Below are 63,742 nucleotides of genomic sequence, written 5' to 3'. Positions count from 1 at the left end.
TCCAACTTCTGTCCCTCATGGCCAGTTTTTCTCCTTCTCATCGGTCACTCCCACCTACTCCCCCACTGAAACTTCCACCTATGAATCTCTTCCCACACAAGGCAAATGGTTCTTAGACCAAGGAAAATATGTCCATGTCCTTCCAGCCTCACAGGCCTATTCTATTCCATCAACATTTCATAACCTCTTCCATGTAGGTTACAAGCCACTAGCCCACCTCTTAGAACCTCTCATTTCCTTTCCATTGTGGAAATCTGTCCTCAAGGAAATCACCTCTCAGTGTTCCATCTGCTATTCTAGTACTCCTCAGGGATTTTTCAGGTCCCCTCCCTTCCATACACATCAGGCTCAGGGATTTACCCCTGCCCAGGACTGGCAAATTGACTTTACTTACGTGTCTCGAGTCAGGAAACTAAAATACCTCTTGGTCTGGGTAGACACTTTCACTGGTTAGGTAGAGGCCTTTCCCACAGGGTCTGAAAAGGCCACCATGGTCATTTCTTCCCTTCTGTAAGACATAATTCCTTGGTTTGGCCTTCCCACCTCTATACAGTCCAATAACGGACTGGCCTTTATTAGTCAAATCACCCAAGCAGTTTTTCAGGCTCTTGGTATTCAGTGGAAACTTCATACCCCTTACCGTCCTCAATCATCAGGAAAGGTAGAACAGACTAATGGTTTTTTAAAAACACACCTCAGCAAACTCAACCTCCAACTTAAAAAGGAGGACTCTGTCAAGGATAGAGCTCAAAAACTTGCCAGCAAAGCAAGTAATTATGCTGAACCCCCTTGGACACTCTCTAATTGGATGTCCTGGGTCCTCCCAATTCTTAGTCCTTTAATACCTATTTTTCTCCTTCTCTTATTCAGACCTTGTGTCTTCTGTTTAGTTTTTCAATTCATACAAAACTGCATCCAGGCCATCACCAATCATTCGATATGACAAATGCTCCTTCTAACAACCCCACAATGTCACCCCTTACCACAAAATCTTCCTTCAGCTTAATCTCTCCCACTCTAGGTTCCCACGCTGCCCCTAATCCCGCTCAAAGCAGCCCTGAGAAACATCGCCCATTATCTCTCCATACCACTCCCAAAAATTTTCACTGCCCCAACACTTCAACACTATTTTATTTTTCTTATTAATATAAGAAAATATTAATAAATGTCAGGTCTCTGAGCCCATGCCTGCACGTATTCATCCAGATGACCTGAAGCAAGTGAAGAATCACAAAAGAAGTGAAAATGGCCAGTTCCTGCCTTAACTGATGACATTACTTTGTGAAATTCCTTCTCCTGGCTCATCCTGGCTCAAAAGCTCCCCCACTGAGCACCTTGTGACCCCCAACCCCTGCCAACCAGAGAACAACCCCCTTTGACTGTAATTTTCCATTACCTACCCGAATCCTATAAAATGGCCCTACCCCTATCTCCCTTCACTGACTTTCTTTTCAGACTCAGCCCACCTGCATCCAGGTGATTAAAAAGCTTTATTGCTCACACAAAGCCTGTTTGGTGGTCTCTTCACATGGACGTGTGTGAAAAAAATGTACCCCACTAGTTACCCAAAGCAGGCTAATTGGTGCTGTAGTTATTTCCTTTGGGTCAGGTTTCTCATCAGTATAGTCCCTTTATAGTTTGCCAAAAAGCTGTTCTGGAAAGGGCTTTTGATTCACACCCCAAGAAAGGGTTCTTGGATCTCATGCAAGAAAGAAAGAAGCCAAGGTGAGTCCATGCAGTAAAGTGAAACCAAGTTTATTAGAGAAGTAAAGAAACAAAAAGATGGCTGCTCCATAGGCAGAGCAGCTAATATGATTTATGTCTCTTAAATTGGCTTTGACCATAGGAGAGATTGAGACAATTCTGTAAGCCCAGCACCTAGGTGATGTGACTTTTCATCTTTTGCTTAGACCCTGTGCACAAAAGGAAGAGTGGCTTATCACTGGGCCTCACACACAGGTGACCTAACTGTCAGGCCTCTGAGCCCAAGCTAAGCCATGATATCCCCTGTGACCTGCAGGAATACATGCGGATGGCCTGAAGCAAGTGAAGAATCACAAAAGAAGTGAAAATTGCTGGTTCCTGCCTTAACTGATGACATTCCACCATTGTGATTTGTTCCTGCCCCACCTTAACTGAGCCATTAATGTTGTGAAATTCCTTCTCCTGGCTCAGAACCTCCCTCACTGAGCACCTTGTGACCCCCACCCCTGCCTGCAAGAGAAAAACCCCCTTTGACTGTAATTTTCCACTACCCGCCCAAATCCTTTAAAACGGCCCCACCCCTATCTCCCTTCGCTGACTCTTTTTTCGGACTCAGCCCGCTTGCACCCAGGTGATTAAAAAGCTTTATTGCTTACACAAAGCCTGTTTGGTGGTCTCTTCACGCGGTTGCGCATGACAGTAACACATATGCTTAGGGTAATTATGATATGTTCCTGTGCCCGTCACCCAGATAATGTGACTCTTCTCTTTTCCTGGGACCTTCCTACAGTGGAGATTGTGACATATTGCTTGGCCCAGTATCTATGTGATGTGATTCTCCTTTCATACCAGAGACTTGCCACCTGGGGTAGTTGTGACATATAGCTGGGCCCAGCCCCTAGGTTATGTGACTCTTTTGCTTATCCTCAGCTCTACCTACAAGAAGCACTGGGAAATATCTTTGGACCCCACGATTAGGTGATGTGACTCCCCTTCCTGGGCTCTTTCCTCAGGAGGTATTGTGACATATTCCTGGACCAAGTACCTAGGTAATGTAACTCTTTTCTAGTGCTTGGACTTTACCCAAGGAGAGATTGTAATGTATCACTGGACCCAGCACCTAGGTTACATGACTTTCCTCTTTTGACTGAGTCTTGCATAAATTGTGTATTGTGACAAATAACTGAGTCTAAAAGCTAGGTGATGAGACTCTTCTGAATGGACCCTGTCTACAGGGGTATTATGACATATCTTTTTTTATACTGCCTAGGTGATGTGACTTTGTGTGTGTGTGTGTCCCGGCCCTGCCAAAAGTGGGGATCGTAACATATCACTAAACTTAGCACCAAGGTGTTATGACTCTCCTTGTTTGCCTGGGCCCTGCATATATTTGGTAATATGACGTATGGCTGAGACAAACACCTAGGGCATGAGAACCTCCCGCCTGGGTCCTGGCCACAAGGAGTCTTTTGGCTTATCTCTGCATCCATCAACCAGGAGATGTGACTCTTCTTTTCTGTCTGGGTTCTACAAAAACAAGTGATTGTGACATATTATCAAACCCAGCAACTAGATGATGTGATTTTTCTTCCCTGCTTGAACTCTGGATATGCTGTGTATTGTGATATATGGCTGGGTCCAACATTAAGGTAATGTGACTCTCCTGAATGGTCTCTGCCCACAGGAATATTATGACATATCTTTACATTTAACACCTTGGTTACGTGAATCTTTTTATCTCCCCTCTTGAATTAGGGATTGTGATATATCGCTGAACCTAGCACCTAGGTGATGTGACTTTGTTTTATTGCCTGTGTCCTGCATTTTTTAAGTATTGTGACATGTCCCTGGCCACAACATCTAAAGAATTGGGAGGTACCTGCTTGTACTCTGCCTACGGGCGGGGGGGGGGGGGGCATTGTGACATATCTCTGGGCCCATCAACTGCTTCATTTGACTCTCCTCTCCTACCCATGCTTTGTCAATAGGAGAGATTGTGACATATCTCTGGAACCAGAACCTTAGTGATGTGACGCTTCTCTCCTGCTGAAGCCATGCCCACACAAGGGAAAGTGACTTATCACTGGGCCCAGCACACAGGTGATGTAATTCTTCTGCCTGGTTTTTGTACCCAGGAGCCATTGTAATCTATCTCTGGGCCCATCATTTAAATGATGTGACTGTCATTTTCTTCCTGAGCCCTATTCACAGGGAAAATAATGACACATCTGTGGGGTTCTCACCGAAATGATGTGACTCTCCTGCCTGGGCTCACCTCTCAAGGGAATTGTGACATATTACTGGGCCAGCCACCTAGGTGATGTGGCTCTGACAAAGGAGAAATTGTGATGTACCACTGTTCCACACCTAAGAGATTTGACTCTCATCTTTTCATGAGCCCTGCATTTATTGTGTATTGTGACATATGGCTTGATCCAACACCTTGGTGATGTGACTCTCTACTTCTTCCTGAGCTATGCCAAAAAAGAAGATTGTGACATATCACTGGATCCAGTACCTAGATGATGTAAATCTTTTCTTTTGCTGAGCCATGCATATTTTTGGTATTGTGACATGTCGCTGGACCCAACACCTACAGGATTGGATCAGAGGCTACTGAATAAGCCCTGCCCATAGGCGGCCTTGTGACATATGTCTGCATCTATCGCCTAAGTGATGTGACTCTTTTTCTGCCTGCAGCCTGCACATAGAGAAGATTGTGACATATAGCTCTGCCCAGTAACCAGGTGATGTGTCTTTTCTGGCAGGTCTTTTCCCACAGGGAGCATTGTGAAACATCACTGGGCTCAGCCACCAGGTTATGTGACTCTTCTGCCTGTGCCCTGCTTCCAGAAAATATTGTGACATTCCTCATACAGCATCCAGGTGATGTGACTCTTCTGCTCATTTTCTACTTACAGGTGAGATTGTGACAAATATCCTGGCCCAACTCATAGGTGCTATGATGATACCTGGAATCAGCCAATAGGGGAGATAGTGTCTCTTGTAGTGTAGATTAGGAAACAAGACCCTGGGCCTTCTCTTTGTATGAATGTCATAATGAATTACCAATCTTTAGTGTGTTCTATAAACTTTTGGGTGCCACAAAGAGTGTCTTCACAGGGCTTAGCACACAGGTGAGATTGTTTCTACAATGCACAAACTGCCAACTGTTATGATTGTCACCCTCACACATGGCAACAGCCAACTGTTGAGGTCCTGAATCTTACAGGTGGATATGGTTCAAAGTTGGAATTGTTACTGTCATATATTAACATCCGGCAACAATTAAGGTGGTGACTCATTAATAAATCCAGTGCGCAGGTGGGTGACGACTCTCCAGTCTAGACCCTGCTGACTAGAGAGTGAGGACTCTCTAATTTGAACCCTGCCAACTATGCTCACACCTGAACTTAGGGTCACAGGTATGACCATGGGTCTATAAAAGCAGAAAGGTCTCAGAGCAGACTGTGACTTTTAGGCACACTGCATAAAGCCCTCAGGCGGTGCAGAATGTGTTCCAACAGAGCCCAGCACACAGGTGAGACTGTGCCACTCATATGCACACCCAGTCAACAGTAAAGATTGTCATTCTGTCTCATGAAACAGCCAGTGATTGAGCTTCTGAATCTCAGACTCGAAGGCAGTCAAAAGTTAGAAAATTGACTATCATACCTGGATCCCATTCACAGGTGGGATGGTGAGTCTCAGATTCAACACAAGTCTGAGGCTGTGACTTCACTAAGGAGAAGCAGGTCACAGGAGGGATTAAGGGTCTCATGGACAGATTATTCTACCACTTAGATTGTGACTCCTTTACTTAGGTCCAACATACATGAGCTGCTGAATTTTTTTTTTTTTTTTTTTTTTTTCTTTAGATGGAGCCTGACTCTTTTTCCCCAGGCTGGAGTGCAGTGGCAGATCTTGGCTCACTGCAACCTCCACCTCCTGGATTCAAGCAATTCTCCTGCCTCAGCCTCCTGAGTAGAGTAGCTGGGATTACAGACACCTGGCACCACACCTGGCTAATTTTTGTATTTTTAGTAGAGACGGAGTTTCACCTCGTTGGCCATCTGAGGTCAAAATCTTGACCTCAGGTGATCTGTCTGCCTTGGCCTCCCAAAGTGCTGGGATTACAGGCGTGAGCCACCATGCCTGGCCGGCTATTGAATCTTACACCTAGAACCTAGACATATATGGGATTGTTAATCACATACCTGGATATTCCTGCAGATATGATTGTGACATAGATTCTGCCCATCACCTGAGTGATTTAACTCTACTCCCTGGGCCCAGCCCACAGCTGAAATTATAAAATTTCATCAAAACCAACAATTAGGTGATGCAGCTGCATACTCCTGCCTTAGCGTTGCCAAAAGGGAACATTGTGACATATTGCTTGGCCTTGCATCCAGGTGATGTGAGTCTCTTCTGCCTTCATGCTGCCCACAGGGGGCACTGTCACATATCACTTGGCACCACATTCAGGTTATGTGAGTCCCCTGCCTGTGCCCTGCCCATATGGGCAATTTTGACATGTTGCTGGGTCCAATACCCAGGTGATGTAACTCTCCTGCCTGGCCCTGCCTACAAGGATTTTTGTGACATATCTATGCACCAATCAACTTTGTGTTTTGATAATCCTCTTCTACCAATTTCTTTTCAAAAGAAGGATTTTGACAAATAATTGGGGCCAGCACCTAGCTGACATTACTCTAATCTTCTTTCAAGGTTCAGTTTGCAGGGGATATTGTGACAAGTCGCTGGGCTAACAGACAGGTGATATTCTTCTGCCTTGGCTCTTCCAAAATAAAGCATTTTTACATAGTGCTGTGCCCAGGACCACAGTGACTGAGTCTCCTGCCTAGACCCTGCCCACAGAAAGATTGTAACATATCTCTAGACCCATCAACTATTTGATGTCTCTTCTTTTACCTTGTCTTTTCCCACAAAAGATATTGTGATATATCTCTGGGCCCAGCACCTAGGTGATGTGACTTCTTCTGCCTGGATCATGCCCATACAAGGGAGAGTAACTTAATACCGGGCCTACTACAGACATGCTGAGATACCTCTGCCTGTTGCTTGCCCACAGGATGCGTATGCCATATTTCTGGACCCATCACCTAGATGATGGGACTCTCCTCTTCTTTCTGGGACCAGTACGCAGTGGGAATTGTGATGCATCGTTTAGCTCAGCAGCTACATGTTGTGACTCTCTTCTCATGAGAACCCTCCCACTTGGATAATTGCAACATATAATGTAGCCTAGTTTCTAGGATACCTGACTCTTCTCTTTTTCCTGAGACTTACACAGAATCGGCAACATCTCTGGGCTTCTGACCTAGGTGAGGTTACACTCCTCCCTGATCTCTCCCTTCAGAGAATATTTTGACATATAGCTAGACCCAACACCTGGGTAATAAGACTCTTCTATCTCTTGGGCTCTGTCCAAGAAGAAATTGGGATGTATTGCTAGGCTCAGTACCTAAGTTATGTGACTCTTCTCTCCTGCATGGGCCCTGCATACATTGTGTGTTTTGACATATCACAGGCTCCAACACCTAGGAAATTGGTGATTTCTACCTGTGGCCTGCCCACGGGAGGCCTTGTGATGTATCTCTGCATCATGACCTAAGAGATATGACCCTTGTTTTTAGCCTCCACTTTGCCCTCAGTGAAAATTGTGACATATCACTGGGCCCAGTAACAAGGTGATGAGTTTGTTTTGCCTGCACCTTGCCCACAGAAAACAGTGGAACATAACCCTTGGCCTAGCACTAAGGTGATATTTCTTTTATCCCTGGTCCCTGGCCTCAAAAATGACTGTGACATAACCCTTTCCCAGCACTCATGTGATGTGACCATCCTGCTCACTCTCTACTGACAAATGGGATTGTAACATACATCTTGGCCTGGCTGACAGGTGCAATAATAACTCTCATAACAGTCACCAGAAGAGATACTGTCTCTTGTAGCTAAGCTTAGAGAAATGGGTAAGATCCTGAGTCTCCTTTTTGTAGAAAGGTCATAGAGAATTTCCACTCCCTCACATACTGTATAAAGCCCTCAGGTGATACAGAGAGTGTCTTCACAGTGCCCAACACACAGGTGAGATTGTTTATATTGTGTGTACACCCCACCAATTATTAGGATTATTGCATTCATGCAAGGACACAGTTTACTGGTGAGGTCTTGAACTTCATACACGGATGCAGTTTACAGTTGGAATTGTGACTGTCATATGTAAACATCCAACCACAATTGAGATGGCGACTCATTTCTAAAGCCATCTCATAGGCAGTTGAGGAATCTCCTATCTGGACCAAGTCAATTAAAGAGATGTTGAGTCTCATACATGAGCTTAGGGCCACGGGTGACAATCATGGGTTCATACTAGCATGGAGGTCTCAGAGCAAATTCTAACTCTCATGCATAGCATATACAGCCCTTGAATGGTAGAGAAAGTGTCCTTACAGCACCCAGCACACAGGTAATATTGTGACACTCTTATGCACAGGTAGCCAATAGCAAATATTGTCATCCTTTCACATGAGCACAGCCCACTGTTGAGGCTCTGAATCTCCCAACCAGAGGCAATGGGAAGTTGAATAATTAACTCTTATATGTGGATCTGATCCATAGGTGGGTTGGTTACTCTCAGACCAAGATTCCTCATGGCTGTGAGGCTGTGGCTTCAATAAGGGGACACAGTCTTCAGAAGGGATTGGGTCTTTTGTGTACAAATTCAGTCCATTGTTGAAACTGTGACTCAGGTACTTAAACCAAACCTACAGAAGGTGTTGACTCTCATACCTGAAACTGGGACATGTGTGGGATTGTTAATTTCATTTCAGGACCTTCCTGCTGGTGTAATTCTGATGTATGCTTCTGCCCAGAATCTGAGCGATTTGACTTCCCAGCCTCGGTCCAGCCCCCAGTAGGGATTATGACGTATCACTTGGCCAAGCACTTAGCTGATGTGACCTATTCTCCTGCCTTGGCTCCGCCCATAGAGGACACTGTGATGCACTGTCAGGCCCTGCACCCAGGTTATGTGATTTCTGCCTGTGCCCTGACCACATTGGCTATTTTGACATATTGCACTGTCCAACACTCAAGTGATGTTACACTTCTTCCTGTGCCCTTCCTGCAGTGGACATTATGAAATATCTCTGTGCCCATCATCCATGTATGTTGACTCTCTTCTGCATGCATTCTGCTCACAGGGGGATTGGGACATATCTGGGCTCAGCACTCTGCTGATGTGATGCTTCTCTCTCTTTTTTTTTTTTTTTTTTTTTTTTTTTTTTTTTTTTTTGAGATGGAGTCTTGCTCCATCACCCAGGCTGGAGTGCAGTGGCACGATCTCGGCTCACTGCAATATCTGCCTCCTGGGTTCAAGAAATTCTTCTGTCTCAGCCTCCTGAGCAGCTGGGACTACAGGCACCTGCCATCACACTTGGTGTATTTTGTATTTTTAGTAGAGACGGGGCTTCACCTTGTTGGTCAGGCTGGTCTCAAACTCCTGATCTCAGGTGATCCACCCTCCTCAGCCCCGCAAAGTGCTGAGATTACAGGCATGAGCCACCGCGCCCGGCCAATGCTTCTCTTTTTCCTATGTTCTGCTCACACAAAAGATAGTGGCCCAGCACAAAAGTGATGTGAGTCTCTTGCCTGGCTCTTGCTCACAGCGGGCATTGTGAAATATCTCTGGGTCCATCAATTATTTGATGTGAGTCTCCTCTGTTACCTGGGCTTTGCCTATGGAAGACATTGTGACATATCACTGGGCCCAGAACCCAGGTGGTTTGATTTGCCTCTTCTGACTGGGCCATGCCAACAGATAAATAAAAAAAAAACTTATCACAGGGTCCAGCACACAGGTGCTGTGGCTCTTCTGCCTGACCCCTGCCCACAGGTGTAATTGCTACATATCTTTGGTCCCAACATGTAGATGGTGTGACTCTTTACTTTATTCTGGGACCTGTACACAGTGGGGACTATGACATATCGCTAGGCCTAGCATTTATGTGATGTGACTCTCCTCTCATGCCTAGGCCCTGCCCACTGGGATGATTATGACATTTATCTGAGTGCAGCCTCCAGGTTATATGACTCTCCTCTTTTCCATGATCCCTACTCATAACATGCATTGTGACCTATGTCAGGTTTTCTCACCTAGGTTATGTGACTTTCTTGTCTTTGCCCTTCCATCAGGGGGCATTGTGATATATTGCTAGGCCCATTATCTGGGTGATGTGACTCTCCTCACCTGCCTGTGCACCACCAAAAGGGGACATTGTGACAAATCCCTGTACCAATTTTCTACATAATGTGCCTCTTCTCTGTTGCAGGAGACATGCCCAAAAAAGGGATTGTGGCATATCTCTGAGCCCAGCACCCAAATGTTGTGACTCTCCTGCCTGAGCTGTGCCTAGAGAAAATATTATAATATGTCACCGGACCCTGCATGCAAGTGATCCAATTCTCCAGTCTGGGCCTTGCCCATAGAGGAGATTGAGACATATTCCAGGTGAAGAATTCAGGTGATGTTACTCTCATTTTTTAACCTTTCCCACAGATAAGATTGTGAAATATGATGTGGTCCAGGACACAGATGAGATTTTTATTCTTGTATGCAATCCCATACAACAGTTACTATTGTCACTATAACACATGGACAAAGACTGCTGTTGAGGTCCTGAGTCTCATGAGTGAATGCAGTCAACAGCTGGAATTGTGACTGTCATATGTATATCTTGCCATAAGTGGGATGGTGATTCATTTCTGGATTCAGCTCACAGAAATGGTGATGACTGTCAAACATGGGCCCAGCCAATAAGAGAGATGTTGACTCTGGTAGCTAGGCTTAGGGGTCTAGGTCTTTTACTTGTAGGAAGGTAACAGAAGATTATGACACTCACACATATTGTATAAAGCTTTTGGGCAATACAGAGTGTCATTACAAGACTGAGCACACAGGTGAGATTGTGACTCTCCTATACACACCTAACCAACAGTTTGAATTGCCACCCTCACATGTAGACTGAGCTTACTGGTGAGGTCCTGAACCTCACACATGAACCTATTCCGCCGGTTGGATGGTGGCAAATTTCTGAACCCAATTCACTTGCACAATAAACCCAGCCAATAGAAGATATGTTGATGCTTGTACTTAGGCTTAGGGCAACAGGTAAGGTTTTGGGTTTTCTACTTGTATAAATGTCACAGAGGATTACTACACTCACTAATATTGTATAATGCCCTCAGGTTGTACAAAAAGTGTCATTACATAACTCAGCAAAATTTGAGATTGTGACTCTCAAATGCACACCCAGCAAACAGTAAGAATTGTCCCCCACATATATGGACAGAACCCACTTGTGAAGTCCTGAAACTCACTTACAGATGCAGTCCACAGTTGGAATTTTTAATGTCATGTGTGGATCCAACCACAGGTGGGAGGGTGACTCATAAAACCCAACTAAGAGGCACAGCAATGACTTTCATACCTGGACCCAGACAATAGGAGAGATGTTGACTTTCATACCTAAGCTTAGGGCAATAGGCAAGATCATGAATTTATACCAGCACTAATGTCTCACAGCAGATGATGACTCTCACCCAAACAATGTAAAGCCCTCGGGGTGGTACAGAGAGTGTCATAAGAGGACCCAGAACAAGCTGAGATTTTAATTCTCATATGCACTTCTAGCGCCTAGTAAAAATTGTCACCCTCCTGCATGGATACAGAAAACTGTTGAGCTTCTGAATCTCACACTCGGATGCAGTCGAAAGTTGGGATTGTAATTGTTTTACTGGATTTTGTCTACAGGTGGATGGTGACTCTAAGACCAGGATTCAACACACCTAGAAGGCTTTGACTCTGATACCAGTCACAGAAGGCTCTGTGACTCTTCTATTTTCTCTAGGTCATGCAAATGGAGGCGGATTTTGACATATCATAAAGCCAACATAATACACAGTCTGCAGGTGGAATTGGGACTCTCATGCATGGATCCAGTTCATCATTGATACTGTGACTCATGTACTTGGATGCAACTCACAGGAGGTGTTGACGCTTTTTACCTGAAGCTGGGACATGTGTGGAATTGTGAATCCTAGCCCTAGATCTTCCCACAGGTATGATTGTGACATATACTTTTGCCTAGCACCTGAGTGATTTTACTTCCCTGCCTGGGCCCAGCTCTCAGAAAAGATTGTGATGTGACTCTCTTGCTTAAGCCCTACCTACAGAGGGTATTGTGAAATTTCACTGGGCCCAGCACTTAGGTCATGTGACTCTTATTTTCAGCCTGGGCCCTGTCCACAAAGTCTTTGTGAGATATCACTGAGCCCAGCATCTCCATGATGTGACTGTACTGCCTGGGCCCTGCCCACAGTAGGTATTGTGAAATACTTCTGAACCCATTACCTAGGTGATGTAACACTCCTCCTTTGCCTGCATTCTGCCACCCCCCAAAAATGAACTGTGACATACCACAGGCCCAAGCACTTAGGTGATATAACTCTCCTCTTCTGCCTGGGCTCTGGCCTCAGGGGAGATTGAAACATTGTACTGAGCCCAGTTTGCAGGTGATGTGACCCTCTATCTTAGGCTCTGCCCATAGGAGGTATCATGATAGATCTCTATGGTCATAATTTAGGTGCTGTGACTCTTCTATTTTCTCTAGGTCATGCAAATGGAGGGGGATTGTTACATATCATAGGGCCAACACAAAAATAATGTAAAACTCCTGCCTGAGCCATGCCCATAGAAGGCATTGTGACATATCACCCGTCACAGCACTCAGGTGATGTAACTCTCTTTCCTGAGCCCCGCCTGCAAGGCATATTTTAACATATCTTTAGCCTAGAATTTAAAATATGTGACTCTCTTAGCTTGTTTCTTTTCCACAGGTGGGATTTTGACATATAACTGCACCCAGCACACAGGTGAAGTATCTCGTATGCTCATCCTGCCAAAAGTTATGAGTGTCACCCTCACACATGGACAGAGACCTCTGGTTAGGTCTTGAATCTTGTACATGGACACAGTCCGCAGTTGGAATGTCATATGTAGATCCAGCCACAGGTGTGATGTTGACCTATTTATAAAGTTAGCTCACAGGCACATTGATAACTCTCATACCTGGATCCAGCCAATAAAAGATATGTTGACTATTATAGCTAGGCTTGAGGAAACTGGTATGGTCCTTGGTCTCCTACCTGTATGAGACTCACAGAAGATTATTACAGTTAATGGAAATTACATGAAGCCCTCTGGCAGTACAAAGTTTTATCACAGGCCCAGCACACAGGTGAGATTGACCCTTTAATACACAAACAAAGCTAACAGTATTGTCACCTTCACATATAAACAGAGCCCACTGGTAAGGTTCTAAATCTCACACATCAAAAAAATTCACCATTGGAATTGTGACTGTGATATGTGAGTCTGCCCATAGGTGGAATGCTGACTCATTTCTGGATTCAGCTTAGAAAAATGGTGATGACTGTTTCACCTGGATTCAGCCAAATGGAGGGATGTTGGTTGACTCTTTTAACTAGGTGTGATAGTTAATACTGAGTGTCAATTTGATTGGATTGAAGGATACGACGTATCAATCTTGGGTGTGTCTGTGAGGGTGTTGCCAAAGGAGATTAACAATTGAGTCAGTGGGCTGGAAAAGGCAGACCCACCCTTAATCTGGATGGGCACAATCTAATCAGCTGCCAGCATGGTTAGAATATAAGCAGGCAGAAAAATGTGAAAAGAGAGATTGGCCTAGTCTCCCAGCCTACATCTTTCTCCTGTGCTGGATGCTTCCTGCCCTTGAACACCAGATTCCAAGTTCTTCATTTTTGGGACTCGGAGTGGCTCTCCTTCATTCTCAGCCTGCAGACAGTCTATTGTGGGATCTTGTGATTGTGTGAGTTAATACTTATGTCCCTCTAGAGAACCCTGACTAATACAGATTTTGGTACCAGGAGTGATTCTAGAGGAAAAGAATATTAAGTATAGAGTTCTTTTTTGATTCTGGGGTTTCTGGAGTTGGCTGCTTAATATGATTAGACCCAAAAATGCTAAAGACTCTACTTCTAATAGTATGGAGAACACTGATAGCCCTTGGGATGAACAGTTTAAGAAGTTATGTAAAATAAATGCATATGACACTATCACTCATGGGAGGCAAGGAGTTTAGTGACTCTATACATAATACCTTTGACCAGCCGGGCGCAGTGGCTCACACCTATAATCCCAGCACTTTGGGAGGCCGAGGCAGGTGGATCAAAAGGTCAGGAGTTCAAGACCAGCCTGGCCAAGATGGTGAAACCCCATCTCTACTAAAAATACAAAAATTAGCTGGGTGTGGTGGCAGGCACCTGTAATCCCAGCTACTCCGGAGGCTGAGGCAGAGAATTGCTTGAACCCGGGAGGCGGAGTTTGCAGTGAACTGAGATCGCACCACTGCCCTCCAGCCTTGGTGACAGAGTGAGAGTCTATCTCAAAACAAAACAAAACAAAAACAACCTTTGACCATATGTGGAGAACAAAGGAACATAATGAAGCTGGTTGTCCTAAGTTCAGTGGACAGAGAGATGATATAAAATGATGAACTCAGGGATTCTATCTTTTGGCTTTAGAAGCAGATACTGAGCCTCAAATCTGCTAAGATCACCCTGAGTGAGAGTCTCATCTCCTGTAGAGAAAGAGCTGAAATTGTGGAAAAACAGACACAAACTGTTATTGTGCTAGTGGCTGATCTGCAACAAAAGGTGTATGGGCAACCTCGCCAGGTGTCTACTATTAAAGTGAGGGCATTTATTGGAAAAGAATGGGACCCTGCCACTTGGAATGGGGATGTGTGGAAGGACCCTGATGAAGCCGGGGTGACTGAGTTTGCAAACTCCGATGAACCTTTTCTGTTAGAAGAAAGAGCTTCCCCATCCCCAGTAGTGGTAACATCCCCTTTCTGATCCCTGCTGCCTTTCCACCTTTGAAATAAACCCTGCACTGCCTGAGGCAACAGTGATGGCCTTCCCTGAGGCAGTTCCCAGGCAAAATAATGTTGATTCTTCTCAGGAGCCAACCTCAACACCCATGTTTGCTTCTTGGCATATAAGTAGACTAAAGTCCCAGTGGACCTTCAGAGGTGAGGTTGAGAGTGTTCCCCATGAGAAGGTGTACTGCACTCAAAAAGAACTGCTTGAGTTTTCTAATTTATATAAATAGAAATTTGGAGAACAGGCTTGGAGATGAATGTTAAGGGTGTGGGATAATGGTGGAAGGAACATAGGGTTGAATCAGGCAGAATTTATTTATTAGGCCCCACTAAATAGGAACACTGCATTTAATGTTGCAGGTTGGGGAGTTAAACAAGTTTCTAATAGTTTCTTTGCTTGGTTAGCTGAAATATGGATTAAAAGATGGCCCACTGGCCGGGTGTGGTGGCTCATGCCTGTAATCCCAGCACTTTGGGAGGCTGAGGCAGGTGGATCACTTGAGGTCAGGAGTTCGAGACCAGCCTGACCAACATGGAGAAACCCTGTCTCTACTAAAAATACAAAATTAGCCGGGTGTGGTGGTGCATGCCTGTAATCCCAGCTACTCGGGAGGCTGAGGCAGGAGAATCGCTTGAACCTAGGAGGTGGAGGTTGCAGTGAGCCGAGATTGTGCCATTGCACTCCAGCCTGGGCAACAAGAGCAAAACTCTGTCTCAAAAAAAAAAAAAAAAAAAAATGATAGCCCACTGTGAGTGAGCTGGAAATGCCTGATGTCCCTTGGTTTAATGTAGAGGGAGAGATCAAAAGGCTTAGGGAGATTGCGATACTGGAGTGGATTAGTCACTTTAGACCTACTAATTCCAGCAGGGAAGGTCCAAAATATATACCCTTGACCATTGCCTTGCAAAATAGATTTGTGAGGGCAGCACCTGAATCTTTGAAGAGCCCTGTAATTGCTCTTCTTTGCATGTCAGGTCCAACAATGGGAACCGCAGTCACTCAGCTAAAAAATGTAAATACAATGGGAATAATTGGATCCCGAGGTGGCAGGGGCCAAGTGGTGGCACTCGACCATCAAAGGCAAGGTGGGCATAGCTACTGTAATGGACAGCAGAGGCAAAATGGCAATCAGAACAGTCTGACTTGTGTAGAGTTCTGGCATTGGCTGATTCATCACGATGTTCCTAGAAGTAAAATTGATAGGAAACCTACTGCATTCCTACTTAATTTATACAAGCAGAAAAATTCTAGGTTGAATGGGCAGAAGACTAATTTGAAATATAAAAACAGAGAATCATGGCCCCTCAATCAATTTCCAGACTTGAGCCAGTTTACAGACCCAGAACCCCTTGAATAAAGGGGAGGCTGGATTCTCTTGAAGAGCAACCCCACTACACTACCAACAATTTATCCAGTGAATCTTTCTCCCATCTTTCCCCAAGTAGATCTCTGGCCTTTTATGGGGGTAACAGTGCACTGGGAAAAGGGAAATGATTGGATATTTTGGGGACTACTAAACACTGGCTCTGAGCTGACATTGATTCCTGGGGACCCAAAACATCACTGTGGTCCTCCAGTTAAAATAGGGGCTTATAGAGGTCAGGTACTTAATAGAGATTTAGCACAGGTCCAACTTAGAGTTGGTCCAGTGAGTCCCAAGACTCATTTTGTGGTCATTTCCCCAGTGCCCGAATGCATAATTGGCATAGACATACTTAGCAGATGGCAGAATTCCCAAATTGGCTTGCTGACTAGTAGGGTGAGGGCTATTATGGTGGGAAAAGCCAAATGGAAGCCATTAGATCTGCCTCTACCTATGAAAATAGTAAATCAAAACCAATATTGTATCCATGGAGGGAGTGCAGAGATTAGTGCCACCATCACGGACTTAAAGGATGCAGAGGCGGTGATTCCTACCACATCCTCATTCAACTCTTTCGTTTGGCCTGTACAGAAGACAGATGGATTTTGGAGAATGACAGTGGATTATTGTAAGCTTAACCAAGTGATGACTCCAGTTGCAGCTGCTGTACCAGATATGGTTTCGTTGCTTGAGCAAATTAACGCATCTCTTTGTACCTGGTATGCAGACATTGACTTAGCAATTGCCCTTTTCTCCATTGCTGTCCATAAGGCCCACCAGAAGCAATTTGCTTTCAGCTGGCAAAGTCGGCAATATACCTTTACTGTTCTACCTCAAGGATATATCAACTCTCTGGCTTTGTGTCATAATCTTATTCAAAGAGACCTCTGTCACTTTTTGCTTTTGCAAATATTACAGTGGTCCATTACATTGATGACATTATGCTGATTGAATCCAATGAGCAAGAAATAGCAAACACACTGGACTTATTTATGAGACATTTACATTCTAGAGGATGGAAAATAAAACTGACTAAAATTTAGGGACCTTCTACCTCAGTAAAATTTCTAGGGGTCCAGTGGTCTAGGGCCTGTCAAGATATTCCTTCTAAGGTAAAAGGTAAGTTGAGATCCAGGGATGGAGTTGTGAAACTCTCCTAAAGCCCAAGATTGAGGTATGTTCTTTTCAGGAGACAGGCTTCTATTAAGGTGGCAAACTACAGGACATCTCTTCTTGGCTACAGACCAAAAAATAGCCAACCCAACTTGCTCCCACTGAGAATTCTGAACTTACCTTATAACCATTCCAAACTCCTCCCAGCCACAGCCTGGGAGAGCTCCTGCTCTTCCAGAGACCTGGAGGAAGATTCCCATTTGTAGCCATACAGTTTAATGTTTTACTTCTAGTTCCAAGCCACAGTTCATGGACAATTCTGCCTTGGTAGAATCCCACACAGTGACCTGGGAAGACCCTCTCTAGTACTCAGTGAAAGGAATCCTCATCCACATCCTGATGTAAGCCCCACCATATGCAGACCTGACTGCAACAACTTCCCCTAGTGTCTGCTCTACAGATGAAAGTCCTGAAGGATATTCAGTCTGTCCAATAATAAAATGGGAATTACAACTACCCAAGCCTTTTTTAACAAGCCAACTAAAGGTAAACCCTATGTAGAACCAGCAGCCTTGTGACCAACCTACCACCTCTGTCTATTACAAATGAAGAGGGCATCCTATAAATATGGGATCTTTACCTCTTGTAACCACTTTATATAAACTTGAAGAGGTTTTCGTTCAATGAAATTTACAAAAACCAATGCAATGCAAAACTATATTGTCCCCATTGTCAATGCTTCCATTTTAACATAACCCTGGAAGTATGTAGCAGAAGAGTTAGGCAAAAAAAAAAATTGTTTAAAGCCACTGAAATTGATGACAAGTAAGTAAAGAGTTGATGTTTGCAGATCATATAATATTATATATTAAAAAAACCATAAATGGTACATTTAAGGCCAGGAGCAGTGGCTCACACCCATAATCCCAACACTCTGGGAGGCCAAGGAGGGCAGATCACCTGAGGTCAGGAGTTCGAAACCAGCCTGGCCAATATGGTAAAACCTTGTTTCTACTAAAAACAGAACAATTAGCCATGCATGGTGGTGGGTGCCTACAGTCCTAGCTACTCAAGAGTCTGAGGCAGAAGAATCACTTGAACCTGGGAGGCAGAAGTTGCAGTGAGCCAAGATCATGCCACTGCATTCCAGCTTGGGCGACAGAGCAAGACTCTGTCTCAAAGAAAAAAATATATTTTAGCCTAAAATATTAACTCTATGCTTCAGAAATACAAATTTTCTTGTTTCACCTAAGTTGTCCCTTAAGAAATGCAATGAGATAGACAACAACACAAAAACAGTGGGAGACTTATACTTTACTTACAGCATTAGACAGGCCATCAGGAGAGAAAGTGAAACAAACAAAAATCAATGGGCTTAAACTATACCTTAGAACAAATGGACTTAACAGATATTTACAGAATATTCCACCCAGCAACTGCAGAATATACATTCTTTTCATCAGCACACAAAACATTCTTCAAGATAGACCATATGATAAGTCACAAGACAAGTCTGAATTTTTTTTTTTTTTTTTTTTTTGTGTGTGTGTGACAGAGTCTTGCTCTGTCACCAAGGCTGGAGTGCAATGGTGCAATTTTAGCTCACAGCAACCTCTGCCTCCCAGGTTCAAGGGATTCTCCTGCCTCAGCCTTCTGGGTAGCTGGGATTACACGCATGTGCCACCATGCGTTCCTAATTTTTGTATTTTTAGTAGAGATGGGGTTTCACCATGTTGGCTAGGCTGGTTTTGAACTTCTGACCTCAGGTTATCTGCCTGCCTTGGCCTCCCAAAGTACTGGGATTAAAGCATGAGCCACCATGCCCAGCCCCTGAATAAATTTAAGAATATCAAAATTTTATCAAGTACTGTCTTAGGCCACAGTGGAATAAAATTAGAAATCAATTCCAATAGGAACACTCAAAACCATACAAATACATGAAAATTAAATAAACTGCTCCTGAATGATTATTGGGTTCACAATGAAATCAAGATGGAAATTAAATAATTCTCTAAACTGAATAATAGTGACACAACATATTAAAACTTCTGGGATACAGCAAAAGCAGTACTAAGAGGAAAGTTCATAGTATGAAATACATACATCAAAAAGTGCAAAAAACCACAATAAACAACCTAAGATTACACCTCAAGGAACAAGAGAAACAAGAACAAACCAAACCCAGCAGAAAAAAAAAATAACAAAGATCAGAGCAGAACTAAATAAAATTGAAATTTAAAAAATATAAAAGATAAAACAATAAGCTAGTCATTTGAAAAGATAAACCAAACTGACAGACTATTAGTGAGATTAACCCAGAAAAGCAGAAGGTCCAAATTTGCTCAATTAGAAATAAAAGATCATTCAAAGCTACTATGAATACCTTTACATGCTCAAACTAGAAAACCTAGAGGAGTTCGATAAATTCCTGAAAATATACAACCCTCCTAAATTAAACCAGGAAGAAATAAAAACCCTGAAGAGACCAATAACAAGTAGCAAGATTAAACTAATAATAAAAAATTGCTGGCTGGGTACAGTGGCTCATGCCTGTAATCCTAGCACTTTGGTAGGATGAGGTGGGTGGATCATTTGAGGTCAGGGGTTTGAGATCAGCCTGATCAACATGGCAAAACCCATCTCTACTTAAAATACAAAAATTAGCCAGGTCACAAGCTGGCCTGTAATCCCAGCTACTTGGGAGGCTGAGTCAGGAGAATCACTTAAACCCAGAAGTTAGAGGTTGCAGTGAGTCAAGATTGCACCATTACATTCCAGCCTGGGTGACAGAGCAAGACTCAAGAAAAAAAAAACAAAAAACAAACTGCCAACAAAAAAAGTCCAGGACAAGGTGGATTCGTAGCTCAATTCTACCTGACATTTAAAGAATTGGGACCAGTCCTACTGAAACTATTCCAAAAGAGAGAGAAAAATGCAATCCTTCCTAAGTCATTCTGTGAAGCCAATATCACTCTAATACCAAGATCAGGAAAAGACATAATAAAAGAAAACTACACACCAATGTTCCTGATGAATGCAAAAATCTTCGATAAAATACTAGCTAACCCAACACAGCAGCATATTAATAAGATAGTACACCATAATCGAGAACATTTTATGCCAGGGATGCAGAGATGATTTAACATAGGTAAGTCAATACATGTTATACATCAAATAAACAGAATTAAAACCAAAAATTATATGATTATCTCAAAATACACAGAAAAATCATTTGGCAAAATCCAGCATCCCTTTACGATTAAAATCCTCAGCAAAATCGGGATAGAGGGAACATATTTTAAGGTCATAAAAGCCATCTATGACAGGCTGGGCGCGGTGGCTTATGCCTGTAATCCCAGCACTTTGGGAGGCCAAGGTGGGCAAATCACCTGAGGTCAGGAGTTTGAGATCAGCCTGGCCAACATGGTGAAACCTGGTCTGTACAAAACTACAAAAGTTAGCCAGGCATGATGGTGGGTGCCTGTTATCCCAGTTACTGGGGAGGCTGAGGCGGGAGAATCGCTTGAGTCCGGGAGGCAGAAATTGCAGTGAGTGGAGATCGTGCCAGTGCACTCCAGCCTGGGCGACAGAGCAAGACTCTGTCTGAAAAAAAGAAAGAAAAAAGAAAAAAAAAGCTGTCTATGATAAACAGCCAACATTACACTGAACGGGAAAAAGTTGAAAGGATTTTTTCTGAGAACTGGAACAAGACAATAATGCCCACTCTCACCGCTTCTATTCAACATAGTAATGGAAGTCTTGGCCAGAGCAATCAGAGTAAAGCAAAAAATAAACAACATTGGTAAAGAGGAAGTCAAATTGTCACTTTTTACCAATGATATAATTGTATAGCTGGGAAACCCTAAATACTCATCTAAAAAGCTTTTAGGGCCAGGTGCAGTGGCTCAAGCCTGTAATCCCAGCACTTGGGGAGGTGGAGGCAGGTGGATCATCTGAGGTCAGGAGTTCAAGACCAGCCTAGCCAACATGGTAAAACCCTGTCTCTACTAAGAATACAAAAATTAGCCAGGCGCAGTGGCAAGAGGCTGTAATTCCAGCTACTAGGGAAGCTGAGACAGGAGAATCACTTGAACCCAGGAGGCAGAGGTTGCAGTGAGCCGAGAGATCATGCTACTGCACTCCAGCCTGGGCAACAGAGTAAGACCTTGTCTCAAAAAGAAAAAAGAAAAAAAGGCTTTTCAATCTGATACATAAATTCAGTAAAATTTCAGGATACAAAATCAATGTGCACAAGTTAGTGGCACTGGTGTACGCTAACAGTGACCAAACTAAGAATTAAATTAAGAACTCAACTCATTTTAAAATAGCTGCAAAAAAAAAAAATAATTAGGAACATGTCTAACCAAGGTGGTGAAAGATCTCTATGAGAAAAACTACAAAATGCTGCTAAAAGAAATCATAGACAACAAAAACAAATGGAAACATATTTCATGCTTATGGATGGGTAGCAATCCTACTGTGACAATGATCAACCTACCAAAAACAATCTACAAATTCAATGTAATTTCCATTAAAATAACATTATCATTCTTCACAGAACTAAAAAAAATCCTAAAATTTATGTAAAATAAAAAGAGAGCTTCCAAAGTCAAAGCAAGACTAAGAAAAAAAAAACCAATAAAACCAAAAACACACACACAAAAATCTGAAGGCATTACATTATATGACTTCAAACTATACTACAAGGCTATAGTTACCAAAACAGCATTGTATGGGTATAAAAATAGACATGTAGACCAATGAAACAGAATAGCGAAACCAGAAATGAACCCAAATATTTACAGCCAACTGATCTTTGACAAAGTAAACAAAGATACAAAGTGGAGAAAGAACACCCAATTCAATAAATGCTGGCATAATTGGGAAGCCACATATTGAAGAATAAAACTGGATCTTCGGCTGGGCACAGTGGCTCATACCTGTTATCCCAGCACTTAGGGAGGTCGAGGTGGGTGGATCACGAGGTCAGGAGTTCAAGACCAGCCTGGCCAAGATGGTGAAACCCCGTCTCTACTAAAACTACAAAAAAAATTTAGCCGGGTGTGGTGGCGGGTGCCTGTAATCCCAGCTACTCGGGAGGCTGAGGCAGATAATTGCTTGAACCCGGGAGGCAGAGATCGTGCCACTGCACCCCAGCCTGGGAACAGAGTGAGACTCCGTCTCAAAAAAAAAAAAAAAAGAATCTTCATCTCTCACCTTATAAAAAAATCAACTCAAGATGGATCAAATACTTTAATCTAAGACCTGAAACCACCCGAATTCTAAAGCATTGGAAAAACTCTTCCAGACATTGACTTGGGCAAAGAGTGCACGAACAAGAACCCCAAAGCAAATGCAACAAAAACAAAGACAGATGGGACTTAAACAATTCTCAAAAGAAGATATACAAATAGCCAACATAGAAAAAAAATGCTGAATATCACTAATGATTAATGATCAGGGAAATGCAAATCAAAACCACAACGTGATACCACCTTACTCTCGCAAGAATGACCATAATTGGCTGGTCATGGTGGCTCATGCCTGTAATCCCAGCACTTTGGGAGACCGAGACTGGTGGATCACCTGAGGTCAGGAGTTCCAGACCAGCTTGGCCAACATGGTAAAACCCCGCCTCTACTAAAAATACAAAAATTAGCAGGGCACGATGGCATGGGTCTGTAATCCCTGCTACTCGGGAGGCTGAGGCTGGAGAATCGCTTGAACCCAGGAGGCGGAGGTTGCAGTGAGCCGAGATCGACAGAGCGAGACTCCATCAAAAACAAACAAACAAACAAACAGAAAAGACCATAATCAAAACATCAAAAACTAGGCCAGGCATGGTGGCTCATGCCTGTAATTACAGCAAACTCCGTCTCAAAAAAAAAAGAAAAGAAAAGAAAAAAAGAGATAAAACCCCAAATATTGTATGTCCTCACTTATAAGTGGGAGCTAAGCTATGAAGATGCAAAGGCATAAAAATTACAAAATGGGGCCAGGCGCGGTGGCTCACGCTTGTAATCTCAGCACTTTGGGAGGCCGAGGCAAGTGAAACTCTGTCTCAAAAAAAAAAAAATTAAAAATTAAAAAGAATTACATAATGGACTCTGGGCACTCAGTGGGAAGGGTGGGAGAGGGGATGAGGGATGAAAGAGTACACATTGGGTACAGCGCACTCTACTTGGGAGATTGGTGCACCGAAATCTCAGAAATCACCACAAAAGAACTTATCCATGTAACCAAATACTACCTGTACCCCAAAACTATTGAAATATAATAATTTAAGACAAAAATAAAACCCCCAAACTCTCATAAGTTTAAGTTTATATGCTTTGGCTTTTTTTTTTTTTTTTTTTTAGAAAGGGTCTCACTCTGTCACCCAGAATGGAGTGCAGTGGCTTGATCAGGGCTCACTGCAGACACAACCTCCTGGGCTCAGGCAATCCTCCTACTTCAGCCCCTGAATAGCTGCTACTACAGGTTCAGGCCACCATGCTAAATTAGCTGGGTGTGGTGGAGGGCGCCTGTAATCCAGCTACTCGGGAGGCTGAGGCAGGAGAATCGCTTGAACCCAAGAGGGGGAGGTTGCAGTGAGCTGAGATCATGCCATTGCACTGTAGCCTGGCCAGCAGAGCAAGACTCTCAAATAAAATAAAATAAAGGTTGTTTCAAGTTAAAAAAAAAAGTCTAATAAAATCGAAAGAGTTAAAAAATTATAAGCGTTTATAAGGCCGGGCGCCGTGGCTCAAGCCTGTAATCCCAGCACTTTGGGAAGCCAAGGTGGGCGGATTGCCTGTCAGTAGTTTCAGACCAGCCTGGCCTCAACGTGGTGAAACCCTGTCTCTACTAAAAAAACAAAAATTAGCAGGGCGTGGTGGCGGGCGCCTGTAATCCCAGCTTCTGGGGAGGCTGAGGGAGGAGAATTACTTGCACCCGGGAGGCGGAGCTTTCAGTTAGCCGAGATCCTGCCACTGCACTCCAGCCTGGGCGGCAGAGGGAGACTGTCTCAAAAAGATAAACAAATAAAAAAAAGAGATTATAAAATATATATGAAAATCTAGAGCGTTCAAAAATGACAAATTTGATGGATTTATTTATAAGATTTTACTAAAATTAGGGTTTTTTGTTTTGTTTTTTGAGATGGCGTTTCACTCTTGTTGCCCAGGCTGGAGTGCAATGGCCCGATCTCGGCTCACTGCAACCTCCACCTCCTGGGTTCAAATGATTCTCCTGCTTCAGCCTCCTGAGTAGCTGGGATTGCAGGCGCCCACCACCACGCCCAACTAATTTTTGTATTTTTAGTAGAGAAGGAGTTTCACCAGGTCGACCAGGCTAGTCTTGAACTTCTGACCTCAGGTGATCCCCCCGCCTCCGCCTCCCAAACCGATGGGATTAAAGGCGTAAGCCATCACGCCCGGCCTTTGCGGCAGACTGGGCTGGCACTCTTTCTTCAGTCAGCCCAGCATCTGATAACATCTTCCGTCACTCAGGGCCTGAAGGGGCGGGGCCTTAAACATTATCCAATCAGGGACGCTGGACTGGGACCGTCCAATCAGGCACGCAGCTGGAGCGGACAGGGCGGCTTCCGGGATGTGGTAGGACCGTTGGCTCTCGCTGCACGCGGAGGTCAAGGTGTCGTCCTTACTGCTGTGTGTCGTCCGCTCCTAAAGGCCCAGCTTCTATGGCCCTGTGACCTGCAGGTATTGGGAGATTCACAACTAAGTCGCCAGGACCCCCGGAAGCCTAGAAATGGTGAGTCAGCCGGGTCCGACATCCCGAGAGAGTGGCAGCCGCTGGTTGGAACCGGTGGGAAGTGGCTGTGGCGGGACTCAGGCCTCCTCTCAGTCAGCTCCACAATCTGTGCCCCGTGTTCTCCTTGCCTAGCTCGACCTCAGTCCGCTTCAGGCATAAGATGGCGGCTGCGCTGACACCCGGTCCCCGGGCGTCCTGTCTTTTCCCTGCGCTGTGATTGTGCCCTGGCCTGGAGCCCTCTTGGGGCCGCTCTGCACCCGCAGCGCGGAGTCTCTCTCAGATGTGCAGGGAGCATGGGAGGGTCGTCACAGGAGAATCCTGACTCGGCGTGTGGGTTCAAGAATGGAAAGAGCTTTGGTCCGTGAGGTTCCCAGCCCCTGTTTTCTCCTATTAAAAATTTGCAGAAGTCACCGCACAAATATTAAATAATTTAACCAAAGAGTGATTCCAAAATTGTAGAGCACCCAGCTATGGGTTGTAGTTTATGGTCTATTGAAGAGGTTTGACGGAAGAGTTTTATAAGGTGCCTAATGAAGAAAACCAAATTCGATAATTGGTTAGGTACAGTTACGTAGTTTCTTAATTCGTACTATCAAGATGGAAATTTCTTGGTTATGTAATCAGAGGTTAATTGGCAGTTTATAGTTTGTTAAGCCTGAATTTTTTCCCCCAATATAGTAATTTACAAAAAATGCATTTGAATTAGTTTTTTTGAGACAAAGTCTCACTCTGTCGCCCTGGCTGGAGTGCAATGGCGCCGTCTGGGCTCACTGCAATCTCCGCCTCCCAGGTTCAAGCGATTCTCCTGCCTTAGCCTCTCAGGTAGCTGGGATTGCAGGCATGCGCCACCACGCCCCGTTAACTTTGTATTTTTAATAGCGATGGGGTTTCACCATGTTGGTCAGGCTGGTCTTGAACTCCTGATTTCAAGTGATCCACCTGCCTCGGCCTCCCAAAGTGCTGGGATTACAAGTGTAAGCCACCGCGCCTGGCCGAATTAGATTTTTTAAAAGTAGAAATTAGGAACTACAGCCTCCTCAGTCTAACTGCCAGCCACTTAATTATTTTCACACCCCACAGGGAACTGCTGTTTCCTTGCATTTTTCACATGTGTCCCAAGTAGGGCCTCAAGTCCATCCCCCATCCCCTATTTCTCCGGCCTGACTCTGGCTTGCAGTAAAATACTTGATTTTCACTTCCTTCTGACATTCCCAAATGCCAATTTCCCCTCCCTTATTCATATTATCAACAAATAGTTTAGTGTACATTTTGATACCTATTTTAATCATTTTTTGACAAAGCATTTGATGGCACATTTAAAAAGATTTGTTTTCTGTTTGTAAATATTTTTTCTTCTGTTTTCCGTAGACACAGATATCACAATGTTTTTGGGTCAAGATTTCCCTTTGGAAACTTTATAGGGAGATGTGTCCTCAGCCACCCTTCAGTTTTTTCTTGGACTTGAGATTCAGTACTGTCTGGGGAAAAACCAAGATACCCGCCATGGCTATGTCTGTGAGAGTGTCTAGTGAATATCAGCTCCTGGGTCTTTTTCTCCCATAAGACAACCTGAGGTATGGAGTGTAGCCTCTGATCTCCCATAAGACAACCTGAGATATGAAGCGTAGCTTCTCAAGAGAGCAGGTGAATGCACTGTGGCTGAGTCATCTTCTGGTGTGCTGTTTTTTTGGAAAGCTACTCCCTTGAGATATTAATATTGTCTTTACCCAACCCAGCTTCCATTTCTTGGAGACACATTGCTGTTCAGACAATCAGATGCTGGTATTGAAGGGGAAACCAAAATAATTTTTGCCCCTGCATTCTCTTAGGGGACAGAAAAATAGTGAAATAAAAATGGTAAAAGGTTTGTGAAATAAAATAGCACTCCAAAGACAAAAACAACTGACCCCAGTGAGATGGTGCAAAAACTTGCAAAGTAAAATATACCTGGGGCACTCTGGGGCATAGTTCAGAGTCTCCTGAGAGAATGATTATTGAGCACTTAAGTGAACAGGATGGGGTGGGAGAATCTCTCAAGTAATTGGATGGCCTGACTTGACACATGAGTCAGACATATCCGTACCTTGACATGATTAAATGCATTGTTCACTTATTTTGACCTCAGGGTTTTTTTTTTTTTGGTTTTTTTTTTTTTTTTTTTTGACAGTGTTTTCCTCTGTCGCCCAGGCTGTAGTGCAGTGGTGCAATCTTGGCTCACTGCAACCTCTGCATCACGAGTTCAAGTGATTCTCATGCCTCAGCCTCCCAAGTAGGTGGGACTACAGGTGCCCACCACCACACCTGGCTACTTTTTGTATTTTTAGTAGAGATGGGGGTTTGCCATGTTGACCAGGCTGTTTGAGCTGAAAATTCTGACCTCAAGTAATCTGCCCACCTTGGCCTCCCAAAGTGCTGGGATTGCAGGTGTGAGCCACTGTGCCCGGCTGACCTCAGTTTTTTAACTGTAAATTGCATTTTATTAGTAGGGCTTGAAAGGTAAGAAAATATTTACAAAGAGCATAAAAAGGTGAGTTTCAGAAAATAATATCTGTATATTTTATTTGTTGAAAATTCTCATTCACCTTTTTCTTTCTCAGAGTGAATTTAGGAGTTTTCTCTGGTGTTTTTTTTTTTGTTTTTTTGTTTTTTTGAGGCAGAGTCTTGCTCTGTCACCCAGGCTGGAGTGCAATGGTGGGATCTCGGCTCACTGCAAGCTCTGTCTCCAGGGTTTACGCCATTCTCCTGCTTCAGTCTCCCGAGTAGCTGGGACTACAGGCGCCCGCCACCACACCCAGCTAATTTTTTTGTATTTTTAGTAGAGACGGGGTTTCGCCATATTAGCCATGTTAGCCAGGGTGGTCTCGATCTCCTGACCTCATGATCCACCTGCCTTGGCCCCACAAAGTGCTGGGATTACAGGCGTAAGCCACCATGCCTGGCCTTCAGGTGTGTTTTTTATGGCTGAATGATTTCAAACAGAATTCCATCTAGCTTTTAGAATGTTAGCTACCAAGGAAAAAAAATAAGAAAAATTTTTCTTCCATTTCGGCTGTAGAGAATTAATGTATTTCCACAAGAAAATGTGGTAGATAATTGGTGAGTTACATAGTTTCATGAAAACATCAGTTTCTTTTTTTGCAGGGTAAACTTGCTAAAGTAAATATCTTTGTTCTATATCCTGTTATTTCAATTTCTGAGTTTAATGCTAAATTTTATCTGATGAAATTTGGTACCTCCTAGAAGTGTTCCCATGTAACTGTTTACCACATGATTTTTAATACAAAAAATAAAATAATACTTTATTGTCCAAAAGAAATAAATACATTTGCTTCTCTTACTGAGGTACAAAATGTAAGCACCTTAAAATTTTCTTATATGTTTTTGAATCATTTTGCTGGATTTTTCAAACACTTATTTTCAAAAACTAAGTGAATGACTCTGACATGGTAATTAAAGCTTGAGCCCAATGACTGCGAGCGAAGGTTAATTTTGAGCCGGCAAAAGGAGGTTATTAAAGGCCCAGTTAGTTCCTTCTGGAAAGCCTTTCCTGCAGATGTCCCAGCCTGCTTACCCCAGCCATGGAAGAAGCCTCTATAGTGAGAGAAGCTACAGAGCCTTGGAAAGCTGGGGCCCCACAGACAGATGCAGTTAAGGTTAAGATAGAAGGGGTTTGGGAGTGTCTTACTGAAGATAAAATTGTTACTTTTTTGAGGCAGTTTTGAGAGATTTTAAAATAAACCAGTTAGATGTATATATAAAAAAAAAAGAATTCCAAAGGAGTATTGCAACAGGAGGAAGTACCAACTATAAGATCTTTAAGGATTGCAAAGATTAGGTAGAAAAGGGCTTTTTTTCCTAGGGAAAAGCAAATAAGATTAGAAAAAAGGTGAGGGGAATGTTTAAATGAAGGGTGAAATAATCAGATTTTAGATCAGACAATGTTTTACCCTAAAGTCTGTGTGTTCTTAGTAGGGACATAAAATGAGGTTGTATGGTGGCTCAGACTGAGCATAGCTCAGAGTTCAGGAGCCTGTGGGAAGAAAATAAACAAGTGAATTTTGATTAAGAAGTATTTTATGTTGACCACTGAAGACAAACTCAGCTGCTTTTTTAATGAGAAAAAGAAGAAAATATGCAGAGTGTTTTCCTGGCTGTGTATTAGGTAAGTAAAGAGAGTACCATCTAAGTCATAATGGGAAGGGTGTTTCTTTTCATAAAGTGTTACTGGAGAACACAGAGGATAGAGAATTTTATTAATCACAGCTATTTATTATCTATATGCTTCATCTTTTCCCACCTCTTTTCTTGGTTCTATACTTTTCTTCCATTTGACTTTTTGGGGGTTGTATATTTTATTTGAAACCTGTAAATATAACTACAGTGTTCTGCTGAGTTCTGTGAGTAGCTCTATCAGATTATTGAATTTCAGAAAGGTTATGGGAGTCCCCAATTTTTAAACAGTAGGTCAGAAGCATAGATGAGCCCATGAAGTTTGTGACTGGCATCTGCAGTGAGGACAATGTTGTGGGACTGAGCCCTGAATCAGGGTCTGTGCTGACTCTCAACCTCTCAGGCTCAAGCAGTCCTCTTCTACTTAAGCTTCCCAAGTAGCTAAGACTAAAGTCTTGTGCCACCATGCCTAGCTAATTTTTCTTTATGTTTTTTTTTTTTTTATAGATGGGATTTTGCTATGTTGTCCATGCCGGTCTCAAACTCCTGAGCTCAGGCAATCCACCTGGCTTGGCCCCCAAAGTGCTGGATTACAGGCATGTGCCATCATGCCCAACCATACCATATTTTCTTTATCCAGTCTACCATTGATAGGCATTTAGGTTGATTCCGTGTCTTTGCTGTTGTGAATAGTGCTGCAATGAATGTGATTGTGCATGTGTCTTTATGATAGAATAATTTATATATTTTTAGGTATATACCCAATTGTGAGGTTACTGGGTCAAATGGTAATTTTGTTTTTAGTTTAGTGAGGAATCAACACACTGCTTTTCACAATGGTTGAATTATAATAATGGCCGTTCTCACTGGTTTGAGATGATTTCTTGTTGTGGTTTTTCTTTTGCATTTCTCTAATGATCAGTGATGAGCATTTTTTTATATGCTTGTTAGCCACATTTGTGTCCTTTGAAGAATTTTTTCATTTCTTCTAGATTTTTTTTTATGTGCATAGCAGACTTCAGTATATTTTTGTGAGGTTAGTGGTAATGTCTCTTTTTCTCATTTCTAATTGTGTTTATTCGTATCTTCATTAACCTAGCTAGTAGTTTATTTCCTTTTTTTTTTTTTTAAATAGATTTAATGCCAGGATTTCTTGATATTTTGTAGTTTTTCATGTCTAAATCTCCTTCAGTTCAGATCCGATTTTGGTTACTTCTTGCCTTTGCTAGCTTAGGGACTGATTTGCTTTTACTGCTCTCAGTCTTTTATTTATGATATCAGGTTGTTAAACTGAGATCTAACTTTCTGATGTGAGGATTTAACGCTATGAATTTTTCTTTTAACACTGCCTTAGCTGTATTGCAGGGATTCTGGTATTTTGTATTTTTGTTCTTATTTGTTTCAAAACACTTCTTGGTTTCTGCTTTAATTTCATTATTTACCAAAAAGTTATTCAAGTGTAGGTGTAGGCCATTTAATTTTTATTTAATTGTATGGTTTCCAGTTGTTTTATTGGTATTGAATTATATTTTTCTTAAGCTGTAGCCCGTGTGTGTGGTTTGTGTCATTTTGGGATTTTTGAATTTGCTGAGAATTGTTTTATTTCTGATTGTGTGGTCAGTTTTAGAGTATGTGCCACGTGGTGATGAGAAGAATGTATATTATGGTATTTTTAGATGAAGAGTTCTGTAGATGTGTATTAGGACTATTTGGTCAAGTGTTGAGTTCAGGTCCTAATATTGTTGTTAATTTTCTTCTTCAATGATCTGTCCATTAGTGCTTGTCAGATGTAGTCTCTGATTATTACTGTGTCAGATTCTAAGTCTCTTCATAGGTCTCTAAGAACTTGCTTTATTCATGTGAACCCATGGGGTTTCTTAATAACATCTTTCTCTCTTCTGCTTTTCCCCCCATAAACATCCTTTCAAGTGCACACACTGTGCAAAATTCAGAGATCCAAGAGTTCAAGAACTTGTCCAGAGACCTGGCTGTTGTAAGAGAAAATATAAATTAGCAATAAGAGGTTTTATTCTCATATGTGAAAATAAGGGAGGATAACTTGTTAATTTTTTAAAAAAAAGTTTAGATTATATGTATATATTTCTTCTGCTTTTTGAAGTATATGTAAATCATATTAACAATGAAACAAACCTTTTGTCATTCTTTTTGACTCAGAATTGTCTTTATCTGGGACCTGAGATTCATTGCTTTCTTTTTGTCTTGGCAAAAGGTTATATTTTTTTATCTTTCTTTAGTCTTTAAACTAGACACAGATTTGTTCAGAGTAAACTTCATTTCAAGAGCATAAAAAAGTTGAGCACAAAGATCGGAATAAATTTAGCAATGCAGAATAATATAGACTAAAAGATACTGAGTAAGTTCTTTGGCAGAAACCTGATTATCCAAGGTGATTATTTGCAGGCTGACATACTTACACTGCAAAAGCCAGAAGAGTTCAGTGTATAAACTGAACAGTGGAGTCTGTTGTACTTGGGTTACTTCAGTACAGTTAGTATAGTTATGTGTAGTGTTTGTAGACAACCTGCATTCATATAAATTAAACAGTATTTTCTACAATAGTATGAATATAAGGCCACAATATTTACTTTGATTGAATTCCTTAGTTATTTTAATATTGTTATTCATACTTTTGAAATACAGTGTTTCAACTGAATTACAGTTCAGATAATTTTTTAAAATATTACATACCTTATGACTAGTACATAAAATTATTCATACTTATATATTTATATCTGATATCCAAAAAAATTTACCATTAAATCGTTGCAGTAGATATTAGTCTGACATGCTATTAATTTATCCAGTGGGAATAATTATAGGTAAGCATAATTTTAGTGTCTTATATTTTACCAAATTGGTATGCTGCTATTACAGGACAAATAAAGACAGATGATATGGCTACCCAAAAACCATAATAGCTCTCCAGTTAGCTATGTTGCAAGCTCTAATATATTCTACTATATTAACACAGATTTCAATTTTTTATAAAAAAGTGCTACTGGAAGTTGTCAGATATATTCCAATATAGATCTCACATTCAATGGTTAGGAAATAAGAGAGCAGCAGAGATGGAAGATAAATCTTTTAAAATTCTGCTGAGAGCTGGGTGCAGTGGCTCATGCCTCTAATCCCAGGATTTTGGGAGGCCAAGGTGGGTGGATCACCTGAGGTCAGGAGTCTGAGACCAGCCTGGACAACATAGTGAAACCTTGTCTCTACAGAAAATACAAAATTAGCTGGGTGTGGTGGCGCGTGCCTATAGTCCCAGCTATTTGTGAGGCTCAGACAGGAGAATCACTTGAACCCAGGAGGCAGAGGTTGCAGTGAGCCAAGATCACGCCATTGCACTCCAGCCTAGGCAACAAGATTGAAACTCCATCTCAAAAAAAAAAAAAAATTCTGCTGAGAATATGCCCCCTTTATTCAATAATGCTCCTGTTTCTCTTGCTGAGAGTAGCTATGCACTTGGGTGTTTGGAGAGAAATTCTTCTTAGGGAGATATTTTCTGGCTGACTTGATCAATCTTATATCCAATCTCAGTTTTTTCTTAAGACACTTTTAACTTTTTTCTTTCAATATAATCTTTCTCAGAATGAGAGCTGTTTTTCTCTCAAATGCATTGTGTGTCTGTTTCAGAAACCCTATTAGTCCCATGGTGTCTGTGAAAGACGTGGGCTGTCACAGTGAGAACTCTCAGAGCTATCTCTATCTGGACTCATGCCAAAACCCAGCAGTATTTTTTTCATGCCACCATTATAAATAAAAACTGAGGCTGAAACAGTGCTCCCTTTTCTATTATTGTGAAGGTGCAATTCTACCCAGGAGGCCTGCAAGCTCTCCTCCTGCTGCTCAGGCTTCACTGTCTGATGTGGCACTGGAGTGCTGCTGTGGCAATTGGGGTTCACCTAAGATGTGAGTTTCCAGCTGTGAGCCCTGTGCTGTGGGCTGTGCCTCAGTGGCAGATGGTAGGGGTCAAGAGAGTACACTAGCCACCAGGAGAGGGAAACAGGAGTACTCAAGCCCAGTGCTCAGGGAGTAGAGACCTATTGCTTTAAAATGTAAAGAGCCAAAAAGATAGCACCCGAATCAACAATTTTTGTAGAAGAGTCAAAGCCTACCTTCAGCAGGCACCGGGGTTCAAGTTGCAAAACTACCTCCAGTCATGAAGATGTGAAAAGTTTATTTTGTCATTGATTATAACCAATTAGCATACATGGATGGCCTTCCCAACTACCAGATGAATTTAGGATGAACTATGTATGACATGGTGCTGTAAATTCTACTTGTAGACTGATTATGGTCACTGTCTTTCTGTCTTTGCAATCTCTTGAGCAAATTGACTGTAATGCATGTCACATTCACATGTAATTGTGTAATAAAACAGTTTTCTTTCTGTTCTGTTACTGTGCAGTTCCTCTGGGGCTGAAGAAAATTTTGCTTTTAATTATATTTTCCAAATCCTGTCTAGAATTACCAGACATAATGTAAACACATAAGGTGCCAACTAAGCTTTACTCTAGATGGGCCTTTTCGGCTTCCAGTCAGTTCACAATTGTGCTGTGAAGTGCATGCTGTCCCCTAAATATGCAGGTGGAATTGTGCGTCTGCCTACTTGGTATCTATCATGTCTAGAGTCACTTTTAGAGAGGCTAGACCAGATTTCTACAGACTTCATTGGTCAGATATTAGCCATTTTACCTCTTTCAGTGACTCTTGTGTCCTCAGACCTGAAACTGATTCAGTGACCATGGGGCCCAATCAGAGTAAAATATGTGCATTGAGCAGACCTGTAGACATGAGAATCCACTTCTCCCTCCCTCCTCATGCTAAAATGCCCACAAATGTTCAGGTAACACTTGCTGCTATTTTACCCATGCAGGACCTGAATTTGCAGCTCCAAATTCTAAATCTAGGTCTTGAGAATTGAGAAGAAAAAAAAAGTTTTTGTCTGAGGAATGCAAGTCCTTTTAGTTATCAGACTCAGAGAGGCATTAAAATGAGAGCACAATCATGTTTTTCTCCCTTTTTTTCAGCTATGTATCTCTTGAAACTGTTCACTATTGCCACAAGTAGCTATAAATTAAACTAATAATTCCACACTGGACACTGTATTCCATATCCTTAACCTTAACAATGTATATCCAATTAATTATTAAAGTTATTTCTTTACATAAATAAGAATTTCTCGCAACCAATTTTGTATCAGCTCACTCACTGTTCCTTTTTTTTTGCCTTTGCAAATCCACTTGTAAGTGCTGCTAATGAAAGCGTGGATTCCAGGCAACTTGAATATTTGGTCTCAAGTTAAAATCCTTAAGCTTGACCCAAATAAACTGTCTGCTTATGTTCATGTTGTGTCAGCTTTTTTAAGGTAAAATATTATTTAGAATGTTCTAGAGCAGCCTCTATGAGGGAATCTCTCCTTTGATTTCACTCTACTTGCTGTAACACCCAAAAATGCAGAGTGAGGTTGATTTCACCTAGAATCTGCAAATAAGATCTGGCTGGCCTCTGCCTGGGATTTACAAGGCAGGGCCAGACTTTGGATTGAGAATTTACAGAAAACCAACAGGAGGCATTTTCTGCATTGTGAGATATCAACATAGACATTTTAAATTCCTCTTTTGAGAGTGTGGCTTTTTGACCTTTTCACATCTTCTTCATTAATCTGCCACAGGTATGTGAGAGGCTCCCGGAGTAAATAGAATCTGATGGCAGAATCTCTAAGTGTAAACAAGCATCTTAAGGCCACAAAGTATCCAGAGCCATGACCACAACTATATCTACCTGTAAAATGTGATACTGGAGTAAAGTATTCTTGTCCTTCTACTTACCCACCAGCTAGCAAATCAGGACAGCTAGCAAATCAGGATGGATGACCCAGGTTTGGGAGTTCAACCAAGGCAGTTCCATTTTTTATTTAGAATCATCCCGAGTCTTCTCTGCCTGGCTTATCAGTGGACCATCAGCCCAGGGTCATGGGGAACCCTCTCACAATCACCTCTGAATCTTTGAGACATTTGAGAATGTCCAGAACAGAATTGTGTCAGGCTGATAAGAGTGACAAATTCTGCTTCTGTCCCATTGTGAGAGAAATGAGTCATCTTGTGTTTGTTTCTCCCCTTATACAAGAAGTATCTTTGGTTGGTACCCAGAAGAGAGTTTTTCAAGTTCCCTGTACTCGGGTAAAAAATCAGGAGGTCTCGAGGCTCAGACAGATAAACTAATTGGGCTCAAACAGATAAACTAATTGCTTCCATTTCATATAGTCATAAAAAAAAAATAGATGAAGCAGGTGGGGTGCAGTGACTCATACCTGTAATCCCAGCACTTTGGGAAGCCAAGGTGGGTGGATCACCTGAGGTCAGGAGTTCGAGACCAGCCTGGCCAACATAGTGAAATCCCGTCTCTACTAAAAATACAAAAATTAGCCTGGTGTGGTGGCTCATGCCTATAGTCCTGGTTACTTGGGAGGCTGAGGCAGGAGAATCGCTTGAACCTGGGAAGCGGAGGCTGCAGTGAGCCGAGATCACACCATTGCACTCCAGCCTGGGCAACAAAGTGAGACTCAGTCTCAAAAAAAAGGAAAAAGAAAAGAAAAATAGATGAAGCAGTCATGGTTCCTACCATCCTGGCAGTTTTAGTCTAGACTAGCAACTGGAAATATGGTTGAATTATACATCATATGGTGGGTACAATAAATAGCTGTGTGCAAAAACTTGGGCTTTATTTGGGCCACTTTATATTGTGGCTTCTGATGTCTACAGCTGAACTTAGAAGAGTCGTCATTGTTATTTGTATTTATTTTACCCTGCTAAGAATACTTATTTTTCTTCTAAAAAATTATTCTAGAAAACCTTAAGGGATTTTTAAAATTGCTTATTAGCATATAATATAAAATTCACAGGACAGTGATAAAAAAGATTAAAATTATACAAACTCAGATTTAAGTTTACTTAAGTAAGCTTTAACAAAAAGAACTGACAATACCCCCCAGTGGCATAGAGAACAGAATTGTACATTGGCTGTACGCTCTGCCCCAGCCCTGTTCATATTCACCCTTTTTGGAGGCCTTATTTATGTCTGGCTCTACCCCGGAGTCTTGCCTCACAGAACTGATTACAGGAAATCAGAGTTTTGAGTCATGAATCCTGTTGCCTTTTTAGAGCTGGTGCTCAACATTTTCTGAAACCCAAAAGCAGATAACGGGAAATATAAAGTATGTATTGTAGGATCTTTTCAAATTTTTTATTAAAACCAGTGCTTGCAGAAACATTATTTAGCAACTGTTTTCTGTTCCTGCAGATCTAGTAGTTGATTCACAAGTCACAAGAAAGTAAATATAAACACAATAAAAATTTATCTAAATTGCATTAAATTCTTTCCATCTGTATCCCTTTCATCTGTCTATATTTACCTTTTCTATGCATTTTTTGAAAAAATCAGTGACAGATAAACAGAAATAGAAATAAAAATGCTGGGTCCTTTAAAGTGTTGGAATTACTGAACACTTAGTATCAACTCACAGGGTGTTATTAGGATTAAATCACATAATGTGCTATCACAGCACTCTGTAACATCACATAATACCTGCTTAATAAAAATTACATTAGTACATGTGCACATGTTGTTTTCCAAATGCAGACTTACTCAGAAATTGCTGCTTTCTATTTTCTCTGTAAACTTTAGTCAGCAAAGAATATAATACTTTAGGATGAAGAATGTTTGTCTTCATTTGTACCAGAAGTATTTGTGTTGTGACAAGAGTGCTGGGTGTAAGGGACTCTGTGTTGTGCCTCATTTTTCTAATTAAGGGTAATAATAAGCCCAGTGGGAACAACATCATTACTGACAGCGCACTTGTTTAAAAGACCCATTTGTGGACCCTTTCCATACCTGCAGAATTACATTTCATAGAGTGGGGAGAAAATTACCAAGTGATTTATAAGCTCGTTAGAGCTTGAGAGGAAATGCTTAGTCTTAGTTAAGGGGTTATCAGCCCAGGCCGCTAAATAGTATCACCTGGCCATTTTGCAGAACTCTTTTTACTTGTGCCCTTTCCATGGATTCTGTTTATTGTTCTTGTGGAAGCATCCATGTTGTTTTAATTAAGTGGCTCATGTGACTCTAAGGTGAGGCCAGAATCAAGTATGAGGAATTCATAATACATTCATGAGAGTTAAGTTCCATCTTTGCATTAAAGGGTGGTCCAAGAACCTGTTCTGTTTGGATTTGGTAGGGGCAGGACAGCGTGGCCCATATTTCCATTACTGTGGCAGAAATTGCTGTTGCCTGTGTCAGGGGATGGCTCCCGAGGACAAAATAAAGAAAAGCATATTTTTATCTCTGGAGCTACTCATTGTTTCTTCATCTCTTCTGCTATAAAGGACAGAATTGGGTGGAGTTTTTCTGTCTTGGTCCTTCTGCCTGTGGATGTGGTGACAGCAGGTAGACCTGTGGTGCTGACTCTTTTAAAGGCATCTTCTCAAGATGCAGGTGTAATTTGTCCAGAGAATTTTATCTGAGAAAGAATCCTAGAAAAGGAGGAGAAAGAGAAAAAAATGACCTTTTTTTTTTTCAGCTAAATGTGTCTCAGATCAAGATCTGTGTCCACTCTGCTTCCTCCAGGAAACATACATTTAGTACTTGCAAACCTGTACTTCTCTACTTGTGTTTTTCCTCCCTAATGAGTTTGTCTTAACTACTTTAAAAAATTCTTACAATAGTCAAAGTCTCTGAAAAATATATTTTTTTCTATATACCAGAGCCTTCTCTACATTATGGCTTCTTATATGCCGTGCAGAAATCTCACTATGATTTTATAATCTGCAATATTTAAAATGTCCCTTTGTGGCTGTTGAACATGGGAAGGTGTAGATACTCAAAATTCCTATTGGGGAAAACCTGGGGTTTTTAGTGAAGGCAGAGAACATGTAATGTTGAGGTTTTGTCTGTGTTCCTTATTATGTCTATGCAGTACAGGATTAAGAAACCACTCATTGAAGCAGTATAGTATTTATTACCCAGGAAATTCTAAAAAAATTTATAGGAGATAACTGCTCTCTACAGTGCTAAAGAAAGACTATTTAAAATCACTATTAAAAATTACAGAACATGGGAGATATCTGTATCTTGAACTTTCCATTAAACTAATGTTTCCTTATGGTTAAATTCAGACTATAATTTACCTTTTGGGGGGTAATATCTCAGTAGTAATGCTGTATCCTTCTGGGTGCATCAGGACATTATAAAAATTTGTTCTAGTGTAGTTGATGTTAATAAATCACTTGGTTGATAAGCTCTCCGACACATTTTTTCACTATAGAATTATTTTTCTGTTCATCGTTAAGTATCTTTATGCAGCTGATGTGAACAAACCAACACATTTAATCTGGCAGCTGCCCTTCTTTCTTAGGTTTCCTTTGCATTTGTCTGTTTTTGGGAAATGAAGATGAGAATCTTTGTTTACAAACCAGAAAAACTGAGAAAAACACAGGCTCATTCAATTACTGGGTATTTGACAAAATAGTCTTTTTGGGCCAAAACCATTGGCATACTGATGAGCTTTTTAAAAATTCAGCAACTCAGACTTTATCCCTGATGTTCTGAAAAAAAAAAATAATAATCTGCATTAATGGGATCTCCAGCTTATTGTACACATTAAAATTTGAGTGATACCTTCTAACTCAACATGTCTATTCCATCTGAACAATATACACAACTATGTCTTTTCCATCTGAAAAATACAAACAATTAATTCTTTTTTTTTTTTTTTTTTTTTTTTTGAGATGGAGTTTCGCTCTTGTTGCCCAGGCTGGAGGGCAATGGCATGATCTCGGCTCACCACAACGTCCGCCTCCTGGGTTCAAGCGATTCTCCTGCCTCAGCCTCCCAAGTAGCTAGAATTACAAGCACACACCACCACACCCAGCTAATTTTGTATTTTTAGTACAGACGTGGTTTCTCCATGTTGGTCAGGCTGGTCTAAAACTCCCGACCTCAGGTGATCTGCCCGCCTTGGCCTCCCAAAGTGCTGGGATTACAGGCATGAGCCACCACGCCTGGCACACAATTAATTCTGTTTGATGTAAATATAGCACTCAAAATTGTACATGTTAGTGTTTATGCCCTCAAGTTTATACTTTATTATCTAGAAAAATACTATACATACACTGATGTTATGGATCTTATACCACTTTCTTTTCTCAGAGTTAGAGAATACATTAGAGAATATTGTTGTGTTGAAAACTATTTTATTGAATGATTTCAGTCACTCCTGTAAGTCAGAATGAGCTCTTTTTACTCTTTCCATTTTACCTTGAGTCAAATTAAAAATTCTGCCCATGACCACTTGGTAAATATGTGTGTTTGTGTGTGTTTTCCAGGGATCGTTGACATTTCGGGATGTGGCCATACAATTCTCTCTGGAGGAGTGGCAATGCCTGGACACTGCACAGCAGAATTTATATAGGAATGTGATGTTAGAGAACTACAGAAACCTGGTCTTCCTGGGTGAGAATAACTTTAATACGCAATTCCTAGTATACACTATAGGTTTCATTTTGCTGTGGACTTTATTGGCCTGGACAAAGGAGGATGAATGCAGGAATAAAGGCAGACAAAAGAGTATATTTGGAAGACGGCACCAGGGGGCTCTTTGCTTCTAGTGAACAAGGGCCCTGAGCTTCTATAGCCCTTCATATTTATTGAGTAAAGGAGATAGGGAGAAGGGGGAGGTTGTGGTCAGCTGCTTGACTTAGTACAACCCTGCATGACTGTATTCTTTAAACAGTACTCTGCAGATGTTCCAGTAGATAACCTCAAGAAGCATGGCACCAGGGGGTGACTGTCCTTAGTGTACCTTGTGGCGGCAGGAGCAGAAGCGAATTCGCCCACATTCTGCATTCATGATAAACAGTTTGCTGTTTGATCATATAGCCTCCAGTGGAATGCTGAGTTGGTCACAACCCTCAGCCTTTCGGCTCCCAACATCATTTCTCTTTTGTATAATTTCTTTTTGGTAATTTATGCTTTCAGATTTCTGTTTTCAAGAAAATCATAGGGATTTTTCCATAGAGAAAAAAATTTCAAGATGTTTCATCTTGACCTTAACTTAACCACATTCTTGAGCTGATCTCTGTCCTTCACTTTAGATTAATGGTAATTTCAAAATTTTACTGGCATAAATACTGGTGCTCACACCTTAAAATCTAATTTCCACCACCAATTTTTAATTCAGTAGTACCAGGTGATAAAATTAAGAACTTACAAAATTAGAGTGTTTTCTAAATATTTAGAAATTTCTGTTGTAATTTAGTATTTTGGGATAAATGTATTAGAATATTCTATCACATCCTCTTTACTGAGCACATTACTAAGTTGTTAATTGGAGAATATGAGCAAGATGCATGTTACTCATTTTTAATAAAACAGGTATTGCTGCCCCTAAGCCAGACCTGATCATTTTTCTGGAGCAAGGAAAAGAGCCCTGGAATATGAAGAGACATGAGCTGGTGAAAGAACCGCCAGGTAGGTGAGAATGAATACAGACAACATGGATGAGAGGTCCAAAGTCAAGGAGAAAGCCAGTCCTTAAAGTGATATGGGAAGCTGTGTTCCAAAAGAAATAGTTTCTGGAAAGCCTAATTTTTATTTTTATTTTTTAATTTTCTCTCACACAGTGGCATCTTCTGTCTTATGCTTTTAAAATTTCTAAGAATTATTTTTTCCCTTCAGTAATCTTCCTTCAAGTTTACAGTGACAGCCAAAGTACTGTTCATGGCATACAAGAGAGTGCACAATCTGAGTTTTTTTGTTTTTGTTTTTGTGGACACAGATATTTCCATAATTTTAAGGTACTCCATGTTAAACTATCTTTTAAGTTCTCTTTTTCCATCATCTCTGAAATATGTGAGAGTAGTGGTTTCTGTATCATTGGGTGTTTTTTGTTCATTTTTCTGTACATTTCATCCTGTTTTTATTACTATAGTCTTGAAATATAGTTTGAAATTATAAAGTATGTTGTCCTGCTTTTTTCTTTTTCCTCAAGATTTCCTTGGCTATTCACAGTTTCTTGTAGTTTCATGTAAATTTTATGATTGTATTTTTCATTACTGTGAAAAAAAACCACTGGAATATTGATAGAGAGTTTATTGAATCTAGAGACCACTTTGGATAATATGGCATTTTAACATTTATTCTTTGAATCGATAGACAAAATATATTTCAATTTATTTGTGTTCTCTCATTTTTCATTGATAAATCTTTCACTTGAAAAGTTTTTCAGCTCCTCGGTTAAATTTGTTCTCGGATATTTATTATTTTAGTGCTATTGTAAATAAGATTGTTTTCTTCCTCTATTTTATCAGATAGTTTAAGTGTATGGAATCATAACTTATATGTTAATTTTATATTTTGCTAATTTACTGAGTGTATTTTAAAAGGTTTTAATGTACTGTTTATGGTTTTTTTTATAGAGAACACTGCATGATCTACAAGCAGCAATGTTTTACTTATTTGTCTTCAATTTCAATGACTTTAAAATTTTTTTGACTAATTTTTCTTCCACATACGTCAAGTGCTGTGTTAAAATAGAAGCATTGACAATGGGCACAATATACTTTTCCATTGGTGTCTCAATTTGAAGGCGCAAACACCTCTTAAAGTTTTTATAAACTGGTTTCAGAGGGTAAAAATCTTTTGTTGGGCCTCCAGCGTGATAGAATGCCCTCTGGGTTTGTAGTAGAGTGGGGTTGTAGCTTGGTCACAAGGCTGCTGGCTCTGCACTAGGGTTAGCTTATTACAAGGGGCTTGGGTAGTTGTAATTCCCATTTTATTTTTGGACAGAGTAAATATCCTTCAGGACTTTGCTCAGTAGGGTAGATGCTAGGGCAGGTTTCTGCAGTCAGGTCTGCATATGGTGGGCTTTATATTAGGATGTGGATTAGTATGGCTTTCACTGAGTACCAGAGAGGATTTCTGAGGTCACTGTGGATTTCTACATAGGCAGAACTGGCCATGAACTGTGGCTTAGGAAGCTGGAACTGAGTCTTGGAACTGCTATTGGGACCAAGGTCTGCAGGCCTGCCAGCATTGCTCTAAATGGGTATCACTCTCCAGGCCTCTGGAAGACCCAAGACCTCTCACAGACTGTGGCTGGGAGGAGTTTGGGATGATTACAGAGTAAGTTCAAAATTTTCAGTGGGACCAAGTTGGGTGGGACATTTTCTGGTCTGTAGTCAAGAGCAGGGGTCCTGTAGTTTGCCACCTGAATGAAAGCTTGCCTTCTGAAAAGGGTGCTCCTCAATCTTGGGCTTTAGCAAAGTTTCACAATTGCCTCCCTGGATCTCAAAGCTCTCTTAAAGGCACTTATTTTTGAGATGGGGTCTCACTGCATAACCCAGGTTGGTCTTAAAATTTTGGCCTGAAGCAATTCTTCAACCTTACTGTACCATGTAGCTGTCATTACAGATATTAACCATGCTGCCTGGTTCTCTCATTAAGACATTTTTGTCATGGATGACTGACAGACTTTCTTGCTGTTGGGGGTTAAGCAAATAGGGCACCTTTTTCTTTTTATCTGCTTCTAAGAGTGTAAATGCTTTATAGCTATATATCTCATATAATCTTTGTCTTTTTGCAGCTGACTCATTTCATTTTGCATAATGTTATCAAGATTTATCTTTATAATTGGTAGAACATTTTCTGCTTTTTGAAAACTGAGTGATATTCCAGTATTTTTATATTTCAGATTATATTTACTGAATGATTTGGTGACAGAAATTTGCATTGCCTTTACCTATTAGCTTACAGTAATAATTATTGCTATGTAAATGACTCCTCATATGACCATACATGTTAAAGTATATATATGTGTTGCATTCTATTTCATTAGTCTAATTTTTCATCCTTATACCAGATTGTTTTAATTCTGTAGCTTGGAATGTCTTTTGAAATCAGGAACTTTAATGCCTGCAATATTGCTTTATTATTATTATTATTATTTTAAGATTGTTGGGAACTTTATTGTCTTTTGAAATTCTATATACTTTTGGGGTTACTGTTTCTATTTCTTCAAAAATGCAATGAGAAATTTGAAAAACATTTCATTAAATTTGTAGATTACATTGACCAGGATGAACATCTTTACAATGTTAACTATTACAACATTTGCATAAGAGCATGCTTGAGTGTTTTGTTAAATTCCTATGTGTGTGTATATGTGTGTGTGTGTGTGTGTGTGTGTGTGTGTGTGTGTGTATTTTTTTTTTTTTTTTTTTGAGATGGAGTCTCGCTCTATCTCCAGGCTGGAGTGTAGCGGCACAATCTTGGCTCACTGCAACCTCTGCCTCCCGGGTTCAAGCGATTCCTTTGCCTCAGCCTCCTGAGTAGCTGGGACTACAGGTGCATGCCACCAAGCCTGGCTAGTTTTTCACATTTTAGTAGAGACAGGGTTTCACTATGTTGGCCAGAATGGTCTCTATCTCCTGACCTCAGGTGATCCACCCACCTCGGCCTCCCAAAGTGCTGGGATTACAGGCGTGAGCCACCCATGCCTGGCATATTTTTTTTTCAATTTTTTTCTATTATTGTATACTTGCATTTGAGTTTAGTCATAGAAAATAATTCATAAAATTTCAGTTTTAAAAAATTTGGTAAGACTTCTTTTTTGGCCTAAGAGGTGGTCTATCAAGAAATATGTTGTATGAGCTATTGAGAAGGGTGTATATCCCGATGTTGAGGAGTGCTGTCTATACCTCTGTCAGAAATAGTTGTTTTATACCACCTTTAAGTAGTCCGTTTCCTTGTTAATATTCTGTTTTGATTTTTTTTATTATACTTTAAATTCTGGGGCACATGTGCAGAACGTGCAGGTTTGTTACGTAGGTATGCACGTGCCATGGTGGTTTGCTGTACCCATCAACCCGTTATCTACATTAGGTATTTCTCCTAATGTTATTCATCCCCTAGCCTCCCACTCCCCGACAGGCCCTGGTGTGTGATGTTCCCCTTCCTGTGTCCCTGTGTTGTCGTTGTTCAACTCCCACTTATGAGTGACAACATGCTAGTTTGATTTTCTGTTCTTGTGTTACTTTGCTGAGAATGATGGTTTCCAGCTTTATCCATGTCTCTGCAAAGGACATGGACTCATCCTTTTTTATGGCTGCATAGTATTCCGTGGTATATATGTGCCACATTTTCTTTATCCAGTCTATTACTGATGGGCATTTGGGTTGGTTCCAAATCTTTGCTATTGTGAATAGTGCTGCAATAAACGTATGCATGCATGTGTCTTTATAGTAGAATGATTTATAATTTTGAGCGTATATACCCAGCAATGGGATTGCTGGATCAAATGGTATTTCTAGTTCTAGATCCTTGAGGAATCACCACATTGTCTTCCACAATGGCTGAACTAATTTACACTCCCACCAACAGTGTAAAAGCATTCCTACTTCTCCACATCTTCTCCAGCATCTGTTGTTACCTGACTTTTTAATGATCACCATTCTAACTGGCATGAAATGGTACTCATTGTGGTTTTCATTTGCATTTCTCTAATGACCAGTGATGATGAGCTTTTTTTCATGTTTGTTGGCCACATAAATGTCTTTTTTTGAGAAGTATCTGTTCATATCCTTTGCCCACTTTTTGATGGGGTGTTTTTTTTTTCTTGTAAATTTGTTTAAGTTCTTTATAGATCCTGGATATTAGCCCTTTGTCAGATGGCTAGATTGCAAAATTTTTCTCCCATCCTGTAGGTTGCCTGTTCACTCTGATGATAGTTTGTTTTGCTGTGCAGAAGCTCTTTAGTTTAATTAGGTCCCGTTTGTCAATTTGGCTTTTGCTGCCATTGCTGTTGGTGATTTAGTCATGAAGTCTTTGCCCATGCCTGTGTCCTGAATGGCATTGTCTAGGTTTTCTTCTAGGGTTTTTATGGTTTGGGGTGTTACATTTAAGTCTGTAATCCATCTTGAGTTAATTTTTATATAAGGTATAAGGAAGGGGTCCAGTTCAGTTTTCTGAGTATGGCTAGCCAGTTTTTTCAACACCATTTATTAAATAGGGAATCGTTTCCCCATTGCTTGTTTTTTTCAGATTTCTCAAAGATCAGATGGCTGTAGATCTGTGTTGTTATTTCTGAGGCCTCTGTTCTGTTCCATTGGTCTATATATCTGTTTTGATACCAGTACCGTACTGTTTTTGTTACTGTAGCCTTGTAGTGTAGTTCGATACTACAAGTCAGGTAGCATGATGCCTCCAGCTTTGTTCTTTTTGCTTAGGATTGGCTATATGAGCTTTTTTTTGGTTCCATATTAAATTTAGTTTTTTCAAAATCTGTAAAGAAAGTTAATGGTAGCTTGATGGAATAGTGTTGAATCTATAAATTACTTTGGGCCGTATGGCCATTTTCACAATATTGATTCTTCCTATCCATGAGCATGTAATGTTCTTCCATTTGTTTGTGTCCTCTCTTATTTTCTTGAGCAGTGGTTTGTAGTTCTCCTTGAAGAGGTCCTTCACATCCCTTGGAAGTTGTATTCCTAGGTATTTTATTCTCTTTGTAGCAATTGTGAATGGGAGCTCAGTCATGATTTGGCTCTCTATTATTGGTGTATAGGAATGCTTGTGATTTTTGCACATTGATTTTGTGTCCTGAGACTTTGCTGAAGTTGCTTATCAGCTTAAAGAGATTTTGGGCTGAGACAATGGGGTTTTCTAAATCATGTCATCTGCAGATAGAGAAAGTGTGACTTCCTCTTTTCCTATTTGAATACCTTTTATTTCTTTTTCTTGCCTGATTGCCCTCACCAGAACTTCCAATACTATGTTGAATGGGAGTGGTGAGGGAGGGCATCCTTGTCTTGTGCCGGTTTTCAAAGGGAGTGCTTCTGGTTTTTGGCCATTCAGTATGACATTGTCTGTGGGTTTGTCATAAATAGCTCTTATTATTTTGAGATACGTTCCATCAATACCTAGTTTATTGAGAGTTTTTAGCATGAAGGGGTATTGAATTTTGTCGAAGGCCTTTTCTGCATCTATTGAGATAATCATGTGGTTTTTATCATTGGTTCCTGTTTATGTGATGGATTACGTTTATTGATTTGCATATGTTGAACCAGCCTTGCATCCCAGGGATGAAGCCAACTTGATCGTGGTGGATAAGCTTTTTGATGTGCTGCTGGATTCAGTTTGCAAGTATTTTATTGAGGATTTTTGCATCCATGTTCATCAGGGATATTGGACTGAAATTTTTCTGTTGTTGTTGTGTCTCTGCCAGGTTTTTGTATCAGGATGATGCTGGCCTGATACAAAGTTAGGGAGGCTTCCCTCCTTTTGTATTGTTTGGAATAGTTTCAGAAAGAATAGGATCAGCTCTTCTTTGTACCTCTGGTAGAATTCAGCTGTGAATCCATCAGGTCCTGGACATTTTTTATTGATGGGCTAATAATTACTGCCTAAATTTTAGAACTTGTTATTGGCCTATTCAGGGATCTGACTTCTTCCTGATTTAGACTTGGAAGGGTGCATGTGTCCAGGAATTTATTCATTTCTTCTAGATTTTCTAGTTTATTTGCTTAGAGATGTTTATAGTATTCTCTGATGGTAGTTTGTATTTCTGTGGAATCAGTGCTGATGTCCCCTTTATTATTTTTGATTGCATCTATTTGATTCTCTCCTTTCTTCTTTATTAGACTGGCTAGCAGTCTTATCTATTTGTTGATCTTTTCAAAAAATCAGCCCCTGGATTCATTGAATTTTTTTTTTTTTGAAGGGTATTTTGTGTCTGTCTCTCCTTCTGTTCTGCTCTGTTCTTAGTTATTTGTTATCTTCTGCTAGGGTTTGAATTTATTTGTTCTTGCTTCTCCAGTTCTTTTAATTGTGATTTTAGCATGTCTATTTTAGATCTTTCCTGCTTTCTCTCGTGGGCATTTAGTGCTGTGAATTTTCCTCTAGGCACTGCTTTGTCTGTGTCCCAGAGATTCTGGTATGTTGTGTCTTTGTTCTCATTGGTTTCAAAGAACTTTTTTATTTCTGCTTTCATTTTGTTATTTACCCTGTAGTCATTCAGGAGCAGGTTGTTCCGTTTCCATGTTGTGTGGTTTTGGGTGAGTTTCTTAATCCTGAGTTCTAATTTGATTGCACTGTGGTCTGAGAGACTGTTACGATTTCCATTCTTTTACATTTGCTGAGGAGTGTTTTACTTCCAATTATGTGGTCAGTTTTAGAATAAGTGTGATGTGGTGTTGAGAAGAATGTATATTCTGTTGATTTGGGGTAAAGAGTTCTGTAGATGTCTGTTAGGTCTGCTTGGTCCAGAGCTGAGTTCACATCCTGAATATCCTTGTTAGTGTTCTGTCTCATTGATGGGGCTAATATTGACAGTGGGGTGTTAAAGTCTCCCACTATTATAGTGTGGGAATCTAAGTCTCTTTGTAGATCCCTAAGAACTTGCTTTATGATTCTAGGTGCTCCTGTATTGGGTGCATACATATTTAGGATAGTTAGCTCTTCTTGTTGCATTGACCCCTTTACCATTATGTAATGCCCATCTTTGTCTCTTTTGATCTTTGTTGGTTTAAAGTCTGTTTTATCAGAGACTAGGATTGCAACCCCTGTTTTTTTTTTTTTTGTTTCTTTTTTTTTTTTGCTTTCCATTTGCTTGGTAACTATTCCTCTATCCATTTATTTTGAGTCTATGTATGTCTTTGCACATGAGATGGGTCTCTTGAATACAGCACTTAGATGGATCTTGACTCTATTCAATTTGCTAGTCTGTGTCTTTTAATTGGGGGCATTTAGCCCATTTACATTTAAGGTTAATGTTGTTATGTGTGAATTTCATCCTGTCATTATGATGCTAGCTGGTTATTTTGCCCATTAGTTGATGCAGTTTCTTCATAGTGTTGATGGTCTTTACAATTTGGTATGTTTTTGCAGTGGCTGGTACCAGTCGTTCCTTTGTATGTTTAGTGCTTCCTTCAGGAGCTCTTGTAAGGCAGGCCTGCTGGTGACAAAATCTCAGCATTTGCTTGTCTGTAAAGGATTTTATTTCTCCTTCACTTATGAAGCTTAGTTTGGCTGGATATTAAATTCTGGGTTGAAATTCCTTTCTTTAAGAATGTTGAATATTGGCTCCCAGTCTCTTCTGGCTTGTAGGGTTTCTGCAGAGAGATCCACTTTTAGTCTGATGGGCTTCCATTTGGGTATCTCGACCTTTCTCTCTGGCTGCCCTCAACATTTTTTCTTCATTTCAACCTTGGTGAATCTGACAATTATGTGTCTTGGGGTTGCTCTTCTCGAGTAGTATCTTTGTGGTGTTCTCTGTATTTCCTGACTTTGAATGTTGGCCTGTCTTGCTAGGTTGGGGATGTTCTCCTGGATGATATCCTGAAGAGTGTTTTCCAACTTGGTTCCATTCTCCCCATCACTTTCAGGTACCCCGATCAAATGTAGATTTGGTCTTTTCACATAGTCCCATATTTCTTGGAGGCTTTGTTCATTTCTTTTTATTCTTTTTTTCTCTAATCTTGTCTTCTTGCTTTATTTCATTAAGTTGATCTTCAGTCTCTGATATCCTTTCTTCCACTTTATCGATTCAGCTATTGATACTTTTGCATGTATCACGAAGTTCTCATGCTGTGTTTTTCATCTCCATCAGGTGATTTATGTTCTTCTCTAAACTGGTTCTTCCTGTTAGCAATTCGTCTAACCTCTTTTCAAGGTTCTTAGCTTCCTGGCATTGGGTTAGAGCATGCTCCTTTAGCTCGGAGGAGTTTGTTATTACCCACCCACCTCTGAAGACTACTTCTGTCAATTTGTCAAACTCATTCTCTGTTCAGTTTTGTTTGTTTGCTGGTGAGGAGTTGTGATCCTTTGTAGGAGAAAAGGCATTCTGGTTTTTGGAATTTTCAGCCTTTTTACACTGGCTTCTCCCCATCTTTATGGATTTATCTACCTTTGGTCTTTGATGTTGATGACCTTCAGATGGGGTTCTGAGTAAACATCCTTTTTGTAGATGTTGCTTCTGTTCCTTTCTGTTTGTTAGTTTTTCTTTTAACAGTCAGGCCCCTCTGCTGCAGATGTGCTGGAGCTTGCTGGAGGTCCACTCCAGACCCTGTTTTCCTGGGTATCACCAGCTGAGGCTACAGAACAGCAAAGATTGCTGCCCATTCATTCCTCTGGAAGCTTCGTCCCACAGGCCACCCGCCAGATGCCAGCCAGAGCTCTCCTGTATGAGGTGTCTGTCAGCTTCTACTGGGAGGTGCCTCCCAATTAGGAGACATGGGTGTCAGGGACCCACTTGAGGTGGCAGTCTGACCCTTAGCAGAGCTCAAACGCTAGGTGTTGTTTTTTTATGTTACGTTATTTTCAGTGGTAAGAACTGCTTTCAGCATCTTTCCTATGGAAGACATATGCAGTGCCGATATACTTTTTGTGAATTTGATTATTTTGAAAGGTTTTTTTTCTATTAGGACAGATTTGCTGATTTGGTATTATTCTCACTTGATAGCTATTTTTTTTTTTTTTTTAGGACTTTGACTATCTCACACAGTTCTCTTCTGGCCTGTAAATCTTTTGTTGACAATTCACTGGTTATCTCATAAGACTATGTTTGCAAATCACTTTTATCTTGCAGCTCCTAAGATTCTCTTTTTGTCTGTAACTGTTCAAATTGTGATTATAAATATGTTTTTGTTATAAATGTATTTGTGTGTATCCTAATTTGCTTTTTGATCTTGTTTTTTATTTTTACATTATTTTATCTTAATTTTAGAATCAGTTATTTCTTTTTGTATTTTTTATCACCACAATGTAGATATTTTTGTTCTTATCCTCATTTTTCTGATTTTCTATAGTCTTTTGTGTTCCTATTTCACTCAGAGTATTATTCAATCTTTAAAATTAGTATATACATTTTTAATGGTTTCTTTCTGAAAATTTTATAATATTTTTGATGGGATTATATTGCCCTATTTTGTATAGATTGTAATCTTTGAGATTTGGACATTTAAAAATTTATAATATAGCTTTGTCCTGGTGTAGTCAGAAAACAATGGTCTTGGCTAGAGATTATGTGGGTCTCTCAAACATCTTCAGATTTGTCTTGTCTGAAATTTTGTGCTTACCTTTAGTTAAAAGAGATTATTTATGTTTCTTCTGAAAAGTAGTTACTTGTTACACCTTTTCTCTCTTTGCAGCACTGCAGTGCTCTGCTGCATTGTATTTATCTTTGGTCTCAACAGACTCAAACTGTCATTTCTAAGTATACCACCATATCTTTCAGCACTTTATGTCATGGGAGACAGAAACCAGTGTGTGGAAAGGCCCATAGAAGACAGAAATTAAATTGTATGTGCCAATATTTTACTTGCCTTTAGAAAAAAAAACAGAAGTTGACAATTTACTTCTGAAGGGACTAGGTAATATTGAGGAGCAGAAAGAGTTGATTGGGTAAATTTAACAAACTTTTCTTTTTTTCTATGTGGCTCTTTGCATTGGGCTTAATTCAGACACTGTACACACTTAACTCATGTATAAATTATCTACATATGTATTTTGGTCTGTATGCTTTTATTACATTTATATGTCTGTGAAGAATTAGGGCCTGTGTCATACTGCAGTGTCATCTTGCTTATGTAGTTTGAATAATTTTATAGGTTAAATTTGGAAACTATATTTATCTAATAAGTGGACTAATTTGTTATTTTTATTTCTTTTCAGTTATATGTTCTCATTTTGCTCAAGACCTTTGGCCAGAGCAGGGCAGAGAAGATTCTTTCCAAAAAGTGATATTGAGAAGATATGAAAAATGTGGACATGAGAATTTACAGTTAAAAATTGGTTGTACCAATGTGGATGAGTGTAAGGTGCACAAAAAAGGTTATAATAAGCTTAACCAGAGTTTGACAACTACACAAAGCAAAGTATTTCAATGTGGCAAATATGCAAACATCTTTCATAAATGTTCAAATTCAAAAAGACATAAGATAAGGCATACTGGAAAGAAACTTTTGAAATGTAAAGAATATGTCAGATCATTTTGCATGCTTTCACACCTATCTCAACATAAAAGAATTTATACTAGAGAGAATTCCTACAAAAGTGAAGAACATGGCAAAGCCTTTAACTGGTCCTCAGCCCTTACTTATAAGAGAATTCATACTGGAGAGAAACCCTGCAAATGTGAAGAATGTGGCAAAGCCTTTAGTAAGTTCTCAATCCTTACTAAGCATAAGGTAATTCATACTGGAGAGAAACATTACAAATGTGAAGAATGTGGCAAAGCCTTCACCCGGTCCTCAAGCCTTATTGAACATAAGAGAAGTCATGCTGGAGAGAAACCCTACAAATGTGAAGAATGTGGCAAAGCCTTTAGTAAGGCCTCAACCCTTACTGCACATAAGACAATTCATGCTGGAGAGAAACCCTACAAATGTGAAGAATGTGGCAAAGCTTTCAACCGGTCCTCAAACCTTATGGAACATAAGAGAATTCATACTGGAGAGAAGCCCTGCAAATGTGAAGAATGTGGCAAAGCCTTTGGTAACTTCTCAACCCTTACTAAACATAAGGTAATTCATACTGGAGAGAAACCCTACAAATGTGAAGAATGTGGCAAAGCCTTCAGCTGGCCCTCAAGCCTTACTGAACACAAGAGAATTCATGCTGGAGACAAACCTTACAAATGTGAAGAATGTGGCAAAACCTTTAAGTGGTCCTCAACACTTACTAAACATAAGATAATTCATACTGGAGAGAAACCCTACAAATGTGAAGAATGTGGCAAAGCCTTTACTACATTTTCGAGCCTTACTAAACATAAAGTAATTCATACTGGAGAGAAACACTACAAATGTGAAGAATGTGGCAAAGTCTTCAGCTGGTCCTCAAGCCTTACTACACATAAGGCAATTCATGCTGGAGAGAAACTCTACAAATGTGAAGAATGTGGCAAAGCCTTTAAGTGGTCCTCAAACCTTATGGAACATAAGAGAATTCATACTGGAGAGAAACCCTACAAATGTGAAGAATGTGGCAAAGCCTTCAGTAAGGTTGCAAACCTTACTAAACATAAGGTAATTCATACTGGAGAGAAACAATACAAATGTGAAGAATGTGGCAAAGCCTTCATCTGGTCCTCAAGACTTAGTGAACATAAGAGAATTCATACTGGAGAGAAACCCTACAAATGTGAAGAATGTGGCAAAGCCTTTAGCTGGGTCTCAGTCCTTAACAAACATAAGAAAATTCATGCTGGAAAGAAATTCTACAAATGTGAAGAATGTGGTAAAGACTTCAACCAATCCTCACACCTTACTACTCATAAGAGAATTCATACTGGAGGAAAAACCCTACAAATGTGAAAAATGTGGCAAAGCTTTCAATTAGTTCTTAACCCTTACTGAACATAAGGGTATTTATACAGGAGGGAAACCCTACAAATGTGAAGAATGTGGCAAATTTTTTAACTGTTCCTCAATCCTTACTAAACATAAGGTAATTCATACTGGAGGGAATTCCTACAATTGTGTGGAATGTGGCAAAGCCTTTAATCAGTCCTTAAGGCTTACTACGTACAAGACAACTCATACTGGAGAGAAACCATACACGTGTGAAGAATGTGGGAAAGCCTCTAACAGATCCTCAATTCTTAACAGACATAAGCTAATTCATACTAGAGAGAAACTGCAAACCTGAAAGATGTGACAAGGCTTTTGGCAACACCTGAAACTTTTCTGAATATAAAAGAAATCATACTGGTGAGAAATCCTAGAAATGTGAAGAATGTGACAAAGCCTTTAAATGGCTGTCACACTTGATTGTAGGTAAGATATCTCATACTGGAGAAAACTACTAGAATAAACAATGTGGCAAAACATTTAACCAATGCTCATGCCTAATTGCAAAGGAAAGCATTTACACTAGCCTGGGCAACAGAGGGAGACTGTCTAGGGGAAAAAATGTGAATGTCATTAATATCTTCTCACATCTTATTCAGCATCAGAGAGTTCATACTAAATAAAAGCATTAAAAGTGCAGTTGCTGTCAATAGATCTTTCAGAAAATATAAGCCCTTAAAGTACAGAAGAATATTTATTTTGAGGAAACACATTATAAATATAAAGAGAGTTGTAGTACCTTTACGTGTATCACAGGTTTTATTGTACACATTTTGTACTACAGGAAAACCCTGAGGTAGTTGTTCCAACTTTGCTCAACATCAGGGAATTTATATTGAAGAATAACCCTGCAAATTTAATGAATTTGGAAAAACATTTTTTCAAAAACTACAGATTATAAAACACGAAAGTTTATACTAAAATATATGTTTGCAGATGAAGTAAATATTAAAAAATTTTAATCCAAAATTAAGTAAATATCAGAGAATTCACAGTAGAAATATCTGTCTCAAACTTCAGACATTACACTTAATCAGATTGCTGAGTATAGGAAAAAATCCAAAACTAAAGTTGGTAAAAAGAAAAATTATTTGTATGTAACTTTAAAAGAAGTAGATCTTTGAAGAGTTATAATTTCATTTAAAGTACACTTTTGTCTTGAAAATACAGATTTTTTTTTGTCAGACACAGTGGCTTACATCTGTAAGGCCAACACTTTGGGATGCCGAGGTGGGTAGATCACCTGAGTTCAAGACCAGCCTGGCCAACTTGGTGAAACCCCATGTCTACTAAAAGGAAATAAAAAAAATTAGCGAAGCATGGTGGTGTACATCTGTAGTCCCGGCTACTTGGGAGGCTGAGGCATGAGAATCACTTGAACCTGGGAGCCAGAGGTTGCAGTAAGCTGAGATGCTGCTACTGCATTGCAGCCTGGGTGACAGAGCAAGACTCTGTCTCAAAAGAAAAAAAAAACAGCTTATTTGGAAACTGAATAATGATGGAATTCAACTCTTAAATTACTTCACGCCTTTTTTTCATTTCTGTTGTATTCACATGTAAAAAAAATGTGATCAATTCTGCATCAAAGATTTGGGAGACTTTATTAGGCGGTCGTTATTTATTACCTTATGGATGACTAAGGACATTGAAATGTAAGATGCATGATGAAAATTTAAGTGGAAAGGCTGTTTGTGGTTAACTTACAGAATTGAGTGATGTAGGGCATTCCGAGTAATATTCTTTTTTTTTTTTTTTTTTTTTTTTTTTTGAGAGGGAATCTCACTCTGTTGCCCAGGCTGGAGTGCAGTGGCATAATCTCGGCTCACTATAAGCTCCTCCTCCCAGGTTCAAGCTATGCTCCTGTCTCCACCTCCCAAGTAGCTGAGATTACAGTTGCCCCTGACCACATCCAGCTAATATTTCTATTTTAGTAAAACAAGGTTTCACCATGTTGGCCAGGCTGTTCTTGAACTCTTGACCTCAAGTGATCTGCCTGCCTTGGCTTCTCAAAGTGCTGTGATTATAGGTGTGAGCTACTGTGCCCAGCCCTAAGTAATATTCTAATGCGTTATTATGAGAGAAAATCATTCTTATAGTTAAAATTAAATCAAAATAATTAGTATGTCATTTTACTAATTGTACTTTTATGTGATAAAACCACTTTTTTTTAAAGTTTTGGATTGTGTTAATTTTTCAATTCAACATTTATAATGTTAAATACTGTTATACATTCAATAAAGTGTTATTATGCCACTAGTTTTAACCTATTCCACCTTACTCAAGGGTATATTTAAAAGATGGTTACAATACACTATTTGGTAACATAATAGACTAACATCTCTAGTATTCTTCTTTTTTAGTGGCTTTAAACTACAAATAAGTTAAAGAATATGGTTCCTGTAGGTTAAATTTTTTTACATTTAAATTTATTTTTCTTAGTTTTTGTGTTTACATAATATGTGTATATATTTATGTCATATATGGCGTATTTTAATACAGTCATACATTATATAATGATCACATTGTGATAAATAAGGTAGCTATAACCTCTGGCTTTTATGTTTTGTATTACAAACAATTCAATTCTACAGTCTTAGTTATTCTAAGTTGTACAGTTAAATTATTATTGGCTACATGGTTATTTTTATGGTCATCATAAAAATTATATACAAGCGTAAATAAAATCATATATTTCTGAGTCCTGAATAATTTTCAAAAATTTTTTATGTATTTTTTGAACACGTGGCCTCTGCCTGAGAGCACACAATAGAGTTTTAGTTTTGACTTACATAGAGTTAAATATACACATCTATTAGTCTAAAGATATAACAGGTTTAAGGAGTAAGGGTGTTTGAATATAAGTTTGTAACTGTTTTCAGAAGAAAAGAGCAATATTGAAACAAAACAAAGCATTTTAATAAGATGTCTAATTTACTAGAAAACAAAAATCCTCAAAAATGCTAAAAGCAAATGTATATACTCTGCTTTGTATTCAGTTTATTACACTATCTAACAGCTTATCATTTAGAATCTTTCCATGAAAATTTTCTTTTTTTACTTGCATGATACTCATGCTAGACCCATAATCTTTTTTTTTTTTTAGACCAAGTTTCGTTCTTGTTGCCCAGGCTCAAGTGCAATAGCGTGGTCTCGGCTCACTGCAACCTCCGCCTCCTGGGCTCAAGCAATTCTCCTGCCTCAGCCTCCTGAGTAACTGGGATTACAGGCATGTGCCACCACACCCAGCTAATTTTTGCATTTTTAGTAGAGATGGGGTTTCACTATGTTGGCCAGGTTGGTCTCAAACTCCTGACCTCAGGTGATCCACCCATCTCAGCCTCCCAAAGTGCTGGGATTACAGGCGTGAGCCACCACACCCGGCCTAGACCCACAATCTTTTTGTTTCTTATTTTTTTGTTTTATAGTTTATGAAATATTTATCTGAGCTGATTTGAGTTATAAGAATATTTTTTATAAAATTTCATCATGCACACAAAATTATTTTTAGATATAATTCCACAATTTGTGTATTGTTACATTTTATTTAGTTAAAACATTCCATTAGCTTCTATGGGAGAACCCTATATAAGCTTACTTTTCTTAAGTTATTGTTCCCTTTTTATAAGTGACATAAGTAAATTTTATTTATTGAGTCAATTTGTTTCAGTAAGTACTAGGGAAGCTTCATAAGTCATGTGGATGCTTTTATATATAAATATAGCAAACAAACATGACAGTGCTCAGTGTGTAACAGATGCTCCATATTTTGTCATAAACATTCCTGCTAAAGTTAGTTTATAACTTCAAGTCAGAGATGGAAAATATCAATTGCAAAGACATAACATTGATTCTTCATGTGAAGAGAACATTTTTTCCAGGCTGCAAAGCTGAATCTTGCTGAATTTAAAGAGAAATGCTTCATTCATGTCCTAATTATCTAAGTTTTGTCTTTTTATGTGCATTCAAACCATATATGCATCACAGTCCTTCTTTTTCTGTGGTATGGCTACAGTTTTCTCACTGTTGTTTTCATGCCATGTGATTCACAAGGTATGTTGTAGGTTTTAAGGAGAGCATTGGTATTTTTTCATGTACTGAAACATTGGTTTTAACTGGAAGGTTTGCATACGAATACAACTTTAAGATTGGCTAATTAACATAAAAGACATACACTGCCTACCGAAGAGAGGATTAAATCAGCATGGTGTTTCTTTGTAAAAGAAAAATGTTAGGTTTTTATACAAAGTGTGGCAAATATGTAATTTGCTAGAACAAACATAAAAATTAAATTTTTAAGAGAATAGTAAGTGAGCAATTTAAAATTTATTTAGGATGTACTTACAGCACAACTTACATTTCCATGCAAAATCCTCTGTTTTAAAGTGTGAATGTTAAAGGTTGCAAAGCAATAAAATGACCTCTGTACATTTGGAATAATATTTATTTTCCATATTGATATTACGATTTGGAGACATTTATCACTCTTTTTTTAATGTTTTAGTGGTTGAAGTTTAGTCTACAGTTTATATTCTTAGTCACCTAACTAGCGATCTCCTAGGTTTTCTCTGAAAACTTTTGGAGATAATGGCAGCTTTTGGATTAAAACATTTCCTGTTAGTTTGCATGCAAACCAGTTTACTGTGATCACACAGTGGCCAGTCATGGGAGCATAAGCAAGCCTTCCGTTTTCGTGTCTTTCATACTATCACCATAAGCACCAGTAACTCCAAGTGCCCCAAGCTTAAAATAAAAGCCCTAAAGTTATTGGCTTCTCCCATGCACTGTGCTGGGTTCAGAACATGCTGTTAAACATCAAAGTTCCTATGGTTATGACTGACAAATGAGAAAACAGCAAAGAGACAGACAGTATTTGAAACATTGTTATCCTTCTATAGTGTCTTAAAAATATATTTTTAACTTGACAAATAAAATGTGTATTTCTTTTGTTAACATTTTGAAGTATATATACATTATCAAATGCTTAGTTCTAGGTAATTAATGCTTTATCTTGTTAACATTTTTGTGGTTAGACCACATGAAATTGTAAGCATTTTTCAAAAATACAAATACATTATGAACTATAGTCACCATGCTGTACAATAAATCTCTTGAAATTATTTCTTTTATCCAAGTATAATTATGTATTCCTTGACAGACATCTTTCAATGCCCCCATTTCTTCTAAATACCTTGGCATTTGGTGGTCACCATTTTACTCTCTACATCGATGAGATTAACTTTTTCAGAATCCATGTGTAAGTGAACTCATGAGACATTTAATCTTTCTGTGCCTTGCTTATTTCAACTAATAAAATGTCCTCTAGGGTAATCCATGTGATTGAAAATAATAGAATTTTTGTTGTTTAAAGATGAATATTATTCCATTGTGTATATCTACCACATTGTCTTTATTTACTCATTAGATGTTGAACTGTTGATTTTATGTATTTTACGTGTGAAGAGTGCTGCGAACAACCTAGAAGTGCAAATGTTTCTTCATTCTAATTTCCTTTGTTTTGGATATACAGTGGTGCAATTGTCATATGGTAGTTCTATTTTTAAGTTTTTTAAGAAAACTCTATTTTTCATAATGGCTGTCCTCACTTACATTCAAACAAATAGTGTGCAAGCATTTTCTTTTCTTCAGAATTCTACCAACACTTTTTCTTCTTAATTAGAGTCATTCTAACAGAAGTGAGTTGATATCTCATAGTTCTTTTTTTGCTTGCCTTTCCTGATAATAATTTACATTGAGCATTTTTAAAATATATCTGTTGGTCATATGTATGTGTTTTTCTGAAAAATATTTAAGCCTTTTTCTCATTTTTAATATTTGTTTTTTATTGTATAGTCATTTGAGTTTGTTATATGGTTTTGATATTAATCCCTTGTCACATTTATGATTTGCAAATATTTTCTTCCATTTTTTAGTTGCCTCATCCTGTTGATTGTATTATATTCCGTGCAGCAGTTTTTAAATTTAAAATAATCTGATTCATCTATTTTTTCAATTTGCTCCTTGGGATTTGAGGTCAAATTCTAAAAGTGACTGCCCAACCAATGTTACAGGGCTTTCAGTCTATGTTTTTTATAGTAGTTTCAGAGTTTTAGACCTTACATTTAAGTATCTAATTTATTTTGTGTTTTTATTTTAAGTATCTAATTTGTTTATATATGGTGTGAGTTGAGGGTCTTATTATATTCCTCTACATGTGGATATAAAGTTTTCTCAACACCATTTATTGAAGATACTGCCTTTTCCCTAAGAAATTGCCACCTTTATTTAAAAATCAGATGGCTGTAAATACATCAATATAAACATCAAGATATTTCTGGTCTCCTTTTTCTTCTCTACTTGCCTGTGTGTCTGTTTTTATTCAAGTACCATACTTTTTTGTTTGTTTGTTTGTTTACTATAGCTTTTTAGTATATTTCAGTTCAGTCCGGTAGAGTGATACCTTCACTTTTTCTATTGCTTGGTTGCTTTGGCTATTCAGGGCCTTTTCTGGTATCCTGTAAATTTTAGATATATTTTTAAAAATTTGTCAGTTATGTCTCTGGTATTTTGGTAGAGGTTGCATTATAGCTGTACATAATTTTGTATAATACAGATGTTTAACAATATTAATGCCAACTTATGAAAGTAATATTTTTCCAATTGTGTATTTCTTTAATTTCATTTAAAGATAGTTGTCAATGTATAGAAATTCTATGGACACTTGGATGTTGCTTTTGTATTCTGCAAGTTTAATAAATTTGTTTATTAGTCCTACTAATTTTTAGTAATAGGCTTTTGTTTACTTAAAATTGTGTATAGAAATGAAAAATTACACAGGAATAATTTAACATTTTTTCTAATCTCAGTGCTTTGATTTTACTTACTAATTTTTCTGTCTTGGATAGTTCATACTATGTCTAATAAGACTGAAAAAAGTGGGCATTTTTGTCTTCTTGCTCTTAGAGTAAAAGCTTACAAGATTTCCCTGTTTAGTATGTTATTAGCTGTGCTTTTTATATGTGTGTTATATGTGACATTTATTGGCTTGAGGTTTATTTGTCCTATACCTACTTTTTTCAGAAATTTATGAAGAAATGTTGAATTTTGTTAAACTCTTATTCTGCATTTATTTAAATGTTAGAGATGAGAAATCACATCTAATTCTACATAGATTTAAAAATATCCTCAGAGACTTCTATGAACATGCATGCAAAGTAGAAAATTTAGAGAAAACAAACTCCCAGATACACAAAACTTCCCAATATTGACAGAAAATAACAGAAGTCTTTAACAGAGCAAAAATGTAAAATGTATAGTGACCTTGAACAAGTAATAATAAAACTACTAACCATAAAAAGCCCTGGATCATATGAAATCACAGCCAAGTTTTACTACATATACAAAGATAAGCTGGTCCTAATCCTACTGAATGTATTCCAAAAAATCAAGGTGGCATTTCAATCTAACTAATTATATGAAATCAGTGAAATATATGAAACTAAAATCTAGTGAAGACATAACAAAAAAAGGAAACTACAGGTCAATATTCTGGGTGAACATTGGAACAATAATCCATGAAATTCTAGCAAACTGAATTCAAAAGCAAATCCAAGTTATTTTGCTACAATCACGTGAGCTTTATTCCATAAAAACAAAGGTGTTTCATCATAGGCAAGTCAATTAGTGTGATTCACCATGTAAAGATAATTAAAAGAAAAAAATATTTAACACAATAGGTGCAGAAAAAGCATCCAAGAAAATGCAATATTGACAAAAATATTATCAATACACTAGACACTGATGAAACATACCTCAAAATAATGTCATCTGTGACAAATCCTTAGCCAACATGATACTAAAACAAAAACTGGATGCATTCTCCATAAGAATAAAAATAAGAATATCCATTCTAAACAGTCCTACTGAACATAGTTATGGAGTCGTAGCCAGAGAAATAAAAGGAATCTGAATAGAAAACGAAGTCAAATTATCTTTACTGATGATATAATTCTCTACCAAGAATACTTTAAAGATTTCACCGAAAGACTCCTAAGCCTAAAGACTTCAAAAAAATCTCAGAATACAAAATCAACCCAAATGCATAGAATTTCTGTACACCAATAAACTGAGAACAAAATAAAAAACAGCTCTATTTACAATAGCCACAAAAAAAAATACCTAGAAATACATTAAATCAAGGGGGTAAAATATCTCTACAGAGAACTACAAAACATTGCTGAAAGAAATGAGAGAGAATGCAAATAAATGGAAAAATACTGGATGCTCATGGATTCAAATAATATAGTTAAAATGGTCATTCTGCCTAAAGCAACCTACGGATTAAGTGCTATTTTTATCAGACTATCTATGATGCTTTTTTATAGAATTAGAAAAAGAAAATATTCCAAAATATATACAAGAGAATTAAAGAGCTCAAATAGCCAAGACTGCTTCAGACTAAAAGAATAAATCTGTGTCGAGCGTGATGGCTCACACCTGTCATCTTTGGGAGGCTAAGGTGGATGGATCACCTGAGGTCAGAAGTTTGACACCAGCCTGGCCAACACGGTGAAACCAGTGTCTACTAAATACAAAAAATTAGCCAGGTGTGGTGGTGCGTGCCTGTAATCTCAGCTGCTTGGGAGGCTGAGGCAAGAGAACTACTTGAACCTGGGAGGTGGAGGTTGCAGTGAGCCAAGATTGCAGCAGAGTAGCCAGTATAACATGGTTCTGGTACAAAAATATACATATAGACCAATGAAATAGGAGAGAGTCCTGAGCTAAGCTACACTTTACAACCAGGTTATTTTTACAAAGCCAACAGAAATAAAAGGGGAATTAACTCCCTATTCAGTAAATAATACTGGGAAAACTGGTTAGTTGTATGTGGAAGAAAACTGAACTACCTTTTTCTATATAAAAAAATAACAGATTAAAGACTTTATCTGTGGGTCTTCAAGCTACAAAAATCTTGGGAGAACACTTAGAAAATATTGGCCTCTGGAAAGAATTTATGACTAACATCTAACATGAGTGCAACAAAAATAAAAATTGAAAATGGCATCTAATTCAGCCAAAGAGCTTCTGCACAGTAAAAGAAACTACCAACAAAGTAAACAGATGACCTACAGTATGAAATAAAATATTTGCAAACTGCAGAAAATAAAGGATTAATATATGAATCTATAAAACATTTAATAAAAAAGCAAATGATATAAATAGCTAGCTTCTCAAAGGAAGACAGAGCTACCAATAAACATAAAAATTGCTCAACATTCCTAATTATCAGAAAGATGTAAATCAGGGTGACAGTGCAATACCATTTCACACCAGTAAGAATGACTGTTATTAAAAGCAAGATAAGATTTGAAGTTGTGGAGAAAAGGAAATCTTTCTACACTGTTGATGGGAATGCAAATTGATTCAGCCCTGTGCAAAGCAGTTTGGAAACTTCTCAAAGAACTAAAAATACAATTGCCATTTGACCAATTAACCCCATTACTGGGGATCTGCCCCGAAAAAATAATTTTCCCAAAGAGACACCAGCACTCACATGTTAATTGCAACACTATTCACAATAGTAAAAACAGAATTAAACCAGTTACCCATGAATCTTTTATTGGTTAAGAAAAAATGATGTACTTATACAACCTCCAATACTATGCAGCAACAGAAGAGCATGAAGTAACATCTTTTGCAGCAACATGAATGCAGCAGAAGGCCATTCTAAGCAAATTAATGCATCAGAAAAACAAATGCCACATGTTCTCACTCATACATGGACGCTAAAAATTGGGTGCACATGGAAACAAAGATGAAAACAAGAAACACTGGGAATTCTAAAGAGAAGGAGGAAGGAAGGGAGACAAGCATTGAAAATCTGGTTAGGTATGATGTATACTACTTGGGCAATGGAATAATTAAGTGTCCAAACCTCAACATCATATAGTATACATGTTTTACAAATCTGCACATGTACCCCTTAGATATAAAATAAAAACAAAATGTTTTTGGTATAATGAAATGTTCTATTTTTCCAGCTCTGGGTTAATAGTTGAAATTAAGAGTGAAAGACAAATTTTCACCTCTTAAGGCGTGGGGTGAATGTTTCTATACCAGGTCTCCTCACATGTTATAAGCTAACCTCTCTGAAAACTCTTGGGCTATAGTCCAAAAAGTGTTTCATTTTCAAGTGTGCAGCTAAAACACATTACACCTTTATTATTTATGAATTAAATGTACTCTAGACTTATAGACTTCATTTGTTACTCTACTCTTTTTGGGGAAAAAGTGGTAAGTAGTGGTTTAATCATTTTTTTCAGAATGAACTATTTTTGAAAGTGTGAGACAAAAAATTATGCTAAATTACTGAATTAGAAATATAAAACATTTTTTCTAAAAAAAAAAAAAAGCACAAAAGTCTTATGGTCGTATTCCAAAAATAATTAAACAGAAAGTGGAGGTTAAGACCACAGTGCTGCAAATGCTCATTCCATCACAATCATTCTTGTGAAAAATAGAAATAATGGGTCAGAAGGTATTTTTAGAGTACTTTTCTTATGCTATTGCTGTGAAATTATTGTCTTTTTTACTTTCCATATGAAAGTCTGTACTTGAACAAAAGATGCCATGAATTTCAAGTGAATATGCTCACACATTTATTCTCCCTAGAAGGGCACTGATGTGTTTGCAGTCAAAGCGTGGCCTTTCTTGCCTTACTTGTGCTGCTGTGTTTGTGTGAAATAAAAAGGCAGCAAGTAAAGAAGAATCAACCATGACATTTCTAATTTCAACAGTCACAGCCTCTGTAATTGAGTGTTAATGTCACCTAGAAATAATGACAGTATTTCAAAACTGAGAAAAAATGATACTTTATATTTTTAGTTTATTATTTATAGTTTATAAACATTTATAGTTTCTGATTTATATGCTAAACAACCTGAGCATGCAGATACCTAAAATTTCCACCTAGATGATAGTATTAATATTTTAATAGCTTATAATTGAGAGTCAAAATTGCCCCATTAGATTTACTGGAAAGCAGTTATTTATCTTCTAAGTATAAATAGGTTATCCAAAATTTTAAATATCAGATCTTTGAAGATTAACACTATGTCTAGATTTAAATAAAATTTATGGGTTTGTAGTAACATAAATTTTCATACTTATTTTCTAATAAAAGTGAAAAAGCAAAAGAAATAAGTTG

General features: G+C 39.2%; 1 protein-coding gene, 1 long non-coding RNA gene and 2 pseudogenes across 3 annotated transcripts; 3 read left to right on the top strand and 1 right to left on the bottom strand.

Moving 5' to 3' along the window:
- Positions 1–4,273: 4,273 nt before the first annotated feature.
- On the top strand, positions 4,274–12,896 carry LINC01859 (long intergenic non-protein coding RNA 1859). The gene is made up of 4 exons (NR_110746.1): positions 4,274–4,625; positions 10,062–10,253; positions 11,640–11,850; positions 12,628–12,896. It is a non-coding gene; the product is annotated as a long intergenic non-protein coding RNA 1859 (long non-coding RNA).
- An 11,898-nt stretch (positions 12,897–24,794) lies between these two features.
- Positions 24,795–53,088, top strand: ZNF728 (zinc finger protein 728). Of its 2 annotated transcripts, NM_001267716.2 has the most exons (4): positions 24,795–24,943; positions 39,520–39,646; positions 40,568–40,663; positions 50,861–53,088. In NM_001267716.2, exons 1-4 carry the CDS (start codon positions 24,941–24,943, stop codon positions 52,501–52,503), a joined length of 1,869 nt encoding a protein of 622 aa, NP_001254645.1. In that variant the 5' UTR covers positions 24,795–24,940; the 3' UTR covers positions 52,504–53,088. The 2 variants fall into 2 exon arrangements, with proteins under 2 accessions (NP_001254645.1, XP_047294753.1); XM_047438797.1 differs by lacking the exon at positions 50,861–53,088 and having other exon boundaries at positions 40,568–40,671.
- Positions 32,124–33,003, bottom strand: BNIP3P36 (BCL2 interacting protein 3 pseudogene 36; annotated as a pseudogene).
- Positions 57,055–57,449, top strand: VN1R89P (vomeronasal 1 receptor 89 pseudogene; annotated as a pseudogene).

This window comes from Homo sapiens, chromosome 19 (genome assembly GCF_000001405.40).
Source record: "Homo sapiens chromosome 19, GRCh38.p14 Primary Assembly".
NCBI lineage: Eukaryota > Metazoa > Chordata > Mammalia > Primates > Hominidae > Homo > Homo sapiens.
The sequence above is the reverse complement of the archived record's forward strand: the minus strand, read 5'-3'. Positions and strand labels throughout refer to the sequence as shown.

What these genes read in the sequence shown, in the direction of transcription:
- ZNF728 (NM_001267716.2), top strand. An exon ending in CAGAAACCTGGTCTTCCTGG is followed by an intron (nt 39,647 to 40,567) that starts GTGAGAATAACT and finishes TTAATAAAACAG; the next exon opens with GTATTGCTGCCCCTAAGCCA. An exon ending in GCTGGTGAAAGAACCGCCAG is followed by an intron (nt 40,664 to 50,860) that starts GTAGGTGAGAAT and finishes ATTTCTTTTCAG; the next exon opens with TTATATGTTCTCATTTTGCT.